Here is a 71,708-nt window from a genome sequence, read left to right on the forward strand (position 1 = left end):
TGGAGCATCAGCATTTGTGGGTTCGATTACAGGCTCAAAATGTCCAGAAACAAATAACTTTCTATTGTAACTCGTCAGTCTATTCTTGTTCTGAGAAATGAAGGCTATTCCATGCGAGAAATTGCCAAGAAACTGAAGATCTCGAACAACGCTGTGTACTACTCCCTTCACAGAACAGCGCAAACTGCCTCTAACCAGAATAGAAAGAGGAGTGGGAGGCCCTGGTGCACAACTGAGCAGGAGGACAAGTACATTAGAGTGTCTAGTTTGAGAAACAGACGCGTCACAAGTCTTCAACTGGCAGCTTCATTAAAGATACCTTCACCAGTCTCAACGTCAACAGTGAAGAGGCCACTCCGCGATGCTGAGCTTCTAGGCAGAATTCCTGTGTCCAGAGTCTGTGTTCTTTTGCCCTGCCTAGAAGGTCAGCGAAGACCTTCAGTTTCTTGGCAATTTCTCTCATGGAACAGCCTTAATATTTCAGAACAAGAATAGACTGACGAGTTTCAGAAGAAAGTTATTTGTTTCTGGACATTTTGCATGTTGCATTTTATATTTTTGTTCATTATATGTACCACGAGACTCCAGCTATGACTCCTTTGGCATGCACCCTGCTCGGAAGATCAATACATGTTACTTCTGACATGGACAATTTAGCCAGATCCAGTGCACACTTCGTCTGTTCTTCATCGACACAATTAACCGTAACAAGGCCGCTTCTAGCCACCTTGATTGAATCCACCTTTCCCACTGCTTCTTCACAGTCCTCGATATTACAAATGGATTTCCCAAATGAATCTCCTTGTCCAAAAAAACACAGGCCAATAAGAAATGCATTATTGAACCGGTCTTCTACTATAACTTTTGCTCGTTTTGTTCCATTCTTTAATTTCTCAAATTGTCCATTCATTGTCACACACTTCACTTGCCGCACTTTCAGATTCAAGGACAGTCGCCATTTTCTCCCCAGTTACCAATACTCAACCCGCCATGATATAAGAGAACGGAGTTGAGCGTTCCTCAGGTGCAGTGCCTTCAGAAAGTATTCACACCCCTTAACTTTTTCCACATTTTGTTGTGTTACAGCCTGTATTTCAAATACTTTGAGATGTTGTATCACTGATCTACACACAATATCCCATCATGTCAAAGTGTAATTATGTTTTTGGCAGTAAGTGTTGTAGTACTCGAGTCCTCTCTCGAGACCACATATTGAGTTTCTCGTTCTTGTCTTGGTGTCGGATACATTTTTACTTGGTCTTGACTTGGTCTCGGACAGTGAGGACTCAATTTCTTCCCGAGACCAGCGGAGTAAAAAAACTCATTATCAGCTTCCATTCAGTCAGCACATAAAAGCGCTTCTCCAAGGCCAAATATATATACACTCCTTTCTTGAAACATTAATATCTTATTGTCTATTGAAACCTGTGATTCCTACTTTACTCGTAACATTACTTTCATTTGAAAATGTCCTCAAACTTTGTCGAAATTTCCTTGACTCGCTGGTAGGGAAGATTGAGGGAAATTGTTGGCGTTGCGCGCTTACTATTAGTAAAGGGGAGACCTGTTGACATTACAAGTCAATGTGATTGCTTGATTCCACTGTCTCTCCAAAATGTTCCCCTAATACAGTTGAACGGCAGCTGCCTTCTATAAAGCTTCTAATGGCCTAGCCAATGGCTGAAATTAGATAGCTAGATTCATATCCCCAGAGACCACCAAAGAAAAATCCTGATTGGATATTTTTTTCTCTTCAGCGTTAACCTTTTCCCTTTCTATCAAAAACTGAAGAGATTAAAACAGAACATAATTGAAAACAATATTATAATTATTATAATTTTTATTATGTTATAAATCCTTAGCCTTTCTCTGAAAGCGTAGAAGGCCCTCATTGTTCCCCACTGTGTTTGGGTTAGTAAAAATGTCCAGGGGCTCCATTTTCCCTCAGCATGCATTTTTTTTCCCACCAATCTGACTGTCTAAAGAATCCACATGTTGTTCTGAAATATGAACACAGAAGTACTGGACATTTTCAACTCTTATTATGGTGACGATTTGACAAAATTAGAGTAATGGTCTTGAATTGGATTCACATTTTTCTGGTCTTGTCTCGGATCTCGCGTCCCTGTCCTGGTTTCGGTCTTGACTCGGTCTCGCCACCCCTCTGCTCTTGGTCTTGACTCGGACTCGATTCGCTCCGGTCTTGGTCTTGAATCGTTCTTGTTTATGTGGTCTCGAACACAACACTGTTTTTTAGACATGGTTACAAATTACTAAAAAATTAACATTTGCTTAACAAGTCACAATAAGTGGCATGGACTCACTCTGTCTGAAATTATAGTGTTTACCATGATTTTTAAATGACTACCCCATCTCTGTACCCCACACATACAATTATCTTTAAGGTCCCTCAATCGAGCAGTGAATTTCAAGCACAGATTCAACCACAAAGACCAAGGAGGTTTTCTAATGCCTCGCAGATAAGGGCACCTATTGGTAGAATACAAAAAGCAGACATTGAATATCCATTTGAGCATGTTGGAGTTAATAATTACAATTTGGATGGTGTATCAATACACCCAGTCACTACAATGATACAGGCGTCCTCCCTAACTCAATTGCCGGAGAGGAGGGAAACTGCTCAGGGATTTTACCATAAGGCCAATGGTGACTTTTTAAAACAGTTACAAAGTTTAATGGCTGTGATAGAAGAAAACTGAGGATGGCTGAACAGCATTGTAGTTACTCCACAATACTAACCTAATTGACAGAGTAAAAAGAAGGAAACCTGTACAGAATAGAAATATTCCAAAACATGCATCGTGTTTGCAACAAGGCACTGAAGTAATAATGCCAAGAGAAATGTGGCAAAGCAATTCAATTTTTGTCCTGAATACAAATTGTAATGTTTGGGCCAAATTAATGCTTGTAATTGTTAAAGACTGAATTTTTTTCAGGATTATTAAAAAAAAAAACGGAATTGAGCTAAGCAACGGAATGGAGCTAATCCTAGAGGAAAACCTGGTTCAGTCTGCTCTCTATTGTCCTGCTGAAAGATGAATTCACCTTTCAGCAGGACAATAACCTAAAACGCAGGCCAAATATACACTGGAGTTGCTTACGAAGACAAAATGGAATGTTCCTGAGTGGCTTGGTTACAGTTTTGACTTAAATCGTCTTGAAACTCTATGGCAAGACATGAAAATGTCTGTCTAGGAATGATCAACAACCAACTTGACAGAGCTTGAAGAATGTTTTAAATAATAATGTGCAAATATTGTACAATCCAGGTGTGCAAAGCTCTTAGACTTACCCAGAAAGACTCAGCTGTAATCACTGCCAAAGGTAACATGTATTGACTCAGGGGGTTTAAAATGTATCTTATCAAGATATATTAGTTGAATTTTTCATATGTATTTTTTTTTTTTTACAAATGTTAGAATTGTTCTTACACTTCTAGTATTTTGTGTAGATCATTGACAAAAAAAGACAATTAAATGAATTTTAATCCCACTTTTTTTGTAACACAACAGAATGTGGAATAAATCACTGGGTGTGAATACTTTCTGACGGCACTGTAGCATCAGCAATCCAGGGCTTATATACATCATTAGTGGGAATCAAACCCACGCTGACACAGTAGGTCTATATGGGCACGCTGAAGGATGCAGCCGTAACTGCTAGACCACCTCACGATTGAATTCAATTTTGACAGTCCATTCAAAACCTTAGGACACACTCCGTGCTTGTATGTCGTAGCCTAGTAGAGTACAATATCTATCTTGTGTTATTTAAGCAATAAGGCCCGAGGGGGTGTGGTATATGGCCAATATACCACGGCTAAGGGCTGTTCTTAGCACGACGCAATGCGGAGTGCCTGGACACAGCCATTAGCCATGGTATATTGGGATAATATATCGCAAACCCCAGAGGTGCCTTATTGCTATTAGAAACAGTTTACCAACATAATTAGAGCAGTAAAAAAATGTTTTGTCATATCTGTGGAATATGGTCTGATATACCACAGCTGTCAGCCAATCAACATTCAGGTCTCAAACCACCCAGTTTATAATAAGCTATATAAAATGATGGTTGTTGACGTGTATGGCTACATGGCAGATCCATTTTTGTACATTTGAATGTTGCAGTAATAGGACCTAGGCCTAATGTTTGCGAGAGCGAGAGAGAATATTATTTTGATAGCAGACCTGATCCCAATGACTCTACTGCCCCAGCCTGGAGAGAAAGACAACTGCTCATTTTCAAGGAATCGTTTGAATTTCCTGATGCAACAGCAAAATTCTCCCAGACAAAAGCGTGATCAAGTTAAGATCTGACATCTGTAGGGGTTAAAAATAAGATTACATCAACATCCATAATTTTTTTTTAAGTTAGTTGCTATACTGTGAAAAACAGTTGTACTTAACAAGTGCAACAACAAAAAAAGATTCTTCTGGGTCGCTCCCTAGCCCTATCCTCATTGCGGCCAATTCCACTGCTTTGTTCTCATTCGACAATTATTGGTAGCTTCTTGGCCGTTCTTGGCAGTGAAGGGCGATATGATTGGATGAGAAGAGTTTGGAGGGGCGGGACCTTTGACCTTCTCGTCCAATGTGTTTTGAGAAAGAGGGGACGCGAGGAATCAAGTGAATCAATTGAGATTCTCCCCTAGACTCCCCGTTATCCGGGGGGGACCAACTCTGGTTGTAGTAGTCGCGCTCAGCAGCCGCACCCGAGATCGAAACTGGAGTGGGAAGAAGCAAGCGCCATCCGGGGCGCATCATTGAGAAGCCACAGAATCAAAACAATAATTTCGGACTGAGAAAAATACCACGGTCAAACATCGTCGCCTCATCTGACCTTAAGAAAAACGGAGGGACAAGATCATTCATGGAAATAAAATAGAAACCTGCGAGTTTTAATTGTTTTATTTTAATCTTTTTTTTTTCTGACAACAACACAGCCATTTCAACCCCAAAATGACTGAGATAACCAATTTAAGACCAGCATATGGTAAGACATATTTTTCCTCATGATAATTAACGAAAAACAGCTGTATTTAGGCTACTTATTGGATGCCAGGCAACTGTTTTAGGCTAGCTGGAGGGAAAATGAGTGTTTTTTTTTTTCCAGGTTCTCATCAGATTCTAAATGGTGTCATGTTGGCCTAGAAAGGCTGAAAGACTCCAGGTGCTACATTTGTTGTTTATTCTCTACACATAATTCAAGTAAATAATCTTCCCGAAAGCCTCGTTGTTTTGTATATTCAATTAATTTGACGTTTGAAATGAAATGGCACACGTCTATTTAATATTTCATAAGACACGGTTTATCTCCTAGAATGGATGTTATTCTGATGATTAGAACGCTTTGAGCCAACAACTGGAATACATTAAAAAAATAAATATGGGAAACCTCTTTAAACAATGTTGGTTTAGGGTGCATGTATTATTATCAACAATGTTCAAAGTTGTTGAGAACACAGGCCTGTCAAGGCCTCGACTGTGCCTCAACACATTATAATCATTTTAAAACGGAGAACAGGCCTAATGTGTGTTTTAATTTGTTGGGATTAGAAATAGGCATGTAAATGAACATGTGTGGTCATGCGTGCGTTAGTTCCCGGCAGTCACCAATGTTGCTTAGTCAGATTTTGGCTTGAAGGGGGAATATTGGCAGGGAAATGGACTTAATAAAAATGTGCCTTTTGACATTATGTAAAAAACAGTTATTTTCTGGTACATATTTATTGTGCGGTACGTAGTTATTGTTAAGGTGAGACCCGTTTGGCCTGCTCCTACTGCGCTCATGCTTTCTCCAGCCTTCTCTAATGGCGTTGACTGCGCATGTGGGTTAGAGAGGATGATGACGTTTTGTCTATTCTTGAGGCTTGGCATCAACCATGCCCGACTGCTCGCCCTTCTATGGTTTTAATGAACATCTACCCGAATTCCTGAACTGGACCCGTTGTCCATAGACTAACAGAACATTTGGGCGGGGTGGGTGGTCTCGCGTCTCCCCAAATACCTCACTCGCAGGGCGATCAATTCGCGTGCTCATTATAATCTAGTTATGTAACCGTGGGACTTGTCCGAAGCATTGATGCATGTTTTGCCAATAGTGCATCACGTATCCCTGTCAGAGTTAAAACACCGGCTATGGGGCTTAACTTTGGGCAGAATATGTTGTTATTTAGAGAATGACTGGAGAATTCGTGGACAACAAAAAAATAAAAATCACTGGCTACACCCAGTCACACACACAGCCTACTGTATAAGTATATGGTTTACACCTACAATTACTCAGCAATCAATTACGCAATACACAGCAACCAGTGCAGACAACTAATAGGACAGGATGGGACATATCACATTGACAAAAGCAGTAAGAAACCGTCTAATTCTCCTCTGACCTGCATAAAGTCCCCGAAAATAAATTCGCTCCTGTGAAGATGATTATGTTCTTTGTCTGCAGTGGAGGGTTGAGGCGCTAATGTGTGTTTGTTTGTGCCAGGAGTGTTCAGGGCCTGGGTGAGAGGGCGTGGGGAGTCTAATTACACTAACAAAAGAAAGCACTCTCTGTTATATCATCTCTTCATTACCAATTTATATGCGTTGTTAAATTCATATTACCATAATTCCTCTCCTTAACAGATAGCTTTCGCCCAGAGCAACTTGCATGGTTCTTGTTTTGATTCAGGACCTTCCCTCAGAGTTGAGGCCAGTTCCAAAGCTGGAGGGAACAGCTTCAGTTTACCCCACCTGAGGGCTCACACTGCTGGGCCAAAACAAGCTGTACTGAGCTGGCCTGGTTGTTGCTGTAACTCTTCTGGCAAGGACAATGTGCAAATGAAATGCGATGTGAATGTGATGACCCCCTCTGCTTTACTTCCGTATCCAGTCCCATACTGTTTAGAATGGGCTTCAAGATCATATCATCAAATTCATGAAAACATGGCCATATATATTATATATAACATACAAAAAAACTAAAAAAGTTTAAAAACAATGCTGTGGGGAGGTCACTTTCACAGCGTATACCCGAGCGAGGACAGTATGGTTTAGTTCGGCGTGATATAGTTTGAAAACTGGAGTGTGAAACTGTGTTCCATTGGACCCCACTCTATTCTTAACCATCACTACACACCATCACTTATTATCCAAGGCGTGCATGTGGACGGAGGGGATCGTCGGGATGACGGTGGGCGTCTGGGTTGGCAGTCTTTGATGTAAAAGAGGGCCGATATTTTAAGATCCCCAGCCTGTTATGCCATCTTGGATCTAAAACCATGGCGTAGGAGTTACCTGAAGGACTGGCCGGGAGAAAGACTTGTTGAGTCAGGGAGTAGCCGAATAGGAGCTATTTGAGGGATAGTCTGCACCTAAGACAGAGAGCTACGGGGAGAAATGTTAGCCCAACTCCTGTCAATCAAATGGAATCAGATCAACATGAATAAAATATCCTGCCATTCTACAGGAAACATCGTGGCAAACATAATTCATTTTGAGTCTTTTTAAAGTCAGTTGCATAATTGAATAGCTGACCAATTTACTGAAAAAAGGGAAGATAAGTTTGCTCAAACTTAACATGGTACTAGAAACCTGTCAGACAAAGTGATATACATTTTGTTTTGGCTTAGAAATATGGACCGTCTTTGTAAAGTTATGATTTGGGATTGCAGCCCTTTGGTCAGATGTAGTTGGTGTTTGTTGAAGTAGGTCACTTTATTGTTTGCTATTAATTTACTGGAGGTTTAGCCAAATGATTGTGTGCTTGAGATGGTCCTAACGAGGATCTGAATGTCAGATCGTTGGGATTCTGATGACGCTTGTGCGAGCGGTGTGGGTGAAATGATTGAATAACATGTATGTGTAAATTGATTTTGCAATCCTCACGCGCGCAGCGTGTCCAGTGTTGTTTGCATGTAAGAGTTGTATTTGATGAGAACAGCATAGGTGCTAGCACAGAACCTTGTGGAACACAATACTTAATATTGGAATAATCAGTGAGTGTCCTTTGAGGATTCAAACCAGACGAGATTGTCTACGACTGACCAACTCGGTTTCTTAGTGTATTTAGTGTCTTCATAGTTCCTAGTGTCCGTTTTTGTAGTTTGAATCTTCTGAACATATCCTTCTCAGCCGATCGATTGACCTTTGACCTTTGTTGCTTTTAGCCGATCGATTGATCTTTGTTGCTTATAGACACTTCTGGATTTCTTCGTAGACATTTCTGTGGCATATACACTACCAATCAAAATGGCTTTTTTACCAAGAAGGAGAGTGATGGAGTGCTGCATCAGATGACCTAGCCTCCACAATCCCCCGACCTCAACCAAATTGAGATGGTTTGGGATGAGTCGGACCGCAGAGTGAAGGAAAAGCAGCCAGCAAGTGCTCAGCATATGTGGGAACACCTTCAAGACTGCTTGGAAAAGCATTCCAGGTGAAGCTGGTTGATTTATTTGTTATTTTTTTATTTCACCTTTATTTAACCAGGTAGGCTAGTTGAGAACAAGTTCTCATTTACAACTGCGACCTGGCCAAGATAAGCAAAGCAGTTCGACACATACAACAACACAGAGTTACACATGGAATAAGCAAACATACAGTAGGAAAAAAGTATATATATATACAGTGTGTGTGCAAATGAGGTAAGATAAGGGAGGTAAGGCAATAAATAGGCCATGGTGGCAAAGTAATTACAATATACCAATTAAACACTGGAGTGATAGATGTGCAGAAGATGAATGTGCAAGTAGAGATACTGGGGTGCAAAGGAGCAAGATGAATGAATAAATAAATAAATAAATACAGTATGGGGATGAGGTAGTTGGATGGGCTATTTACAGATGGGCTATGTACATATTGCCAAGAGTGTGCAAAGCTGTCATCAAGGCAAAGGGTGGCTATTTGAAGAATCTCAAATATAAAATAGATTTTGATTTGTTTAACACTTTTTTGGTTACTACATGATTCCATATGTGTTATTTCATAGTTTTGATGTCTTCACTATTATTCTACAATGTAGAAAATAGTAAAAATAAAGAAAAACCCTTGAATGAGTAGGTGTTCTTAAACTTTTGACCCGTAGTGTATGTACTTGATGAGGACATTACACAGTCATAACATAAGCAATGTAAAACACCTTTATATGTCTTATGAAGATGGTATAAGTCACCTTAAAAGGTTTTCCTTATTTAGTATCCTTATGTTATTGACTTACTTTGTCTCTTCAGGGCTACATCTCTTACTGAGGCAGTCTAGCCTGGATGGAGGGCTGAGCCGACACACAGTCCTACCTCTCCCCTCCCTCCAGCTCTCTCCGTCCCTTCTCTCTGCAGTGTGTCCGGCATAGCCGCAGTGGCGGTGCCGAACAGACCTTGTGATTTAATGCCATAGTGACTGGTGTCAGAGTGACAAGCCCCTTTCTGTTCCAGTGGTGAAATACAGCACACTCCACCTCGGGACAAGGTGTCTGTCATCTTCAGAGATTTCAGGATGAAGAAACACACACAGAGAAAGCTAACGTTGTGTGAAAGGGGGTTTAGATAGTCCTGTGAGAAGCTGCGCAGCAGTGGTTTACCCCAGTGTGTTGGTGGCGGTAGTGGAGATGGACATTTCCAGGTGTGTTTTGTCTGTGTGCCATATGTTGTACATGTAAGAAGGAAAAGAGTGTGTTCACGAGAACATTTCTATGAGTTTTGGGGTTATTTGAAGAATACTTGAGACACACAACTCTTTGTAGTGGAGTTACTTAGGAAGGTATTATTTCCTCGCACCTTGACATCACCTTTCATGAAGTTAGTGGTCAATCCTGGTTGGTTTGCCACCGAAAGGGTAGGAAGCACGAGTTTGTACTCACCAATGTATCAACACGGTGTGGTCAAAGTCTTAGTAACTTAGTTGTAGTCATCATCTGGTTACCTATAAGTACAAACATAGTTATGTTTTGGGGTTATTACATATTTATTCACTTATTTCCAGATAACTTCTAAACTATCCACAATGCACTATTTCTTGCAATGCACTATTTCTCATATGGAGGATCTACTCTGCTACCGAGTTTGTATGCTAGCTCGAGCTGGCTAACGTTGACCACACATCATGCTTCTCACAGACTTTGTGGCTGTGTTATCTAGTGGGAACCTGTTAGCATGGCTAGCTCTGGTGCTTGCCATGGGCTCAAAACGAAAGAGAATATCATACCTACTTGCTTTAATTGTGTAGTACCTCATCTGTTCTCCTTTTTGTTTTGTCAACTTTTGACATGTTCGCTGTGAAATAGGCTACGGGAGTTTTTTCCACCTTGTGCTAGCACGCTAGTTGACAGACATCTAGAATCTATCTATTTTGGATTTCTGCCCGGTGAAGCACTCGCCTCCCCCTCGCTTTGGTAGCTAACCCAGCCTGCACTCTTTTAAAAGTTTTACCATTGGATGGGCCCCAACCATCAATCTGTAAGTCTCTGCTCTCTCTTTGCTTTTAATCTGCGGTTATGTTTTAGTAGTATTCGTTTTATTCTAGCTGATCTCCAGTAGTTGGATTCTAGTTTGCTGACTATAACTTTGGTGGCTGGCTAAGCTAATAGCTAGTTGACTAAATAGCTAACGTTAGCTGGCTGGCTAGCTTGCTGGCTAAAATAACTGCATAAACAGTAGCTAACATTATGGCGTTATGTATTTCCTAAACATTGGTTTACTTTAATGTAGCTGTAAGCTAACTGTTGATAGCAACTGGCTGACTCATTCAGTGCTAAGGTAAGCAGGGTAGTATGACTAACATTAGCAGACTAGTTGGCTAGCAATTTTGCAAGTTGTTGTAACAATAAATTCATAAAGTATTTGCTTGTAAGTTGGCTGAACACCTTGAAACCAGTAGTCATGGCGATTTTGATTCATTTGAAGTTATAGATTTGAAGTTATTTCTGTTGGAGTTTACATTATAGGGATCAGGCTGGCTTACCTGTTCCTCTATATTACATCACACCCTGGAAAACATTTTCCGACAGGCCTTCGGAATTCCGATCGGTTTTATGTAATAACTCCAACAATAGAAAAGTGAGGTCAATTTGCATTGGGACTTTTGATGCATATACTAATGCAAATCCCAATGTTACATGTGGTTACGTTGTTGCTACCTGCCCATTAATTTAGGGGTTAGAATGAGTGAATTCAGAGTATGGAGTGCTGAGTTACATTTACTACTCTTCTGGTAGTCTAAGCCCAGACGTCACACATTATCCTTAATAATACACTCTTCATTTCCTCCTCTCTTCTGTAACTCCACAACGCTCCTCTCTCCATCCTAACCTCGTCCTCCTCTTTCTGCCTTCACACTCCTGTGTTCCTGTATTCCTCCACTGTCCCACACTCCCCCCCCCCCCCCCCCCCTCCTGGCGTATGAATCAGACAATTAGAATCATTGCTCGGGATTAACAATTTACTGCAGTCTATTAATCATGGATGCCCCCCTGCTTGTGCATAGACACGCGCACACACACATTCTCTCTCACATACACAGGCTTGTTCTTTCAAGCATTGTGCTCCTTTTGATACCGTTGGTTTTATTAGTAAGTCCTGGATTTCAACCTTTTCTCCAGTATTGCTATTGAGGTTTGAACGGTTTATTTCATTTAGACCTTGACCTTATGGTTAATGTCAGTCTCTCTCGCTCTCACTGGGGCAACGCCTCTAGGCAACAAGAGCTGCTCAGCTGTGCTTTAAAGACCCTCCAACAAAGTGACATCATCTGATTCTAAAGCCCCACTGAGGTCGCATTGATCAATGGAGTAGAGGGTCGAGTCTTTGTCTAGAGGGGGATAGTGGGTGTGGGTAGCTAGACACTATGGAGATACAGTGAGTGGATGAGAGAGGAAGAGAGAGAGATGACAAAATACAGTAGGAAAAGGTACAACATGTCCTTGGTGGATCAGGAGAAAGAGAGAAGGGAAAGCAGAATTGGATGCCAGTAACTGATTTGAATGACAATACAAAAAATATTCTAAATGGTTTAGCCGTGAGGTATGCAGACAAGCGCCTGCTGTTCTGAATTCCCATGGCTCGCAGGGAAGTCACTCTTCAGAAATGTCCCAAACAGTCTGTTTGTCTGGCACGCTTGCTCTCGACTCTCAGTCTGGGCCCTAGCTATGGATCCTTTGTCCCACTGTTTGTCTCTCTGTTAGCAGCTAATGTCACCACTCATTCATACCCCATTTCCTCACTTTCTTCCTTTCACCATTTCCTCTCCCCTTTCTCTCCTGCCTACCCATCTCCCTCTCTATTTCTCTCTCTCGTCTTCCTGCTACCTTTGATTTCTGTTCTCTTTAACCCCTTTTTTTCTCCTCCCCAATATCGTGGTATCCAGTTGGTAGTTACAGTCTTGTCTCATCGTACACCTGGCGACCATGTCAGCTGCGACAGAGTCTGGACTCGAACCCAGGATCTCTAGTGGCACAGCTAGCACTGCAATGCAGTGTCTTAGACCACTGCACCACTCAGGAGGCCCCTATCTTTGGTTTCTAACCCACTTCCTGTCCTCAAGTAACTGTGTTTATTTTCTGGCCATTTTGGTTTTTCCAAAAGCTCTTAAAAGCCTCCTGTCTGTCACCCAACTGGACAAGTGCCTGCTGACCCAATTTTGGCCTCCTGCACTGTTGCTAAGCCCCTCCAACTGACTTCACTGCTGGATATGAATATTGACTGCTAACACAAAGCTAAATCCCTGCACATGTAGCTTACTGGTGGCCCAGGGTGTGGCTGGCTGCAGGCTCAAGCATCTGGGGTCATCCAGTCAAGAACTAGCCTGGTCAAACCAGACTTAATGTTGCACTCACTATTGCTTCCAATGGTGAAGGCTGTGATCAGTCTGGTTTTACCAGGCTACTAGTTTCCGCCAAGGTGCATGAAGGCTAATGAAGGCAGCTATGCCGAAACCAGTTTTTATTTTATTTTTTATATATATAGTAAAGCAAGAGGATTTATAATTGTACTTCCATTTTCCTCCAAGAGAAAATCTTGTGCAGAATTATTGTAGTCGATAGCTGGGGCCTCTGTCATCTTTGTTTTATAACAGAGGTAGGTAACCTTAAGCAAATGTGACTATGCATAGTTATTCCTGACCACTGAGGTTGGTTTGGGCTTCAGTCACAGATTTTAACTGTAGAAGGTGGCTTATCAGAATGCAGATGTGAATCTGATTATGTTTAAGTCAAATATTATATCTGTTTGGGCTTCTTGTGGTCAATTTGCAGTCTACAAATTATTTGTAATTATGTTCCGGCCCCCCGAACATTCTCTCCAGAAATAAAATCGGCCAGCGGCTGAATCTAGTTGATGATCCCTGGTTTACACTAAAAACGATAAGTAACTTCCATGACATTTCCCATGACAACGGCATGCATAATTCAGGGTATTTATTTTAGTTTTTTATGCATCTGCATCAGTGGCTTTTTGTGAATGCTGTATGTGGGTGTGTTTTTAGGAATGTTTGTAAGTGCATTAACATTCAGTATGCTAAGTGTTTATAGTGTAGTTCCTATACTTATTATCCATGATGCTGTGGAGTTTTACATAGAACTCACAGGAGAAAAGGAGAAACTCTCCAAAGCTCTTGAGGCCTCATTATAGCTGTGATCAGTGCAGCTGTACAGCAGTGTCTGTCAACCACACACATGCATACACGCACACGCACAGATACGCATACACACACTTCTGCCGCCATGTCTGACAAAAACATCTCTCAGCCTCTCTTTACACAGAAGCTTTCTCAGAATAGGCATCCCCCCACACACACCCTCCGGTGGTTGCTGGCTTCTGGTTAAGGGCTGCTTGTGTGGAGATGGTGGAACACACATCCTGTTCTCATCCGCTCTGGGGTTCCTGGGCGAACTCTGAATTCCAATCAGCTCCATCTGACCAGCTCGATGGGAGAGGGGCCCCGCTGTTGCCAGGGCGACCCAGAGGGAGAGGGAGGGAGAGGGAGGGAGAGGGAGGGAGGGAGAGAACACCAAGTTTCCATAGTAGTAAACAGACAAACAGTGGCAAGAAAAGTCAGGAGTCAACTAACCTGGACTCCAATCAATTTGATGAGATTGGAGATTTTGGTTAGAGCTGCCCTGCCCCATATAAAACACTCACAAAAGGTGAGTTTGCTATTCACAAGAAGCATTGCCTGATGTGAACCATGCCTCGTACAAAAGAGATCTCAGAAGACCTAAGATTAAGAATTGTTGCCTTGCATAAAGCTGGAAAGGGTAACAAAAGTATCTCTAAAAGTCAGTTCGGTAAGACAAATTGTCTATAAATTGAGAAATTTCAGCACTGTTGTTACAGGGCAGTTAACCCACTGTTCCTAGGCCATCATTGAAAATAAGAATTTGTTCTTAACTGACTTGCCTAGTTAAATAAGGTCAAATAAATAAAACACTCCCTAGGAGTGGCTGTCTTGCAAAGATGACTGCAAGAGCACAGCGCAGAATGCTCAATGAGGTTAAGAAGAATCCTAGTGTCTGCTAGAGACTTACAGAAATCGTTGGAAGATGCTAACATTTCTGTTGACGAGTCTACAATACATAAAACACTAAACAAGAATGGTGTTCATGGGAGGACACCACGGAAGAAGCCACTGCGGTCCAAAAAAAACATTGCTGCACGTCTAAAGTTTGAAAAAGTGCACCTGGATGTTCCACAGCGCTACTGGCAAAATATTCTGTGTACAGATGAAACTACAGTTGAGTTGTTTGGAAGGAACACACAACACTGTGTGTAGAGAAAAAAGGCACAGCACACCAGCATCAAAACCTCATCCCAACTGTAAAGTATGGTTGAGGGAGCATCATGGTTTGGGGCTGCTTTGCTGCCTCAGGGCCTGGACAGCTTGCTTTCATCGACAGAAAAATGAATTCCCAAGTTCATCAATACATTTTCCAGGAGAATGTAAGGCTATCTGTCTGCCAATTGAAGCTCAACAGAAGTTAGGTGATGCAACAGGATAACAACCTAAAAGACAGAAGTAAATTAACAACAGAATTGCTTGAACAGAAGAAAATGGAGTGGCCCAGTCAGTCCTGACCTCAACCCGATTGAGATGCTGTGGCATCCCAAGACTATTTTGGAACTGAAACAGTTTTGTAAAGAGGAATGGTCCAAAATTCCTCCTGAACGTTGTGCAGGTCTGATCCACAACTACAGAAAAACGTTTGGTTGAGGTTATTGCTGCCAAAAGAGGGTCAACCTGTTATTGAATCCAAGGGTTCACATCAGTTGAAGTCGGAAGTTTTACATACACCTTAGCCAAATGCATTTAAACTCAGTTTTTCACAATTCCTGACATTTAATCCTAGTAAAAAATTCCCCAGTCTTAGGTCAGTTAGGATCACCACTTTATTTTAAGAATGTGAAATGTCAGAATAATAGTAGAGTGATTTATTTCAGCTTTTATTTCTTTCATCACATTCCCAGTGGGTCACAAGTTTACATGCACTCAATTAGTATTTGGTAGCATTGCCTTTAAATTGTTTAACTTGGGTCAAACGTTTTGGGTAGCCTTCCACAAGCTTCCAACAATAAGTTGGGTGAATTTTGGCCCATTCCTCCTGACAGAGCTGGTGTAACTGAGTCAGGTTTGTAGGCCTCCTTGCTCGCACACGCTTTTTCAGTTCTGCCCACATTTTTTTTTATAGAATTGAGGTCAGGGCTTTGCGATGGCCACTCCAATACCTTGACTTTGTTGTCCTTAAGCCATTTTGCCACAACTTTGGAAGTATGCGTGGGGTCATTGTCCATTTGGAAGAGCCATTTGCAGCCAAGCTTTAACTTCTTGACTGATGTATTGAGATGTTGCTTCAGTATATCCACATAATGTTCCTTCCTCATGTAGCCATCTATTTTTGTGAAGTGCACCAGTCCCTCCTGCAGCAAAGCACCCCCACAACATGATGCTGTCACCCCTGTGCTTCACGGTTGGGATTGTGTTCTTCGGCTTGCAAGCCTCCCCCTTTTTCCTCTAAACATAGCGATGGTCATTATGGACAAACAGTTCTATTTTTGTTTCATCAGACCAGAGGACGTTTCTCCAAAAAGTATGATCTTTGTCCCCATGTGCAGTTGCAAACCGTAGTCTGGCTTTTTTATGGCGGTTTTGGAGCAGTGGCTTCTTCTTTGCTGAGTGGCCTTTTGTACCTGTTTCCTCCAGCATCTTCACAAGGTACTTTGCTGTTGTTCAGGGATTGATTTGCACTTTTCGCACCAAAGTACGTTAATCTCTAGGAGACAGAAGGTGTCTCCTTCCTGAGCGGTATGACGGCTGCGTGGTCCCATGGTGTTGATACTTGCGTATTATTGTTTGTACAGATGAACGTGGTACCTTCAGGCGTTTGGAAATTGCTCCCAAGAATGAACCAGAGTTGTGGAGGTCTACAATTTTTTTTTTTTTTTTTTTTGTGGTCTTGATTGATTTATTTTCCCATGATGTCAAGCAAAGAGGGTATGAGCTTGAAGGTAGGCCTGGAAATACAACCACAGGTACACCTCCAATTGACTCAAATGATGTCAATTAGCCTATCAGAAGCTTCTAAAGGTATGACATCATTTTCTGGAATTTTCCAATCTGTTTAAAGGCACAGTCAACTTAGTGTATGTAAACTTCTGACCCACTTGAATTGTGATTAAGTGAAATAATCTGTCTGTTAACAATTGTTGGAAAAATTACTTGTCATGCACACAGTAGATGTCCTACCGACTTGCCAGAACTGGACATGAAAAAGAAAGACATGAAAAATTGTAATTGTTTGCGTGTTATTAGTTTAAGCAGACTGTGTTTGTCTATTGTTGTGACTTAGATGAAGATCAGGTCAAATGTTATGACCAATTTATGCAGAAATCCAGGTAATTCTAAAGGGTTCACATACTTTTTATTCCCACTGTAGTTTAAACATTGGCAACAAGACAGAAAACCCACTACTTACTCAAAGATAGGCATTGTGCCTCTGTCAATCGGTCCCTTAGAAAAGTTCACCATTTAACTGTTACAGTCCATAGAGCTCCGAGACAGGATTGTGTTGAGGCACAGATCTGGGGAAGGGTGCCAAAAACTTTCTGCGGCATTGAAGGTCAATAACACAGTGGCCTCCTTAAATGGAAGAAGTTTGGAACCACCAAGAATCTTCTTAGAGCTGGCCGCCCGGCCAAACTGAGCAATCAGGGGTAGAAGGGCCTTGGTCAAGGAGGTCACTCTGACAGAGCTCCGGAGTTCCTCTGTGAAGATGGGAGAACCTTCCAGAAGGACAACCATCTCTGCAGCACTCTGCCAATCGGGCCTTTATGGTAGAGTGGCCCAATGGAAGCCACTCCTCAGTAAAAGTAGCATGACAGCCTGTTTGGATTTTGCCAAAAGGCACCGAAAGGACACTCGGACCATGAGAAACAAGATTCTCTGGTCTGATGAAATGAAGACTGCTCTTTGGCCTGAATGCCAAGCATCACGTCTGGAGGAAACCTGGCACCGTCCCTACGGTGTAGCATGGTGGTGGCAGCATCATGCTGTGGGGATGTTTTTCAGCTGCATGTACTGGGAGACTAGTCTGGTTTGAGGGAAAGAGGAATTGAGCAAAGTATAGAGAGATCCTTGATGAAAACCTGCTCCAGAGTGCTCAGGACCTCAGACTGGGGCAAAGGACAACAAGCCAAGACAACGCAGGAGTTGGCTTCTGGACAAGTCTCTGAATGTCCTTGAGTGGGCCAGCTAGAGCCCGGACTTGAACCTCTTGAGAGACCTGAAAACAGCTGTGCAGCAATGCTCCCCATCCAACTTGACAGAACTTGAGAGGATCTACAGTCGTGGCCAAAAGTTTTGAGAATGACACAAATATTAATTTCCACAAAGTTTGCTGCTTCAGTGTCTTTAGATATTTTTGTCAGATGTTACTATGGAATACTGAAGTATAATTACAAGCATTTCAAGTGTCAAAGGCTTTTATTGACAATTCCATGAAGTTGATGCAAAGAGTCAATATTTGCAGTATTGACCCTTGTTTGTCCACCCGCTTCTTGAGGATTAAGTTCTCAATGGGATTAAGGTCTGGGGTGTTCCCTGGCCATCGACCCAAAATATTGATGTTTTGTTCCCCAAGCCACTTAGTTATCCCTTTTTCCTTATGACAAGGTGCTCCAACATGCTGGGAAAGGCATTGTTCGTCACCAAACTGTTCCTGGATGGTTGGGAGAAGTTGTTCTCTGAGGATGCGTTGGTACCATTCTTTATTCATGGCTGTGTTCTTAGGCAAAATTGTGAGTGAGCCCACTCCCTTGGCTGAGAAGCAACCCCACACATGCATGGTCTCAAGATGCTTTACTGTTGGCATGACACAGGACTGATGGTAGCGCTCACCTTGTCTTCTCCGGACAAGCTGATGGTCTTGAGAGATGTTTTTCAGTCGCTCGGTCCCAGCTTTGATGCACCTGTACCTGTAAATACAGGTCTGCCAAGCTTGTAGCGTCACAGCTAAGAAGACTGGAGGCTGTAATCGCTGCCAAAGGTGCTTCAACAAAGTACTGAGTAAAGGGTCTGAATACTTATGTAAATGTCATTTCGGTTTTTTATTTTAATAAATTATCAAACATTTCTAAAGCTGTTTTTGCTTTGTCATTATGGGGTATTGTGTGTAGCTTGATGAGGGGAAAAAATGATTTAATCAATTTTCGAATAATGCTGTAACGTAACAAAACGTGGGAAAAGTAGAGGCCTGAACACTTTTCGAATGCACTGCACTTCTACTACAATAAGTGTTTTCAAGTTTGTCACCTACAGTCTACAAACACCAATATTGAACATGATTGGACAGTCAAACAGTAAAGAGTACTCTGTACTGTACATCATAGAGATCAACATACTCTTTTTTTTTTCTCCATGCAATTATTTTATTTTTATTAGGATACACAAACAAAAACAGCAGATATAGTTTTATATAACAATATCATTTTCCCAACAGAGGCAATGTAAAATGAGTGGTAGCAGCAAGCCAAGTGAAGAATTACTTTTATATCAAATTATACTGAACATGGCCACAGTAATGGAATACTTTATTCAGATTTGTTCCTATTATAATACCTTGTAGTGCTTAATATTATACACAGTGAAGCGGTAACTGACTGGTTTCAGTGTCTATATCAACATCAATCCAACTATATTTCTGTTACTCATTTTCAGTGACTCACAATACACAATGCTATGCACTGTTCATGAATAATTTGACCCTTAAATTCACTGCTTGTGTTTATAACTAGCTAACATATTGCACCGCTTATGTTAATCTACTATAGTTATCATAGAAATGTAGCACTTTATTTCGCACCACTATTTAAGGTATGGTAACTGCTCGGCCTCTGACCACAAGGCGCTACAGAGGGTAGTGCATACGGCCCAGTACATCACTGGGACCAAGCTTCCTGCCATCCTGGACCTCTACACCAGGCGGTGTCAGAGGAAGGTCCTAAAAATTGCCAAAGACTCCAGCCACCCTCGTCATTGACTATTCTCTCTGCTACCGCACGGCAAGCGGTACCGAGCTCCAAGTCTAGGTCCAAAAGACTTCTTGTTAAGAATAACAGCTTCTACCCCCAAGCCATAAGGCTGCCGAACAGCTAACCTGTACCCCCACACATTGACTTGGTACCGGTACCCCCTGTATTAAGCCTCGTTATTGTTATTTTATTGTTGCTCTTTTATTTTTAACTTTGGTTTATTTAGTAAATATTTTCTTAACTCTTATTTTTCTTAACTGCATTGTTGGTTAAGGGCTTGTAAGTAAGCATTTCACGGTAAGGTCTACACTTGTTGTATTCGGCGCATGTGACAAATATAATTTGATTTGATTTTGAATAGCAGTTAAACGTGTACTGTCAAATAAAGTGCCAGCCGAAGCTTAGATCCAGGCTGGTGCCACAGCTGTCAGTCACTTTTTAAACTGGTCACATGTTTAGTCCAAATGTAGGTCAGTGGTGTTGTGTGTTTTCCTAAACGCGCTGGGTAGAACATGGTGTAGAACGTAGCATAAGCCGTTGCAGTAGGATTACAGTAACTTCAACTTCCTCATCTGACTGTATGTGGCAAGGCCCCAAGAAATGTGAACAGGGGAAAAAATGGAAATACTTTGATCAAGTCCATCCATTTTACAAGGTTAACCAGTTTTCCTGCTTTTCAGCACATATTTTTGACAGCCTTTCATCTTCTCACTTTAGGCAGGGAATTATGCTTTTTGATGGAATACAACCTTCTGTTTCATTATGTGTTTTCATACCGCACGTGTTCTGCATTTGTTTGTTGAAGGCAGTTTTTAGGAGGCCTAATCTACCTGTTAGTAAGGCTTTCAACCCATCAGTATTGAAGGAATGAGGTGAATAACGATGGAAAGGAAATGTTCTAATAAAATGAATAAGATTTCCCTGCTCTCTCCCTGTCCCTCTCAGAGGTGTCCCCGGTGCTGGCGGGCTTCCTGGGCGCCGGTGTCCTGGTGGTCTCGGTCACGGTGGCCGTCTTCCTCTGGACCTGCTGCCAGCGTCGCTACCGCCAGATGACGGGCAGCTACAAGCTCCAATCGGGACCCTGCGACCCGGCTGTGGACCCGCCCTACAAGTTTATCCACATGCTCAAGGGAATCAGCATCTACCCGGAGACACTCAGTAACAAGAAGATCGTCCGCGTGGGTCGACGCCCGGGCTCCTCGGGAAATGGCGGCGGATCCGGCGTCGAGTGGGGTCGTAATGGCGAGCGAGGAAGAGGGGGAGGAAGGGTGATGCTGGTGGACGCTGACCCAGAAACGGGCCTGCTCAACGGCTCCACCCACCTGCAGATGAGCCACCTGCTGCCTCCTGCTGGACAGCCCAGGATAGAGCGGGCGCTGCCCATCCGAGCCGACTACTGCTGCCTGGAGAGCAGCTCCGGAGGTAACAGCAGTAGCAGTAGCTGTGATGCCAGCAAGACAGCCTCGCCCTTTACCCCGTGCCAGGGGGAGGGCACCACCACGCCGCACGCTGCCCTAGGCACCCTCAGCCTGTCCGTGGACTACAACTTCCCCAAGAAGGCGCTGGTGGTGACCATTGTTGGCGCCCAAGGTCTGCCGGCCGTGGACGAGCAGGCGGGTTGCTCGGACCCCTACGTGAAGATGACCATACTGCCAGAAAAGAAGCATCGGGTCAAGGTGAGTCTGGTTCCTCTGGAGGTTTCTTCCTACCTACAGGGTTGATCCTTGATTTGCTTTGTTGGGTTTAGGGTTTAGGTATTTGGGTGTGCGGTCCCAATTAGCCTAATACTTTTATTATTGAATTATTTGAATTTTCATTATTACAGGATTAGATAAAAATAAGAACATTCTTTTTTTTTTTTTAAGTATGCAAACATGATTGGGGCCCTGGGCAAGAAAAGTTTGAAGACCCCTGCATTATCCCTCTCATTTTGTATTGTAAAAGAGTTGTGTCACTAACTGTTACTGTAAGTGTAACTGTTTAAATGCTATTGTCACAATAGCAACCAGACTGAAATATGACCAATTGCTCTGCAGACCCGCGTCCTGAGGAAGACCCTGGAGCCAGTGTTTGACGAGACGTTTACGTTCTACGGCGTGGCCTACAGCACACTGCCCGACCTCACACTGCACTTCCTGGTGCTCAGCTTTGACCGCTTCGCCCGTGATGATGTCATCGGGGAGGCGGCAGTGCCTCTGGCCGGGGTGGACCCCAGCACGGGACGAGTTCACATCACCCAACAGATCAGCAAGAGACACATCCAGGTGAGGAAGGGAAAGGGAAGGATGGAGGGAGGAGAGAAGGAATTACTTGTATTTATTACCTTTATTTAAATATGTTATTAAGAACATTCTCTTTTACAATAATGACAGAAGACACATCCTGGTTAGAGGATGGGAATTAGGAATGGAGAGAAGGGGAAGGAGGGAGAGAGGAGAAACCGGATGAAAGTGAGAGGCATTTTTTTTTTATTGAGAGGAATACAGATGAGGAATTGAGGGATGGAGGTTAGATGATGAAAAAGACTCTAGAATGAGGGCCGGATGAAAAGAAGGGAGAAGAAAGGGGGAAAGATGATGGAATGGGGTGTGGTAAAAGGAATGGGGTGTGGTAAAAGGAATGGGGTGTGGTAAAAGGAATGGGGTGTGGTAAAAGGAATGGGGTGTGGTAAAAGGAATGGGGTGTGGTAAAAGGAATGGGGTGTGGTAAAAGAGAGCAATTCATTGAGAGATGAGTAGACAGAATTTGAGGATAGAGGGAGGAGTTGGAATGGTAAGGAGGGAGAGAAGGATGGAGAGAGAGGATGGAGAAGTGGAACAGTTGAGGGGCTTTTATGGCCAGCAACACTAGAGATGACGAGGGGGAGGGATAATGAGAGGGAGGGGGAAGAAAGAGAGAAAGGTTGGCAGAAAGGCGATACATTTGCAAAATAAATGTCTACAGATTTCAATATGAATGATGAAATGGTATACATAATATATTAACCAATCCTGGCTTGTTTGCTTTTTAGCTATTGCAGATGTCTCACAAACATTCCACACACACACGCGCAGCTGCAACGTGTGTGTGAGGCGTGAGGCCCATGAGAGAGAGAGAGAGAGAGAGAGAGAGAGAGAGAGAGAGAGAGAGAGAGAGAGAGAGAGAGAGAGAGAGAGAGAGAGAGAGAGAGAGAGAGAGAGAGAGAGAGAGAGAGAGAGAGAGAGAGAGAGAGAGAGAGAGAGAGAGAGAGAGAGAGAGAGAGAGAGAGAGAGAGAGAGAGAGAGAGAGAGAGAGAGAGAGAGAGAGAGAGAGAGAGAGAGAGAGAGAGAGAGAGAGAGAGAGAGAGAGAGAGAGAGAGAGAGAGAGAGAGAGAGAGAGAGAGAGAGAGAGAGAGATTTTTTTGGTCTGGATTAATGCCTTTTTTTAAGTGTTGCGTGTTCTCCAACCTGTTTCTTTTCCACTCTTCGAAGACAGCAGCAGACACACAGTCATGCACACAACGACACATGTGTAAACACATTACATGCATAAGTATCGTTCCCAGTTCCAATGTAAGCCTGTCAAGCGAGGCAGTACAGATATGTATCCACACATGCATAATACCTTCCTCCATATACACCCACTCCAACATTCTCAATTTCATCTCCATTATTTCACACCCCTCTCTCTCTCTCTCTTAGAGATTTATCAGTACATACTTCTACCATTTCCTCTTTCTCTCCTGTCTCTCATCTTCCTCTCTGTTATCTGTCTCTCTCTACCCCCTTTCTTCCTCCCATCTCTCTCTCCTCCTTATATCTTTACTCCTTCGTTCAGAAGAGGGCCTTAAATTGAATTCCCTCCCATTTTACTGCAGCCTGAAGCGGTTTAGAGACGGGAGGGAATCGATCTTCCAGTGGGGAGAGAGAGAGAGAGAGCGAGAGAGAAGGAACAAGACATAAATAGGAGAGGGAGAGAAAGATTAGTTTGAGTAAATGAAAAGAGAGACATGGGTGTCTGCTGATGAAGAGGAGAAAGAGGAGGAGTGCGATGCCACTGAACAAATGAAGAGGGGGAAAAAAAGACTGAGTACACGAGAAAGAGAGAGAGATGGAGGATACAGTAGTAGGGGACGAATTAGAGAGAGAAGGGCGTTATTGGACGGAGAGAAAGCGAGATGGCGCTGCGATTAAAAAGGAGTGTGGCTAGACCATAAGTCCAGAGGAGACGTCCATGAAACTTTTATCGGGGGGGGACTTAAATGGAGGGGGAAGCTTAAATTATTGAAGTGGGGAGCAGTAAAGACGTCACACTCATTACGACAGCGGTAGCTCACACACTTAGTGGTTGTTCAAAAAAGCTATTACCCATTTAGAACATAAAAAGGTATATTTTGAGCATTGTGATTCTCCACCATTCTACAGGAGCGCTAAAACGCATCAAAACTCCCGTTCAGCCCAAGGCGTCCAAAATGTCACATTGGTTTATATGGCAGCGCTAGCTCCTAGCGCTGTTAGGACTTTTCTCTCAGCCCATCTTGACTAATGATGCCATAAGAGACATAAAGAAATAAACCAAGCGCAAACTGAGTTTATGGTATGTTCATTCATATAATAAAAAGTAGGAGAAATGCTTGAAAGTATGACAAATGTACCATTTGCATTGTACTTTCGAAAATATTTTTGAAAGATTAAATTGTCAGGGAACTAAGCAACACTAAAATTGATGGGTCATTTTCTGCATTTCACTCCGCAGTGAGTCTATGGCATGTTCATTTATATACTCAAAAGGTGCTTTTAAGTATGAAATGTACCATTTACTACATGAGTACTTCAGAATATAGTTAAAAGGAGTACAGCGTTAGGGAAATGAAGTATTGTACACTACAAATGGTTGTGTACAGACTGCAGTGGTTTCCGACTATTTTGATAGACTAGTCTTTCTTAGAGCAGAGTTCCCCTAGTGGGGATTCTAAATGAGATGTGGCGTTAAGTCCTGCTCGTTAATGAAAAAGCTACAGATGCACTGTACTAGAGAAAATTAGGAGGCTATCTATTTACGTCATACTTTGCATGCAGATCCCAGTGCAGATGGTAGCGGATTTGCACACGCACGCAGGCCAACACACGCACACGCGTACGTCCCAGCACGGGTAATTCTCTAGTTCTCCTTTTTTAAGTTCAAGCTCAGCCTTGGGCCGCCTCCCACAGTGCGTTGCCATAGTGACACCAAGGTGTAGTATAAGAATTCACGAGAAAGAGAGTGAGACCAAGAGTAAAACAGAGAGCGAGATGAACAGAAAGACAGGGAAAGCCGCAGGTCTACATACAGTATATTACTTTTACGGAAATGATCTATGGTGTATGAATCGTGTGGAAGTGGGTAGTGGGTTATGGACGTATAATGTGTGCAAGGCAGGTTTTGTGTGTATGACTATGTACTGTATGCGTTCTTTGTGTGTGTTCTAACTATGTGTTCTCTCTGCTGTGTGTGTGTGTGTGTGTGTATCTACATTCTAACCCTGCGTTCTCTCTGTGTGTGTGTATCTACATTCTAACCCTGCGTTCTCTCTCTGTGTGTGTGTGTGTGTGTGTGTGTGTATCTACATTCTAACCCTGCGTTCTCTCTGTGTGTGTGTGTGTGTGTGTGTGTCTACATTCTAACCCTGCGTTCTCTCTCTGTGTGTGTGTGTGTGTGTGTGTGTGTGTGTGTATCTACATTCTAACCCTGCGTTCTCCCTGCAGTGTGTGTGTGTGTGTATCTACATTCTAACCCTGCGTTCTCCCTGCAGTGTGTGTGTGTGTGTGTGTATCTACATTCTAACCCTGCGTTCTCTCTGCAGTGTGTGAGCCGTGGGGAGTTGCTGGTGTCTTTGTCCTACCAGCCTGTCACTCACAGGCTCAATGTGGTGGTGCTGAAGGCCAAACACCTGCCCAGGATGGACATCACTGGCCTGTCAGGCAGTAAGTACTACACACACACACACACACACACACACACACACACACACACACACACACCTCACCCCCTTTCCCCTCTATCCATCCCTCACAGACCCATACGTGAAGGTGAACGTGTTCTACAGCCACAAGCGCATCGCCAAGAAGAAGACGCACGTGAAGAAGTGCACACTCAACCCCGTTTTCAACGAGTCATTCATCTACGACGTGCCCGCCGAGCTGCTGGCCGACATCTCCGTAGAGTTCCTGGTGGTCGACTTCGACCGTACCACCAAGAACGAGGTGGTGGGCCGCCTGGTGCTGGGTGGCCAGAGCCTCATGCCCACTGGGGTCACCCACTGGAGAGAGGTCTGCGACAACCCCCGCCGGCAGATTGCCAAGTGGCACACCCTGGGCGAGTATTAGGACAGCTCAGAAAAATCTCCCCAAATTTTCAAAAATTGTGCAATTTCTCGGAGCGGTTATTCCGTCGGAAAACCACCACCGCTACTATTTCAATCCTATTCTCTTCGAAAAATAAATAAAAGAATGAAATAGAAAGAGACCCAACCAGACCTCCGTAACCCCACCCAGCATGGACGTGTAAGGTAGGACCGTTCTCTTCTATGAAAAATGACCGCAACCATTGAGATGACCCCCGGGGGCCGAGAAAAATCTGACTAGACTTTCAGGAATCACTGACGACAAAAGACTTGATTGAGGATTTCAAAATCTATATCTGAATATATAAAGACATATTCAAATGTATACACAAATATATAGCCTACACATTCAATACTGTTAGCAGTATCTATGTGGTCCTACCGGTTGGGTGGGGGTGTAAAGGGGATGTGGTTAATCCGGTCAGAGTTCACATCAGAGTGCGTCACAATCACCCACCCTCGTTCACCAGCCCCTGTCACCCATAGGTATAAACATTCAATTACTTGCTTGCTTGAACAAGTTAAATATAAAACACACCTGGGAAGGAATGTGGCCACAGAATACAGTATGCAAGACTTTCTCTTAACCTAGTGTACCAATTCCCTTTAAACCAGGAAGTATCTCCTGGTACTGCACAAAATTGGGAGGGTTTATGTTAATTAGAGGGTGTGGTTAATTTATATTGAGACGAGGCTGTTTTTTAAAGTAGGGACGTTTTTAGTTTTTTTTAACAGGAGTGGTAATATTAGACGTGTGGTCAATCTATGGGGCAGGATAGAGTACTATATTACAATATTCACGGGATAATACTGATATCGCTAAGTGTTTTTAAGTTATGGGCAGGTAAGGTTATAGGGATGTCTTGATCATATCTACCACCACGTTTTATGTTTCTTAATTTCAGTGTGGACCATATATGTTTCATCAGTAAGCTCACATGTAGCAACAAAACCCATGAAACCCAGTAGTCAAACTGCGCGAGTCAGAGCTTTTTCATGCACAGTGTAAAATGGGCTCGAGTTCAAGCCACCTTTCTTATCCTATTTTAGCGAGGCAGAGACAAAATGGGGAATTTCATTTTGTGGGGCAGATTCATACCAACGCTGGCATAACAATTGGACATTATTCACCTGCGGCTCACGTACATGTTGGAAAACCTGCGTTCAGTATATAACAATGTGTCTATGATAAGTAAATCAATCAACCAAATGTATTTATAAAGCCCTTCTTACATCAGCTGATGCCACAAAGGGCTGTACAGAAACCCAGCCTAAAACCCCAAACAGCAAGCAATGCAGATGTAGAAGCACGATAAGTGCATTGTGGAGCTAATCAAAACAGTTCAATCTAAATTGAGAGGATGGAAAATCACTCTGCTACAAATCTCTGTTATATTCCTTCACTGAACCCTCCCTCAGTAGCACACAACCTCAGTGGATTGGGTCTACCCCATTAGAGTAAATGGATGATTTCTGGTTTTACTTTGTGACTCCTGTTGCTCTCCCTATCATTTCATTGGTGCATTTATTTTTAGACCTGACGTGATTGGTCGAGGCGAGGCTGTAGCCATGTAGCACGGGGAGCTATAATTGTACGGATCTCAATGTAACCGAAAGCCGTTGTTCTAGTACATCCGTTGTCATGGTGACCACATGAGCAGAAGGCCATGAAATGATCTGTAACTTTGTCTGTCTATCACCAATTTTACCAGAGAGCTTTGTAGTTCATATGCTGTTCGACAGTGGCCATTTGGCCCTGTATACACTTGCATGTCAGTGCTTTTCTCCTGTTAATTTATTAGAATAAGTAATTGAGTAGAATTTACTAGAATTTATAGTCATGCTATTGGTAACGGCTCAGTCGATCCTTGTTTGAACTCACCATCTTTTGGAAATATATTTTGTGTGGGGTGAGTTTGTGTAAGAATGCAAATGTTCATCTCCTGCAATGTCTCATCCACTGAATTCAGCAAAGGTTTCAAAGTGTCAGCTCTGGGTCTGGTGCCCTCCCTTCTCCCCGAGCTCTTGCTCTCTGTTTATCACCGCTGTTGCTCCACAGCATGGTCCCCATTCTGTCAGCGGATTTTTGAACTATGATAGTCAATAGCGATCAAATGAAGTCAAGCTGTCACTGCGCACTGTCTCTTTGCTGTGTGTGTGTATACACTGTATCTCACTGTAGGTGTACACTGCTAACCACTTAGCTTGAATGTTGCATATCCCTACACTCACACACAGAGTCCTTATAAACTAGCTGCAATGCTAGCTTGAGTTTGCGCTAAATTGAGCTAGCAAATAAATGACCATAAATGTCTGTTATTAGATGTTATTTGCGTGGTGTTGTCACTCAACAAGCTTCTTTGGTTAATGCTTGGCATATCACAGTTTTATGTAGATACCATCGATAGCAGTTTTGGCACTCGTACGTGTTTAAGCGGGCAGTTGTGTCCTTTCCTATGAAAGTCATCACATTCCACATGGAACTGAGAGTAGGCAGTATGCACATCTGGGCTGCACACTGAACATGTTGTATATCTGATTGCACTTTGAAAAGCCCAGAGCAACCTTTTTGTTTTTAATCACTGGTTAATTTGATCAAACTTTTTTTTTTTGCCACGGAACCTGATTTATTATTTTTTTTCTCTCTTTTGATACTTTTGAAAACAAATATCTATTTGTAGTTATTGTAACATAAAAGGCTAATATCCTAGGCCGTTCAAGTCCTTTGTCCTATAGTTTTCCCTCACAGCCATGAGATATGAGAAATGTGTTCGTTACATGCACAGTATCTTCAGTTTCCATCGAAACAAAACATCAAGGCAACTTGATGAAACAAAATGTAATTGTCATTAAGAAGCACTGTCTTGGAACCCATTTCATCATGTTTAAATCATTTGCACAGCACTTTAAAAAATAAATAAAATCACAACAGCCGCACAGGTTTTTGATAACATACAGACATTTTTCAAACTGTAGTCTTTCCAATTCAGAGGAAGATCCTCTGACTATCCTTTTGCCTTTGTCTCTGTAGGAGGCTTCCAGTCTGGGGCATGATTTAATTATATGGATATAAGATCTGTTGGAGTGAGGTAAAATTGCATTAGCCCTAACACCGTGACCCCACCTAGTCTTGGCTTGGGCAAAGATGTGCTGGGCAGTAGCCTGGAAATGTGTTTGTATTTACCATATGGGGCCCTGAAGGTAGACTTTAAATGGCCAAATGTGTAGTGTGAGCACAGGCGTAAGCATGTCAGACTCTCTCACCACTGAAAGGCCAATGGATTGTAGTCCACCGTTTGGCCAACTTTGCCCAGGAGGTTCTAACATGGTGGCTGAGGAATAGTGTGATGTTATCTTTATTCATTGCTGGAGAGTTAAACGGTTCATCTAGAAAGGAGTAGTGTTCAGGCTCCTAACCGTAGCAGCGCTAATAAGGGTTGCATTCAATATTTTAAAAAGTGTTAAAGTGGAGCATTTTTGGAGGGTGAAAGGAGAATGACAGCGTCTTAGCATTGTTCTGTGGAAAAGGATGGCTGTCAATGTGTCTGTTTGATAAGGACACAAGTGTTTTTTTGTCTCACGTGTCTGTGCATGACAGATAATTACTGCGAGAGGTGAGATGTCTTTGGCTAGCAACATTGTGAGTTCTGTTCATGACAAGAAGGTTTAGTGGAGATCAAATCAAGATGTATCATAATTGCTATCTAACATATTTTAGAAAACAAACCGTGTACATTCTCCCGTTTCTGTATCTTTGACAGATTTTCTAGTTTCCTATTTCTATGTTCTCACTGTTTCTGACTTTACTTTGAGATTCTGGGGTTGTGTATATTACAGGTGCCTGTGATCGATATTCAACAGTTTCTTCTTCCTATGAGCATTTCCTTTTGTAAATAGCACAGAAAGCACTCTGCAAAGATCAGCAACGATGTTCCATATCACTGAATAATCCAAACCAAAATTAGATGCTGTGTCTTTGTTACCCTCTGTTTTGCTGGCCTACCCTAAACCCATAGCTTAATTAAAGCCTCTTTTTGTAGATATCAAAATGTAAATACAGTATAACCTTGTGTAAATGACAGTTTGTTCCCAGACACTATCAGGCAGATGCACTGCCGCCTGTCGTTAGCGTATGTGATTGTTTCCCCAGGAATGGCAAAGGGCTCTCCCCTCGCTGTGAATGTGTTCAATTGTTAGGGTGCCCTCCCTTTTCCTATCCCTTGGCCCTGACTGAATCCCTCTCTCTAGTCCACTCTCCTTTTCCTCCCATGAGAACCCATCCCACTCTTTCGCTGTTGTGTGTTGTACAGATCTGAGCTGTGAATAAAAAGAGATAGAGAAATCAATGGGTTGTGAGTATCCCATTGGCTGTCATTGATTCACCGCCTCAGTCATAATTGAAGGTCAGAGTTGTACGTTGTGTGTGTGTGGGGGGGAAATGCAAAACAAGACCAGTACTCTGAAATGTGTTTAAACTGCATAATGCTATGAAGTCTATGCTAAATATATTACACTAATGCTGACTTGTTGAATTTGTTAACACAATGAACGTGCAAATAAATAAAAAACTGATACACTATTTTTGAGTCTTTTTTGCTTGTCCTTTTGCTAAGTCACACTTGGGCAGACACACGACTAGCTCACTGATTTCTCTCTGGATAAGAGTGGCTGCTAAATGACCAACATGTGAATGCATCCTGCTTTTTTTCTCACAAACACAAACTCACATGACAAGATTTGGTCTTCTGTGCAGTTACAGCATGAGAATATCCAGTAGGCTATAATTGTCTGGTCTAGCTAATTAAGATCAAACAACGCACAGGGAGCACACAGCAAATAGGGACATACAGGTAACTGCCAAAATCAAGTAAACAGCAACAAAAAGTATTTTAATAGGCTGTTGGGCCACCACGAGCCAGAACTGCTTCAATACAACTTAGCATAGATTCTGGAACTCTAACTCCGGAAACACACCTGTGTGGAAGCACCTGGTTTCAATATACTTTGTATCCCTCATTTACTCAAGTGTTTCCATTATTTTGGCAGTACATGTCTAGTATACACCACCACCTATGCATGGCAGGTAGCCTAGATGTTAGAGGGAAAGTTGTTGGCTCGAGACCCAGGCCGGAACATTACAAACATGGGAACTGAACTGGCACCTGAAGGGCTGCTGGTATCTGATCCCAGGTCCGAACCACTGCTGTTGTACCCAAGAGCAAGACAGTTAACTCCAAATTGTCTCCATCCAGGGATTCTGCACCGTGACTGACAATGTGCCTCTTAACAACAAAGTACTTTGTCTTTATTCTATTACGATAAACTTAATATAATAAATTGTGTCTTAGTAGGCCTATTAATTGGTTATGTAAGTGAGGACTTGGTGGACTCCCATGTGCTGGTAAGGGCCACAGATGACAGACAGGTAGGACTCCAGTTGAGGGGGGTTAATAACGCTGAAGATGCACAGGCGTGGAACAGCACCGCACAGTGTACAGTGCATTCGGGAAGTATTCAGACCCTTGACTTTTCACACATTTTGTTACGTTACAGCCTTATTCTAAAACTGATTCAATCGTTTTTTCCCTCAATACACACAGTACCCCATAATGACAAAGCAAAAACAGTTTTTTCAAAATCTTTGCAAATGCATAACATTTTTATTTACTTTTTAAAATCACATTTACATAAGTATTTATACCCTTTACTCAGTACTTTGTTGAAGCACCTTTGGCAGCGATTACAGCCTCGAGTCTTTTGGGGTATGATGCTACAAGCTTGGCAGACCTGTATTTGGGGAGTTTCTCCCATTCTCTGCAGATCCTCTCAAGCTCTGTCAGGTTGGATGAGGAGCATCGCTGCACAGCTATTTTCAGGTCTCTCCAGAGATGTTCGATCTGGTTTAAGTCCGGGCTCTGGCTGGGCTATTCAAGGACATTCAGAGACTTGTCACGAAGCCACCCCTGCGTTGTCTTGGCTGTGTGCTTAGGGTTGTTGTCCTGTTGGAAGGTGAACCCAGTCTGAGTTCCTGAGCGCTCTGGAACAAGTTGTCTCTGTACTTTGCTCCATTCTTCTTTCCCTCGATCCTGACTAGTCTCCCAGTCCCTGCCGCTGAAAAACATCCCCACAGCATGATGCTGCCACCGATTTTTCACCGTAGGGATGGTGTCAGGTTTCCTCCAGATGTGACGCTTGGCTTTCAGGCCAAAGAGTTCAATCTTGGTTTCATCAGACCAAAGAATCTTGTTTTCTCATGGTCAGAGTCCTTACTGTGCCTTTTGATAAACTCCAAGCAGGCTGTCATGTGCCTGTTTTAGAGGAGTGGCTTCTGTCTGGCCACTCTGCCATAAAGGCCTGATTGGTGGAGTGCTGCAGAGATGGTTGTCCTTCTGGAAGGTTCTCCCATCTCCACAGAGGAACTCTGGAGCTCTGTCAGAGTGACCATTGGGTCCTTGGTCACCCACCTGACCAAGGCTCTTCTCCCCCTATTGCTCAGTTTAGCCAGATGGCCAGCTCTAGGAAGAGTCTTGGTGGTTCCAAACTTCTTCCATTTAAGAATGATGGAGGCCACTGTGTTCTTGGGGACCTTCAATGCTGCAGAAATGTTTTTGTACCCTTCCCTAGATCTGTGCCTCGACACAATCCTGTCTTGGCGCTCTAAAGACAATTATTTCGACCTCTTGGCTTGGTTTTTGCTCTGACATCCAATGTCAACTGTGGGACCTTATATAGACAGGTGTGTGCCTTTCCAAATCAATTATCACAGGTGGACTGCAATCAAATTGTAGAAACATCTCAAGGATGATCAATGGAAACAGGATGCACCTGAGCTCAATTTCGAGTCTCATAGCAAAGGGTATGGATACGTATGTAAATAAGGTATTTCTGTTTGTTTTTTTAATTCTAAAAACCTGTTTTTGCTTTGTCATTATGGGGTATTGTGTGTAGATTGATTTTTAAAAAAAATACATTTTAGAATACGGCTGTAATGTAACAAAATGTGGATAAAGTCAAGGGGTCTGAATACTTTCCGAATGCACTGTATGTAGTATGGATGTGCGTGCGTGTGGCATATTAACAAGGACGCACACTGGCCTTGGCTAACACAATAAAAGCTATCGGGTGGGAAAACACAAGGATGGCTGGAACTTTCTCTCACTTGACTTCTCTCGAGCTGATCTTCTCTGAGTTCGAGATCCCCCAGCATGCTCTGCTCCACTTCCCCGGTGGGCGGAGCGACAGCTCTGATATGATGATCTAACATTACTGATATGATTAACTACAAATACTTCACAGCCTTTTGGACTGGTCACCACTTTGTAACAGTAGCTAACTGAACTTCAAAGTCACTTTTCAAGGTCACTTCCAACTCTACTGAGCAGTCACAGGCACTGACCCGACGGGAGGTGGGACCCGGTGAAGTTTACAGACTGCTGGCGTTGTTTACACTTAGTGAGGATTTTGTAGCATGACTTGTCAAACGTCAAGCACTAAATGGTCATAAAAGTCATTTTGGAAATTATGAAGAAGGAAGCTCTGTGACACAGGTGAGTCGCTCATTTTTTATTCATGTCTGCATGAAGTCAGGTGGCTATTTTATGTTTGCAAACGTTCAATCATTTACTTTCGCCGTAGTCAGCAATATACATCTTTCTCACTGAACTCGTTCCTTTAATTACGTGAAACAATGTATGCGATGTCCGATTGAACACTGATCTGCAAAAAGGCGAACAAATTCATGCAGCTTGTTTTACGTTGATCAATGATCGACTCGTAGGCTACACTTGATTTGAAGAACAGTCTTACATTTTAAGTTTAGAAAAGTTATAGTAATTAGTTTTTCCTAATCCTATGACACCTAACATTACAGCCGCACAATTCATTCTGCTACTTCACCAGTCTTTGGAAGGTTCGCTATTGCCCTTTTTTAAATATTGTTGTTTATCCTGTTTCAAAGTAGGCAATAAAGTATATTAAATGGTTGTTGTATTTCAGTGAATGTTTGCAACGGATGCAGTTTTCACTGCGACTTTGTCAGATTCAATGATTTAGAAAATATTTTAATATTTTCATCCGCTGAAACGTAGCCGACTCACTGTTTGTAACATTTAGGCTATATAACAACGTGACAATAGTGTACTAAACGTTTACTTTTGTTGCGTTTAGTTTAGGTATCCTCTGGAAATAATAATGAGATCCCCCTTAACTGTGGAAGTTGAATAAGGCCACTAGAGTTGACATATTTCATCTGCATTTCAATACAACTTCGAGGCCTGAGCTATCTGAAGCCTGGAGACTCCCTTGAAACATGGAGCCTGTTCAGGCTCGGCAATATACTACAATACCATCCACTCCTTTGTGTTTTGGGATCTACCAAAGATATGTTTTGAAGCAATTTTAGGCCATGGTGCACGGACTTGGGGTCAGTCATGCGTTATTGAAGTTCAGACCTATTTTACATGAAACCAGGCAACAACAAAAAAAACGTAGCTACTCTCAAACGGATATGAACATCTATTTTTAACCTCCCAAGTTATGCCTGTTCTATCGGCCTCTGTCCTGACAACAATCAACCGGCTTTGTCAAACGTCGTGTCTCTGCATTCCGTCACTGAGAATGTGATTTCTTCATAATGACTTCCATTAGTAGCCTAGGCCCTAATGATAAGTAAATGTGTGCTTATGTAGGCCTATTTATCAAGGATAAATATATAATTATCATTTATTCTGACAATTAAAATCAAGTTTAATATAGTCTGGTGTTGTAATTTTTTTTTAAATGTAAATCATGCTATTTTGGGTTAGAGAGGGGGAAGGATAGGTGATATCAATAATAGATGTGATGACATTGCCTGGGTTTGTGGTGGGCAATGTCACACATTCGCCTTGCACTTAGAAATCACATGATTGCTGTCAAGGCGATAGGAGTTGGTTCCTCTTTCCGCATGAGTGCATCTAGCTGCTGCATAGACCAATCTAATGAACTGAAGAGCCGTCTGACTCTAAGTCAATCTACACTCCGAATGGGTCCGAGGCGATACTATAGTGGCCTATTCAGATGAGTTGAATAGTTTTTTTGGTTTTTCAAGGGTGGCAAAGTTGACTAGACTGTTGGCTCTACTTCTGTCCCTGAAACCACTCTCTCTTTCACCTCTGTCTCATCGCTATTCAATAGATCTACTGTGTGGTACAGCGGTTGACCAACTCGACTTTCGACAGTGAATGGATGTTGAAGTTTGCCAATGTGCGTGTGTTGTGTATCTCTCTCTATCTCTCTCTCTCTCTCTTGTCATTAGCTTTAGCGCTTGACACATGACAGCAAGATTGCACATTAGCATGTGTGGTATTATGTTTGTTTGTTTGTGTGTGTGTTAGTCACTTTCAACTCTGTACACTCTCTTTCATAGTTCTATTCGTTAGTCCTGGGCTTAATAAACTGGGACCAATAATTAATATGTATGTTTGTGTGTTGACGCGTGTGTCTGTTTTTAAGGGTATATGTGTATTACTCGCAGCCTCTTATCTCTCTGTTTATAGTGTAAATGGAGTCATTGCGAGGCTCAGGGGGCCTCTCCCGCGAGTACAAACTGGTGATGCTGGGAGAGGGGGGAGTGGGGAAGAGCGGTGAGTACACACACTCATAATTACACTTAACAGCACTCCTCCTCACTCTTACTTAGTGCATGTCTTTTCTTCTGTCTTGCTGTCGGTTTTTACATTTTGTGTCTGACTGACTATTCTTCTCCACCTCTGTCTTGATTTACCTCATTACTTCTCCTAATGCCGCCTTGTCTTTTCTGTGTTTCTCTGACACACCCTCCAAGTGCAGTCAGATAGTCAGAGTTCTCTTCTCGTAAGCCTGGGCGTTGGCAGCCTTCTACGGCAGTCTGGGGTGCCGTTTGGGTGCCTGTTGTCAGGAAGACGCGTCAGTGCCTAGCAACCCCCTTCCCCCCTCTTGGCTACTGTTGCCATGGAGACTGGCAGAGTTCACCTGGTATAGGTACACAGAAAAGTCGTAAAGGCATCGGAGAGAGGGAGGATTTGGAGGGATAGCGGGAGACATGGGTCGTTAAAAACAACATCTGCCTGCTTTCGCCATGGAAACTAGAGTGGGCGTACACTGATGCTGCAGAGGCGGAGATACTGTGTGTTTCTGTGTAAGCTGCAGGGTGTGTTTATCTGTGTCTGTGTGTGTGTGTGTGTGAACCACTACCCGCCTGGAGGGAAAAAAACGAGGTAAAAGAGAGAGAGAGAAGTGTTTGTGATACAACCTGGGTTATGTAATAAAGTCTCCCGCATTGACTTCGTTATCCCTTTATCTCTCCGTCTCTCTTTCTTCCGCTCTGTCTTCTGATCTGCTGTAGTTTGTTTCTGATTTCTCCTCTATTGATGCAGTGCCTGTGCAGCTTTGTGACAACGTAATTGCCCCCCCAAAAAGCTTGTGAAAACTTAAACTTCTCTCTCTTTCTCCTCAGCTATTATAATGCAGTTTATCAGCCACAGGTTCCCTGAAGACCATGACCCCACCATAGGTGAGAGAGCGCTTGGTATCTGGTCAAACTAACGCCACTCATATTTGGCCTGCTTTAACCACACCAAAAACTGCTATTTTGAATCAATCATTAATTTTATATATACAGTTTAATGGGTACACCGCCCCATTCGTGAAAATGGATTGCTCCTACAGAGAGTGAGTCACCTGGCAGTGGCTTGCTATATAAAGCAGGCATCGAGGTTGTTCGATTGAGCGTTAGAATGGGCAAAACGAGTGTCTTAAGAAACTTTGAGAGTGGTATGTCCGTCGCGGCCGGGCACTCCGGATCCAGTGTCTCAGAAACTGCCGCCCTCCTGGGCTTTTCACACACGACAGTGTCTAGTGTTTCCCGAGAATGGTGAGACAAACAAAAAAACATCCAGTCGGCGGCAGTTCCTGTGGGCAAAAACAGCTCGTTGATGAGAGGGGTCGAAGGAGAACGGCAAGAAACGTGCAAGCTAACAGGCGGGCCACAAACGGACAAATAACGGCACAGTACAACAGTGGTGTGCAGAACGGCATCTTGGAGCATACAACTCGTTGATCCTTATCACGGATGGGCTGTTTCAGCAGATGACCACACAGGGTTCCACTCATATCAGCTAAAAATAAGAAGTGGTCACAAGATCGCCAATACTGGACAATTGAGGAGTGGAAAAACATCACCAGGTCCGACAAATCCCAGTTCCTGATGGCATAGTCAGGACCGCCGTCCAATCTGCAGCAACTGCATGATGCCATCGCGTCAGCATAGACCAACATCCCTGTGGAATTTATCTGACTTGTAAAATCCACGCCCCAAAGAATGCAGGCTGTTCTGGAGGCAAAGGGGGATCTGACCTGGTACTAGACGGGTGTACCGAATAAACTGTCCGGGGAGTGTGTAGATAGAAGTGTACACAGGTAACTGCCAAAATAATTGGAACACTTGAGTAAATGTATATTGAAAGCAGGTGCTTCTGCACAGGTGTGGTTCCTGAGTTAATTAACATCCCATCATGCTTAGGGTCATGTATAAAAATACTGGGCAGACCATTATTTTGGTTACCATGGCTGTGCCCCCATAGGATGACAACTCCCCCATCCACAGGGCATGAGTGGTCACTGAATGGTTTGATGAGCATGAAAATGATGTAAACCATGTGCCATGGTTGTCTCAGTCACCAGATCTCAACCCAATTGAACACATATGGGAGATTCTGGCGCAGTGCCTGAGACAGCGTTTTCCATCAACAAAACTTACCGAAGGAGGGAACGACCAATCATATTCACCTAAAGAAAAATGAAATCGCACCCTACGGTCCAATGGATGCCGAGCCCACCCTTGGAAGCTCCGTTTTTTTTGTTGCTATAATACTGGGGCTCGCATCCATTTCTTCAATTAAGTAGCGCTTTTCAGCGAGCCCAAATATAGGGAACCAGAACCTGCTGCAACTTGGCTATTCACACTGACACGCTGCCACTACAGCCCAAGTCCATAGACCCCACAGTGCCAAGAACAATACTTACCTCGCGAGCCTGAAAATGTCAGAACTCGTACAAGGAACCGAAAGTCCCGAACAACAGAACACCTGTCGTAACTTGGTAAAGTGCATCTGCTCAGTGCATAGCATCGACCAGAGCCGAACCGCGGCTTATGACATGTAACTACACAATCATCCTGTATAGCCATTAAAATACCACTCAATGTCTCTCCCAGAGGATGCATACAAGACACAGATCCGCATCGACGATGAACCAGCCAACCTGGACATCCTGGACACAGCAGGACAGGTACACTTCCTCACAAAGGGCTTCCATATAAATGTCACATCTCCACCTCTTTTGGCTGCGTCTCATTCTCAATAGTCTAATATGGCTTCCTCCCCTCCTCCTTCATCTACTGATCTGTAAACATAGGATAGGTGAAAGCAACATGAAAAAACACCTGGGAAGGACTGGGAATTTGCTTTCATCTGTCTAGTTCTTTTGCATCAATTGAAATGGAGGAAAGCCTCTCCCTCTACCCCAATGCTCACTTTCCTTTAAATCAACCCTTTCTGACGGTCTCTCCCCGTCTCTCAATTCCATTCAATCAATCTTATTAGGATGATAACTTATCATTGATAAGTAATTATCTTACGTTGCCAAAGAAAACCCAGAGGAACATACTTCACTCTGTCACATCTGCTCTTCACCGTCATAACATCCGCATCCTTATTCTTCTCAACTTTCTTTTAAGCGTCGCTCACTCCATCTACTCCCTTTTTCCACAAACGTACATCATTTCTGTCTCTCACCTGCTCCCCACAATGGCGTCTTTCCCTGTCTCTCTGACTCGTCCATAGACATGTATGGTTCACTTATTATATTAGTCATTTTCCATATATGTACATGTTCTATAGTATATGCCCGTGACTGGGTCTGTTTGTACCATACCAAAGTCAGGGAAGTGTCCACACAGAGAATTGCAGTCCACAGTCCACTGTCTCAAGTGACTTCTGAGTCATCCAAATTCGAATCTTTTTTTTTCAGTGGGTCTCCATGTTCTTCCTCCAGTAGCTTGTAGGACAGACAGACCAATGTATTGGTGATTGATTTTCTTGATGCTCTCAGGCACACTCACACATACAAGTACGTGTGTGTGTGTGTGGGGGGGTGTCTTCTATCCTTGTGGGGACCTAAAATCCCCCCAAAACAAGCAAAATTCTCCCTCGTAGGGACATTTCCCACGTCCCCATGAGGGTAAAGGCTTTTTTAAGCTTAGGGGTTATGTTTAGGGTTACAGTTAGTTAGGTTTAGGTAAGGGTAAGGGAAAATAGGATTTTGAATGGAAATACATTTTAGGTCCCCGCGAGGATAGAAGAACATAACGTGTGTGTGAGGCACCTGGATATATAATGTTATCTAAGTGTTTTGCTGTGATGCTTTCTGTATCAGTCCTTAACCACTCTCTCTATTTTTGCCCCCTCTCTCACTCACTCTCATACATTCACACATGCCCCTTTCCAGGCAGAGTTCACAGCCATGCGGGACCAGTACATGCGGGCTGGCGAGGGCTTCATCATCTCCTACTCCATCACAGATAGGCGGAGCTTACAGGAGGCGCGCCAGTTCAAGCAGCTCATTGACCGTGTGCGCCGCACCGCCAACACCCCCGTGGTACTGGTGGGCAACAAGTCTGACCTGACTCATCTACGACAGGTGAGAATTAAGGGAAGGAAGGAAGGAAGGAAGGAGGGAGGGGGAAAGGGACGCCCATTGGTAGTCTTGGCACTACAGTACGTTATGCCTGCTATCTGGCGGCATTAAAATCCTACCGCTGTTCAAAAGGCCTGTCTTTATATATTTACTGGAAGATCTACAGATTGCCTGTCTGACTGGTATGGTATACCTTTAGATTCCCTGTGGAATCTGTAGATTTACCACGGAGACGGGGAATCTGTAGATTTACCACGGAGACGGGGAATCTGTAGATTTACCACGGAGACGGGGAATCTGTAGATTCAAACATTTACCGTAACATATACAGTGCTTTCAGAAAGTATTCATACCCCTTGCTTTATTCCACATTTTGTTGTTACAGCCCGAATACAAGGGGATTAAAAAAATGTTTTTCTCTCAGCCGTCGACACACAATACCGCATAATGACAAAGTGAAAATGTTTTTAGAAATACATTATCTAATTTACATAAGTATTCACACTCCTGAGTCAATACTTTGTAGAAGCACCTTTGGCAACAATTACAACTGTGAGTCTTTCTGGGTAACTTTCCAAGAGTTTTCCACACCAGGATTGTACAGCATTTCCCCATTATTCTTTTAAAAGGGGAATTCATCTTCCAGTGTCTGGTGGAAAGCAGGCTGAACCAGGTTTTACTCCAGGCATACCCATAACATGATGCAGCCACCACTATGCTTGAAAATATGGAGAGTGGTACTCAGTAATGGATTGGTTTGGATTTGCCGCAAACATAAACAATTTGTATTCGGGATAAAAAGTGAATTGCTTTGCCACATTTTTTACGGTATTACTTTAGTGCCTTGTTGCATTTTTAAAATATTTTTATTCTGTACAGGCTTCCTTCTTTTCACTCTGTCAATTAGGTTAGTATTGTGTAGTAACTACAAGGTTGTTGATCCATCCTCAGTTTTCTCCTATCACAGCCTTTCAATTCTGTAACTGTTTTTAAAGTCACCATTGGCCTCATGGTAAAATCCCAGAGGTTTCCTTCCTCTCTGGCAACTGAGTTAGGAAGGATGCCTGTCTTTGTAGTGACTGGGTGTATTGAAACACCATCTAAAGTGTAATTAATAACTTTCTCATAGGGATATTCAATGTCTTTTTTTTTTTTTTTTTTACCAATCTACCAATAGATGCCCTTCTTTGCGAGGCATTATAAATTCTCCCTGGTCTTTGTGGTTGAATCTGTGTATGAAATTCACTGCTCGACTGAGGGACCTTACAGATAGTTGTGTGTGGGGGGGAGGGGGGTAGTTATTCAAAATTCATGTTAAATACTATTATTGCACACAGTCCATGCAACTTATGTGACCTGTTATTAGAATTTGTACTCCTGAACTTATTTAGGCTTGCCATTTTATTTGTATTTTATTTAACTAGGCAAGTCAGTTAAGAACAAACTCTTATTTACAATGACGGCCTACCAAAAGGCAAAAGACCTACGGGGGCTGGGATGAATTTATTTGTATTTTTAAATAACATATGACAAAACACACATCACCACAAGAGAGACAACACTACATAGAGAGACCTAAGACAACAACATAGCAAGGCAGCAACACATGACAACACAGCATGGTAGCAACACAACATGACAACAACATGGTAGCAGCACAAAACATGGTACAAACATTATTGGCCACAGACAAAAGCACAAAGGGCAAGAAGGTAGAGACAACAACACACAAAGCAAAGCTGCCATAACAAATGGGTTGTCATTTTTGTATTAATTTGTAAACATCTCGAAAAACATAATTCCACTTTGACATTATAGTTTGTGTGTAGGCCAGTGAATTTTTCTCTCAATTTCATCCATTTTAAATTCAGGCTGTAACACAACAAAATGTGGAAAAATTCTATGGGTCTGAATACTTTCTGAAGGCACTGTACATCATGACTCTATTTGGTACCATATACTGTATATACCAGAGGAGGCTGGTGGGAGGAGCTAAAGGAGGATGGGCTCATTGTAATGGCTGGAATGGCTAGATGGAACGGAACAACCATGTGGTTCACATATGTTTGATACGTTCCATTTATTCCATTCCAGCCATTACAATGAGCCCATCCTCCTATAGCTCCTCCCACCAGCCTCCACTGGTATATACTAATTATCTTCTGTCTGTGGGTTTTATCTGTATATTGGCTTTGAACGTGCTACTTCCCTCCGCTGCACTAGGTGTCAGTAGAGGAGGGGAAGGAACTGGCCCGGGAGTTCCAGTGCCCCTTCTTCGAGACCTCAGCGGCATTTCGCTACTACATCGATGAGGTATTTGCCGCCCTGGTCCGCCAGATTCGCCAGCGCGAGGCAGAATCGGTCCGTGGCAGCGAGAGGAAAACCAGGAGGAGCCAGTCGTTCTGGAGCCGCATGCGCTCCACCTTCCACAAGAAACAGCACTCTGAGCACTGAGAGAGAGACGCTGTGAGCTATGACAGTCCTCCAGTGGTACCCTTACAGCCCCAATTCCTAGTTCCAACTCCCACGAGGAGACCAATGACTCTTATCCGAGTTAGATTGTTAGTTTAATTGCCCATTGCAAACACTCAATCATTACTGAAGATATGAGTCTTCTGTGCGCTTTAGAGAAGGCAGGAACTGTGCTGATGTACCGTATGCTCATTGTGCTGAAAATTGGGTCTGGCATTTAACGACAGCCGACGTTAGCATTTTAGTATCCAATGAAACCAATTGACTGTAGTGTTGTATATTTGAAATGCTGAGACACTGGAGTTGGCCTGAAGTTACGACATTTCTTTGATGGAGAGCCAGTGAGGAGACGTTTAGGTGAAACGGGGAGCCTGAAGAGAGGTAGAGATTATGGGGAAGGGAGCAAAGACTAGGCTATGCAGAATATTCAGAAGGTCACATAGTAGGTAAAGCGGCATAGGTGTTGAGGAGTGAACTCCAAGTTTGATTTAAAGGCATTTGGTTGGGAAATACGAAGGGGTATGAGACGTGAGTTTGAAGATTTAAAGGGAGGGTTCCAATGGATGTGGTTTAACTTGCCAGCCAATGAAAGAGAAGGATGAAAATAATGAAGTTTGTTTTCATCATCTTCTATATTACAAAGACATTCTGATAGCATTCACTGTGCATTTAGGTTCCTCTGTTTCAATTGAAAAGCCATCAATCGATTTATTGCTTAGTGTTTGTAAGCTGACCAGCCTGTACTCACGGTTGGTGCCATGTTTCAGTGGGAGTGGGTATACTTTGAGTGTGAACTGAGTTGCAGGGGATATTTAATACACAGGTGGTGTTGCTGTTGACAAGGCATTACTATGCAGCATTGCCTAATATGGGCTACTGATCTATACTTGACCTGAATGGGCTGATAGTTGGCATGGGCAATATGTTGATCACATCCAAATGACATAAATCACTGGATTTTACTTTTTTTTTTAGAATGGAATTTGATGGGTGTAGCTGGCATTTTTAATTTTGCTCTGCCTACAACAGGGTTTGATTGTCTTCATATAGTGTTTCAGCGAATAGAGACAATGCCAACTACAATACCTCTCCAGAGTGATACACACTCACTCCTTTTATTACCCCCTGACCTGTAGTACACCGGTTGTGCTCTTATTATTTCAGCACTCCGTGGATCTGGTAGTGCCACATATGGGAGAATGTTTTGTTTGTTTTATTCCTATTGATCATGATTGTTTCCTTAATTTATTTCATATTAACACGCTATAATAAAATGGACTGCCATTTTTTTCCATTTGCTGGTTGGTTGTCTGGCCTCTTATTGTGTGTGTGAGTCGCCCCCCTGTGGCAGTATAAGGCAGTAAATATAATCCACAGCAATGAGTTGCCTTGACTATTGTTTTTGAATAACTACAAGTGTGTTACTTTTCATGTATGTTATCACATATTATTCAATAGCGTGCTTCACTGAAACGACGAATGCCATGTACAATACAATCCATGTGTTGTGGACGAACCTCCTACAAGTAACGTAGCTAATGATTACTGTGTAATAGGACTTTCGCTTTGTTGTCCCTCCACAGTTTCCGTCCATGGGTGAAGGAGATGTGAAGTTGTTCGTGTTGAAGCTAACTCTCTAGCGCAAATATTAAAACAATTCTGTTGGCGGACGTTTGGGGCACATTGTGACAGATTGAACTGTGCAGATAGCATTGGGCAGCTCTTGCCAGAAGACGGAATAGAACGTAGATAGCTTGCTAGCTAACACGGACACAGGCCTAATCAGGGTTACCTGTCGCCAGCATGGACTCTTGGATTCGATTTAGCGCGCAGAGCCAAGCCAAGGAACGAGTTTTCAGGTGCAGTAGCTAAAATGTATTAGAGTTGAGATTTCTCAAGACAAAAAAGTTACATTTATTACACTCATTTGTTAACTATCACTAGCAGTCAATACAAACTGAAATCCATGAGCATACAAACATGTGTGTATATATAAGAGGACGAAAAAGTACAAATAACTTTATAAAAAGTCCAGCGAAGTGGGTGACCTTTTGTACGGTTGAGTTCTCGACTTTTTGTCGGTTTTTGGCTGCGGTTGCTCTGCCCGACCCTGCCTACCTCCCGGTGTTACTGGGCACTGCGGGACAGCTGATTTTGGGTTCCTGTTGGGGGCTCATGCAGTGTTTTGTCTCGGGCTCTCCCAAACCTGGATAAATTAAACCATGACAATTGCTTTTTTCAGCCTTTCCCTATCAAGTGGCCATTTCCCCAACTGCGTTTGGTATTATACTGATACTTTCATGTAGCTACAGTAACTAAGTACCAATTGCACTTGACATGAAAACACTCACTGGAGAAAGTAGACAAAGTTGTGCCCAAGTTATTCATTGCAAGATGCCAAATTTTTACTGAACTATAGTAGCATGGCTATAATCAGATTTTGACACATTTGATTCCTTTTCTGTGGTCACACAGGGCAGCACAGTACACCTGTACGTTGCTAGGTTACACTCTCCAGAAGGGTGGGGCAGGTGTTGAGCTCCTGAAGACAGTGAAACAACTGGAGGCTCATGTGAGCCTAACAAGGAAGTGTAAGTCACTGTCTGCATCACTCAAGTCAATGCTAGACCTCTGTGTCTCAGGATTGTGGCTCAGGCTTACTCTGTACATCAATTCTGGGTTTCACATCACTCTCTCTCTCTCTCTCTCTCTCTCTCTCTCCAGTGATGCGTTTAGGGAACTCCGCAGAGGCTGTGGAGGCAGCGAAACGTGCTGTGCACCTCTCGGACAGCGTGCTGCGTCTCTGTCTGACCGTGGCCCACCTCAACAAGGCCATGTACTTCGCCTGTGACAACGTGCTGTGGGCCGGCAAGGCGGGCCTCCTGCCCCAACTGGACCAGGTCAAGTGGAGCCAGAGATCCTTCAGGTGGCTGTTAGAATTGTGAAATTTAAGCCTTAAATTTCACCACATTAGGAACCAGTGTATTTGAGTTGGCCAAGGTCATCAGAAGTCCTGTAATGAACTTTACTACTATTGGCAGTTGTTAACTACATTATCTCTCCCTAGAGCTATTTTCTATAGCTTTCGTTATCTAATTCTACCTCTTAACTCCCCCTCTTTGCTACTTTTTCTTTTGTTCGATGTCTCCTACATCCTCTCTTCCGGTCTCCCACTATCTTTACTTCCTCTCAGATTTTACATGAATCTCTCTCTGCCTCACACTCTTAATCTCTCACAGCTTTCTCTCTCATTCTCTACAGGTACTACCTCTTTGCCCTCATCCTCAACCTAACCCGGGACGCCTACGAGATCCGCCTGCTTATGGAGCGTGAGGCCCGCTCCTCCCATGTGGGGTCAAAGGCTACCTGGACCTCTTCTCCTCCCTCTCCACACCCCTCTTCGCTCCCCCCCGAGAACGTCGACCTCTCCGACCCCTCTTCCCTTCCCGGAGCCATATTACCTGTACGCCTCCGCAGACAGTTCCACCTGCTGGTGACGGTGCTGCGAAGCAACCCACCGCTGCTGCTGGACCTGCTGAAAAACGTGTGCGACGTGTTCATCCCCCTGGACCGGCTGGGCATCTACCCTACCGGCCAGGGCTTCGTGGGGGCCTGTGGCCTGGCCTCTTCGGTCCTCTCCATCCTCACCATCGTCCACCCCTGGCTCAAGCTCAAACCTTGAAGAAGCCAGAATATTCGGTTGAACGTTCTAGCTCGAGTCGAACGTTCCTCAAGCTCAAGCCTTGAAGGAGACATTTTGGCCAAACTTTTTAGGTCCCCTAGAAGTGAAGAAGTGCTGTTGTGTCGAGGAATGCAGCATGACACAAGAGCAGGGTTCCTGTACACTGCTTGCTTGGAAAGTTTTGCATTTTTTATTTGGAATGCCAACATTTTGGGCAGATCATGCTCGGACGAAGGTTGGTGGACTGAAACAGTGGCATTTCGAATCAAAGAGAGAAAATGTGCAAATGAACGCTGTATTGGAAACAGCTCGCGCTCTGAAATGTTCAAACACAAAGTTCCCCAAAAGCCATTTGGTTGAGTTGTTGAAAAGGACCTTCCCTATGCAAGTGTATAGAACCAGCACATGGAAAATTGTTGAGTCAGAACGGTAGACGTTTAAACACCTTAAAGCACCATACATCACAACTAATGGGCTTTGTGAAGTGATACATAGCACAAAGAAAACCAGATCGTCATTCAGTTGTGTGTGTCTGAACACAAGCTGCAGGGAGCACATTTCTAACCTTAATCAGCGTTTTAAATGGATCCTGATCTCTAGTTAGGAGACGATTCCGTATCCATATAGTGTTTCTGTCCTGTTAGCATTGAAAATGATGTAATTGGAAAAGATTATCTGTACAGCATTGGTTTTGGAAATGCGCCAATGTCATCCCTGTAGAACGCTGTACAGTTAGATAAGTGGAAACGTTTACTCAGTTAAAACCATCACATAAAAAAGCTTTACGTCAATGAAAAGGTGCAATGAAATATTTGATCATACTGTGTGTGAATATGTAATAATAATGACTTTTGAAGTGAAGGATCCTTTTTATAAACGTTGAAAGGGGGCATTTATGGGCTGCCAGTCAGCTGTATTTTTGTGCTGATAGTGGTAGTACTGTATGTCCACGTATATTACCAACATTTATGCATGCGTGACGTGAATTAGTACGTTTACAGAGCCAGAAAAATTATAACAAATGATTCGGTCAACTCGGGCATCTAATGATTCTGTCCGTTTAACTAGTTGAATTCACCAGACAGCTAATTATTTAGTCTACTTGTAAGTAAATTTGTTTGTCTACTTAAAAATCAATTTGTATAACTCAATTACATCAATAGTATATATTAAGGCCAAGCCATTTGAAGCTATTCAACCAGATGCGAATGGAACTATAATAGATATATTAGTGTACTCAGCTGTCAGACACAGCAGTGGGATAAAGCCAGTCTAACTTTCAAACAGCTCTTTTTTTTAAAACCTTTGACTTTCTCCTTTATATACAGTGCCTTAAAGTATTCATACCCCTTGTCTCACCCATCTACACACAATACCCCATAATGACAAAGTGAAAACATGTTTTTCTAAATCTTTGCTAAATTCCTAAATGGAATACAGAAATATCTAATTTACATAGGTATTCACACTCCTGAGTCAATACTTTGTAGAAGCACCTTTGGCAGCGATTACAGCTGTGAGTCTTTCTGGGTAAGTCTCTATGAGCTTTCCACACCTGGATTGTGCAATGTTTGTTCATTGTTCTTTTCTAAATTCTTCAAGCTCTGTCAGATTGGTTGTTTTCATTTCTAGACAAACATTTTCAGGCCTTGCCGTAGATTTTCAAGTAGATTTAAGTCAAAACTGTAACTTGGCAACTCAGGAACATTCACTGTCTTCTTGGTAAGCAACTCCAGTGTCGATTTGTCTTGCGTTTTAGGTTATTGTTCTGCAGAAAGGTGAATTCATCTCCTAGTGTCTGGTGGAAGGCAGACTGAACCAGGTTTCCTTCCTCTCCGGCAACTGAGTTAGGAAGGACGCCTGTATCTTTGTAGTGACTGGTTGTATTGATATACCATCTAAAGTGTACTTAATAACTTCACCATTCTTAAAGGGATATTCAATGTTTGCTTTTTTTTACACCCATCTACCAATAGGTGCCCCTCTTTCCGAGGCATTGAAAAACTTCCCTGGTCTTTGTGTTTGAATCTGTGTTTGAAAATCATTGCTCGACTGAGGGACCTTACATATAATTGTATGTGTGGGGTACAGAGATATAGTCATTCAAAATTGATGAACTTTAGGCTTGCCATAACAAAGGGGTTGAATAATTATTGACTCAAGACATTTCAGCTTTTTCTTTTTTATGAATTTGTAGTGACCAAAAAAAATTGAAATTTAATCAAAGGCTGCAACACAACAAAATGTGGATAAAGTCAAGGGGTGTGAAAACTTTCTGTTAACAGGGCAACCAGAGAATTGTGCTCTTAGTCAGTGTGCCGTTTGGTCTCGTCTTACTCATTCTCCTTGACACTAGTTGTGGACATGATTTCTGGTATAATCTCATTTTACACTACTTTGAGAGCCCTGAATCACACTTTAGAGGTGTAACTGTCGATGATTCATGCTCAAATTGCAGACTGTATAATAATGTCTGTGTCACGACTCCTGCCGAGGGTGACTCCTCTCCCTGTTCGGGTGGCGCTCGGCGGTCGTCGTCACCGGCCTACTAGCTGCCACCGATCCCATTTTCCCTTTTCTGTTGGTTTTGTCTTAATTGTTTGCACCTGTGTATGATTAGTGTTTGTTTAGTATTTAAGCCCGTTTCCCCACCTGTTCTGTGTGTGGGCTTACTTTCTGTTGTCGTCTGTTGTTTATGCAGTGGTACGTGTTATCAGATCCTTGTGTGTTTTGGATCAAACCCAGTTGTGTTTTCGTGGGTGTACTTTTCTTTTACGGTGCAATTCATTAAAAGCCCGTTAGCAACTACTCCTGTTTCCTGCGCCTGACTACACACCCACTACTGCAGACGTTACAGTATGGTTTTGTAAATAAAATTTGAACAGTTTTGATGAGAATTGGAGCGGTTTCTTACAACTATTTTCCTCAGTGTTTGAGGATGTTTTTGTAGCCATGTGAAGATGTTTGAAATCTTGTCTTTGTATTAATGTACCACAAGTGCTGAGGCTTGGCCGCTGTGTGGAGAAAATGTTTTTACAAAATAAATGCTTTTAATTTAAACTCTGTCGGCTCTATTGTACAAGTGTTGAGGGTTATTCCAATGCTGTTGACTGCTATGACTCAAGCATTTTTACATTTCAGACTTTAGAAATTTAAAAGACGCTATTATCCAGAGCCATTTATAATCAGTGAGGACTTTACTGTGCCCTGAGGGACACCAGTAGTGAGACCATCCTTCATTTGACCGATCTTTGATTAGAAAATGAAACGAGCAACATGGTGGATGTTAGATCACCTGTCCAGTTATTAAACCTGTCCAGGTAATTTTCAAATCAGTGCAGTCTGCAGATTAAGAAAAAGAGATGAAGAAAGCACGCCATTTCAATATTAACCTGCCCCTAATGGCGGAGGTGTGTGGGAAGGCCATTCTTTGTGTGTAAATGAGAGGCCCTGATCTAATACAGTAGTCTGAACATTTCATCCCTGTAGCCTTGAACAGAACATGTTGTGACTGGTCCCTCAGCACCACAGTGATATACAGTACCTTCAGAAAGTATTCACACTCCTTGACTTTTTACACATTTTGTTGTGTTACAAACTGAATTTAAAATGGATTAAATTGAGATTTTGTGTCTCTGGCCTACACACAATACCTCAATGTCAACGTGGAATTGTTTTTAGTAATTTTTACAATAATATAAAAAATGAAAAGCTGAAATGTCTTGAGTCAATATGTTTCAAACCCTTTTTTATGGCAAGCCTAAATACATTCAGGAGTAAAAACGTGCTTAACAAGTCGCGTAAGTTGAATGGACTGCAAATAAGTGTTTAACATGATTTTGTAATGACTACCTCATCTCTGTACCCCAGACGTGCAATTATCTGTAAAGTCCCTAAGTCGAGCAGGGAATTTCAAACACAGATTCAACCACAAAGACCAGGGAGGTTTTCCAATGCCTCACAAAGAAGGGCACCTATTGGTAAATGGGTAAAAAAACAACAGACATTGAATAGCCATTTGAGCATTATTTATTAATTAGTTATTAATTACACTTTGGGTGGTGTAGCAATAGACCCAGTCATTACAAAAGTGCAGGCGTCCTTCCTAACTCAGTTGCTGGAGAGGAAGGAAACCGCTCAGGGATTTAAGCATGAGGCCAATGGTGACTTTAAAACATTTTACATTTACATTTTAGTCATTTAGCAGACGCTCTTATCCAGAGTGACTTACAGTAGTGAATGCATACATTTCATTTTCATTTCATACATTTTTTTTTCTTCGTACTTACAGAGTTTAATGGCTGTGATAGGAGATAACTGAGGATGGATCAACAACATTGTAGTTACTCCACAATACTAACATAAATGACAGAGTGAAAGGAAAGAAGCCTGTACTGAATAAAAATATTCCAAAACATGCATCCTATTTTCAAATAAGGCACTAAAGTAAAACTGCAAAAAATGTGGCTCAAAAATGAACTTTATGTCCTGAATACAAAGCGTTATGTTCAGGGGCAAACACAATACATCACTGAATACCACTCTTCATATTTTGAAGCTTGGTGGTGGCTGCACCATGTTATGGGCATGCTTGTCATCGGCAAGCACTAGAGAGGGGTTTTTTTTTATAAAAAGAGGCCTGCAGCACTGTATAGTTAAGATTCATGTGTTGGTGGCACACATGCTACAATAAATGTAGCCTATGCTCCATTCTTTTGTTGACAAGTGAGATTTTTAATAGACGCACAACTCTGCTAAGAAGCTTCGAGCTTGTGCTATTTGCCCAAACTAACCAGAGAAATAGAATGATAACGAGCATAGAAGGATTTTGTTTAAGCTCAACTGACGCTGAATATACATGTACACTACCGTTCAAAAGTTTGGGGTCACTCAGAAATGTTTTCCATGAAAACATACATGAAATGAGTTACAAAATGAATAGGAAATATAGTCAAGATGTTGACAAGGTTATAAATAATGATTTTTAATTGAAATAATTGTGTCCTTCAAACTTAGCTTTTGTCAAAGAAGCCTTGCAGACCTTTGGCATTCTAGTTGTCAATTTGTTGAGGTAATCTGAAGATATTTCACCCCATGCTTCCTGAAGCACCTCCCACAAGTTGGATTGGCTTGATGGGCACTTCTTACATACCATACGGTCAAGCTGCTCCCACAACAGCTCAATAGGGTTGAGATCCAGTGACTATGTTGGCCACTCCATTATAGACAGAATACTAGCTGACTGCTTCTTCCTTAAGTAGTTCTTGCATATATTGGAGCTGTGCTTTGGGTCATTGTCCTGTTGTAGGAGGAAATTGGCTCCAATTAAGTGCCGTCCACGGGGTATGTCATGGCGTTGCAAAATGGAGTGATAGCCTTCCTTCTTCAAGATCCCTTTTACCCTGTACAAATCTCCCACTTTACCACCACTAAAGCACCCCCAGATCATCACATTGCCTCCACCATGCTTGACAGACAGCGTCAAGCACCCATCCAGCATCTTTTCATTTTTTCTACGAATGTTCTTCTTTGTGATCCAAACACCTCAAACTTAGATTTGTCTGTCTATAACACTTTTTTTCCAACAGTCTAATGTACTTGTCCTCTTTCTATTCTGGTTAGAGCCAGTTTGCGCTGTTCTGTGAAGGGAGTAGTACACAGCGTTGTATGAGATCTTCAGCTTCTTGGCAATTTCTTGCATGGAATAGCCTTCATTTCTCAGAAGAAGAATAGACTGACGAGTTTCAGAAGATAGTTCTCTGTTTCTGCCCATTTTGAGCCTGTACTCAAACCCACAAATGCTGATGCTCCAGATACTCAGCTAGTCTAAAGAAGGCCAGTTTTATTGCTTCTTTAATCAGCACCACAGTTTTCAGCTGTGCTAACATAATTGCAAAATGGTTTTCTAAAGATCAATTAGCCTTTTAAAATGATAAACTTGGATTACCTAACACAACGTGCCATTGGAACACAGGAGTGATGGTTGCTGATAATGGGCCTCTGTGTACGCCTATGTAGATATTCCATTAAAAATCATCTGTTTCCAGCTGCAATAGTCATTTACAACATTAACAATGTCTACACTGTATTTCTGATCAATTTGATGTTATTTAATGGACAAAAAAATTAGCTTTTCTTTAAAATACAAAGACATTTCTTAAGTGACCCCAAACTTTTGAACTGTAGTGTACACCCTACTGAAAACATGTCTACTTCATGCAGGCCCTCTTATCAACACAAGAGTACGCCCCTGTTCAGTTAATGCACGAAGGACAAATGATACAATTGGTTATTGTACACTGTTGCATATCTACTGTTATTTGACATTTACGAGAATCAGATAAGGAATGTCAAGAATGGCGTGACTTCCAACTCATCAGAATAGTATGCGGTCATAGTCAAATAGTGGTTCAGTCATAATCCGAGCAATGTTTGACGACGAGAAGTGTCGGATTTGATGAATAACATATCAAAGCGAGCATGCACGGCGCGTGCGTGTGTGCGTACATGCATGTGGACGTGTGTGCGTGAGTTTGGCCCAGGAATACTCAGTCAATAGGTGAAAGGTAACTGTCAATATACGATGATAAGCACTGCATTGAACTGTATTTAACCTCCTAACCCTAACCCGCCCAGCAGTCAGGAAGTCAGGGATGTCTGTAGATAACAGGTTAAAGGTCACAGAGAGGTACTTAGCCATTAGTTAAGTGTATCTGTGTGCCAAAAATAGGGCTGAAGATCTTTTTGTGAAATCACTTGTCAGTATACTATTATAGTATATATTATTATTATGTATAATACAGTGTTGACTGCATAATCACTCAATCATCTGGTTTGATCTGAATGAAGTTATCTTAAGGGATACTAGGGGACGATAAGTCTAAGGTGAAGCTTACAGGCTACCGTGTAGTAACAGGTAGCCAACAATTGTGTTGAATTATTTGAAGCGTGTACCAGAAAGATTCCGTTCCTATCCACGTCATTTTTGCACAACTGAAATATCCGCTATAATCCGGTGTATGATAAAGTATCAGCTGAAACGGTGTTACAACTCGATGTAATGATGCATATGTGGATGAGGTTATTGAGCTTGGGGTTTCAGGGCGTTTGACTGAAGTGTTCATCATGACAGTCTTGTACCTGCACCATCCTGATGTTCTTTGAAAGACTTAGCAGGTACAGTGAGTGACCGGTATTTACCCATGGTCAAATAGAATGCATTGCTGAGTACTGTATGAACTCTTGTGATGATTAATAACTGTCTGTGTACTTTACTGTGTCTGTCTGTCTGTCTGTCTGTCTGTCCGTCCGTCCGTCCGTCCGTCCGTCCGTCCGTCCGTCCGTCCGTCCGTCCGTCCGTCCGTCCGTCCGTCCGTCCGTCCGTCCGTGCGTGCGTGCGTGCTTGCGTGCGTGTATACATTTGTGCGTGTTTTGTCAAGTGTGTACAGTTTGTATGAACTTTTGTGACGCTAGAACTGAATGCCTTGACAACTTGAAGGAACCAAATAGCAAACAATTCTTCATGTCTTTGGTCACATGTTAGCAGAGCATTGATGTACTGTATAAATTCGTGTTCAGCGTGTCTGGAGGAAGACCCTGAACAACACGCTGCAACCATGAGAGTAGTTCATGTTTTTGTTTGGGTACATAATGTGATGTTCTGGGGGACCTTGAACAACATAAGGACAGTTGATGGCTGGCTAAATGGTTTTGTGTTTTGCCTTTTTGTGTTTTTGTCCCTATGCACGTGTCTGTGGTTCTGTGCACTGTGTGTGTGTGTGTGTGGGGGGGGGGGGGGGGGGGTGTAATTGTATGCATGTGCGTGACAAGCATGTTTGTGTAGCTACCAACCAGCATCTGTTGTGTTTTGCATGTTATCATGTATGAGAGTATAGCACAGGAGGTTGGTGGCACCTTAATTGGGGAGGACGGCTCGTAGTAATGGCTGGGGGCGGAATCAGTGGAATGGTATCAAATACATCAAACACATGGTTTCCATGTGTTTGATGCCATTCCATTCACGCCGTTCCAGCCATTAATACGAGCCGTCCTCCCCTCACCAGCCTCCACTGTAGTATTGGTGATATAGATGGAGATCCTTAGTGTTTCTATGAAGTGCCCATTTACTCTCATGGTTGCATACAGTTTGAGTGGCTGTGTTTGAGTGTTTGTGCTTGTATGAATGAGGAGCTGCTGTGTGTGTGTGTGTGTGTGTGTGTGTGTGTGTGTGTGTGTGTCATTCCCCCTTCTGCTCTCTTACTTGTTTATATCAGTCTGAATCAGCAGCTGTTGATTACTCCTACGCTCATTCATATTTTTCACTCTCTTTCTCTCAGGTTCTTTCTCTCGCCTCTCGCCTCCTCTCGCCTCCTCTCTACTCCTGGTGCGTATGTTACACTCACGTAGAGTGCATGACGACAGAACGGAGGGGGTACTATGCCATTAAGAACAGACTCAACAAGTATGCTGCCGGAAACCATTTTCTTTTGACCTTCTCTCCTCCCACGCCCCTCTCTCTCTCTCTCTCTCTCTCTCTCTCTCTCTCTCTCTCTCTGTGTGTGTTTATTGTGTCCAAACGCAAATTTCACTTGTATATTTGTGTGTGTGTAAATACAGTACCAGTCAAAAGTTTGTAAACACCTACTCATTCAAGGGTTTGTCTTTATTTTTACTACTTTCTGCGCTGTAGAATAATAGTGAAAACATCAAAACTATGAAATAACACATATGGAATCATGTAGTAACCAAAAAAGTGGTAAACAAATCAAAATATATTTTTGATTCTTCAAATTAGCCACCCTTTGCCTTGATGACAGCTTGGCACACTCTTGGCATTCTCTCAACCAGCTTCACCTGGAATGCTTTTCCAACAGTCTTGAAGGAGTTCCCACATATGCTGAGCACTTGTTGGCTGCTTTTCCTTCACTCTGCGGTCCAACTCATCCCAAATCATCTCAATTGGGTTGAGGTCGGGTGATTGTGGAGGCCAGGTCATCTGATGCAGCACTCCATTACTCTCCTTCTTGGTCAAATAGCCCTTACACAGCCTGGGGATGTGTTGGGTCATTGTCCTATTGAAAAACAAATGATAGTCCCACTAAGCGCAAACCAGATGGGATGGTGTATCGCTGCAGAATGCTGTGGTAGCCATGCTGGTTAAGTATGCCTTGAATTCTAAATAAATTACAGACAGTGTCACCAGCAAAGCACCCCAACACCATCACACCTCCTCCTCCATGCTTCACGGTGGGAACAACACATGCAGAGACCATCCGTTCACCCACACCGCGTCTCACAATGACAAGGCATTTGGTGTCCTTTAGTACTGGTTTCTTTGCAGCAATTTGACCATGAAGGCCTGATGTTGAGATGTGTCTGTTACTTGAACTCTCTGAAGCATTTATCTGGGCTGCAATTTCTGAGGCTGGTAACTCTAATGAACTTATCCTCTGCAGCAGAGGTAACTCTGGCTCTTCCTTTCCTGTGGCGGTCATCATGAGAGCCAGTTTCATCATAGCGATTGATGGTTTTTACGACTACACCTACATTTTCCCAGTTGACTGACCTTCATGTCTTAAAGTAATGATGGACTGTCATTTCTCTTTGATTATTTGAACTGTTCATGCCATAATATGGACTTGGTCTTTTACCAAATAGGGATATCTTCTGTATACCACCCCTACCTTGTCACAACACAACTGATTGGCTCAAATGCATTAAGAAGGATAGAAATCCCACTATTTAACTTTTAACAAGGCACACCTGTTAATTTAAATGCATTCCATGTGACTACCTCATGAAGCTGGTTGAGAGAATGCCAAGAGTGTGCAAAGCTGTCATCAAGGCAAAGGTGGCTACTTTGAAGAATATAAAATATAACATGTATTTTGATTTGTTTAACACTTTTTTGGTTACTACATGATTCCATATGTGTTTTTTCATGGTGTTGATGTCTTCACTATTATTCTACAATGTAGAAAATAGTAAAAACAAAATAAAAACCCTTGAATGAGAAGGTGTGTCCAAACTTTTGACTGGTACTGTATGCGTAAGCCTATATCCTCATGCCACCTGCCAGTGTCTTTGTTATGGATTTCAATTAAATTAAATTCCATTCATTCAAAATAAGCTGGTTTGTTTTTCCTCTCATTCAAGCAGCATCCCTTTCCCACTGCTGTAAGTGTTTCAGGGCCTAATTGACTTATTACTCAATGGGACGCTTTTAGCTGAAATTAATTGAATCTCAAAGACAATCAGACATGTGGCATGAGGACAAAGACAGTTCCCCAAAAATGTAAATGGTTTCCATTCCTTAGAAGTGTCCCCAAGTCAACCTGTGTTTATATTCCACAATATGTTTCCCATGGATCTAATCAGCACCATGGTAGTCATTTTCCTGTACCATACATAATGCAGTGCTATGCAGGGCTTGAACCAGCATCCTTGTAGTTACATCCTGAGCCATAAAGAAGCAGACCTCTTAGCAGTACACTTACATAGAGGCTACAATATCTCACATTTCTGTTCTCTGCAAAGACATAATGGACAATAAAGTATTTTTCTTCTCTTATCTTCAGACTCAAACCTCTCTCATCACTGTCCCTAAATGTAGCAGTGAGTGTAATTAAGACCTGCTTTATACAACCAAACACTGGCAAAGGACAAATTAAAGTAAAGGCATTTTTGGATCGGCGACAGTACTTCCAGGTTTCAGAAAGGAAGTCTTTCTTTCTTCCTATTCAAGGTTAGTGCCTTCCCACTGGGCACACATTGGTTGAATCAACGTTGTTTCTACGTCATCCGCATCTGCAGTGAAAGGTGGCAGAGCTACACCTTTCTACACAGTGTTTGTCAGACCATGAGACGTCCTGAAAATCGGTCTTCTCACGGAAACGTCTGTAGTGTCCGAACGGTTTGACAAACAAACTATTGACCCCCTCTATGGAAAGATGAGACTGTCACGAACACCATGGTGTTCTCCAATTTGCTCTACGACCCCCAAAAAGCATCACGGGACACGTCTGAAGTCGGTACCACCGATATGCCAACTTCTGTCTGTAGCGTCTAAACAGTTTGTTCTACAAACTAATATGACTCTCACATACACATACATGTAGGACGGCGACAAGGTATCCCAGTACCAGTTTAAAAAATGTATGCAAATATACAGTATATGGAAGTAGTTTAGTGCCTAACAAAATGGGTTAAACGTGTGTCAAAAATGTCTAAATCATTTTTATAGATTATGGCTACCTTGGGAAAATGTATTTGATAAATGCAGATCTTCATTACAGGAGAGGGAAGATCAGTGATTACAGCGAATACCATTCATCAGACACTGTTTCAATTTCAACCCTTTCACAGGCAATCTGATCTTCAAAACGTCACCTGCAGTCCCAGACGTGTGCGAGATGGTACCACGATGCGTACTGTTGATACATAACCCTCAGTGCACCATATGAATCACCATCCACGGTTTTGCATGTCTGACTGACGTCTTCCTAGAACTCCCATCTCACTGGGCAGATAGGAGTCACCTGTTCTGCAGGTGGCTGCACACTCAAATCCATTATGTTGTGGTTGGACTTCCTCCCAAGGGGACCCGCTTTTTATCGCCGATCCTGAATGAAAGTGTTCCAGCGCTGGGATCCTGCTGCTTCTTATCTTCCCAGGCAAACATCGCTATCTAATCGCTGTGGCGACAGAGATCAACAGTGGAAAGAATGGGGTATTTTTGTCCCCGGCGCTCGGTTTGCGCGAACCATACCCCCACTTGTACCTGGTCGATGTACTTGCTTGGGGATGGCACACAAAGCGAGAGGTGTGTGTGTGTGTGTGTGTGTGTGTGTGTGTGTGTGTGTGTGTGTGTGTGTGTGTGTGTGTGTGTGTGTGTGTGTGTGTGTGTGTGTGTGTGTGTGTGTGTGTGTGTGTGTGTGTGTGTGTGTGTGTGTGTGTGTGGATTGTGTGTGCCTGTATGTGTGTGTGTGCCATCTTCAAGCAAGGTTTACAAGTATATTGTCACATTATGTGGAGGTAATTTCCTTCAATCAGTTCATCAGCATTTATCATTTCCCTTTCTCTATCAATCTTCCTCACAGTGTATGCTCACTCTCCCACTTAGATTGACAGCTGAAGATGACCTGCAGAGGTGTTAAAGGAAAACCACAGGCCAGGGACAATGTATCCATGGCGACACATTGTACAACATGCGACTGACTCAACCTGGCCCTGTATGGCAGCCTGCCAGGCAGCACGCTTTGCGGATTGCCACCTCCTCTTTAAGTGACAGGGAAGATGACTGGCTGATAGTGAGAGTGAAATAACGGTTTGTGTAATTGTGCAAATGAGCCATTTGGGTTACATAACGCTCAGGACAGGCCAGGTTTGACCTGAAGCTGTCACCAAGCTGTCGCTGAGCCACCATGTCCTCCCATGGGACCATTCGCATCACCGATAAGCCTGTAACCACAGCGACCAGATCTCTGGTGACACGGCTGAGAGTGGAACGCCTTAATAACTACCTCAGTCGTCTCAGCGGCAGTCTTCCAATTGAGCCAAGCTGTCATACATGCTCCACAGGATTCCCCGATGTTTTGTCTCTTTCTTTTCATTGATACTATCATCCCTTGTTTTCACTGCCTTAATTCCCCTCAGAGTAAAATGAGTGTATTGAATCTGAGAAAACAAGCACTCCTGACAATGTGACTGCATGATAGTTGCAAGATCAGGATGGTATGTACAATTATGGAGAAGTGGAGGCCATTCTGCATCTAAGAGGCCAGACCCGGAGGGGACTCTGAATGCCAGCCAAAACATCTTCTGCCATTTGAGTATTTTCTAAGAGTTCAAAATAAGGCAGCTACGTACCCCAAATCAGGCTGTGTCCTCAGAGTGGTGTGGACATCCTGCCCCAGTTAGGGCTATGTGTGGGGAAGAATTTAGTGACCCCGGGAAGCCAAGGTAGTCATAATGACAGATTAACCCTTGAAGTCCAAGGGTTACCTATTGACTAAGTTCAGGCCTACAGTATATGTGGTTTCAGGATGATTATATTGACATTTATTTTGGAGAGATCTCTTGCTTGTTATCCAAGCAGCTGAGCTCTGTGTGTTACAGAGACAATTACCATGGTCCATTTTTATTCATTTTTTATTTCACCTTTATTTAACCAGGTAGGCTAGTTGAGAACAAGTTCTCATTTACAACTGCGACCTGCCCAAGATAAAGCAAAGCAGTGCGACACAAACAACAACACAGAGTTACACATGGAATAAACAAACATACAGTCAATAACACTATAGAAAAAGTCTATGTACAGTGTGTGTGCAAATGAGGTAAGATAAGGGAGGTAAGGCAATAAATAGGTCATAGTGACGAAATAATTACAATTTAGCAATTAAACACTGGAATGGTAGATGTGCAGAAGATGAATGTGCAAGTAGAGATACTGGGCTAAAAAGGAGCAAAATAAATAAATAACAGTATGGGAATGAGGTAGTTGGATGGGCTATTTACAGATGGGCTGTGTACAGGTGCAGTGATCTGTGAGCTGCTCTGAGAGCTGGTGCTTAAAGCTAGTGAGGGAGATATGAGTCTCCAGCTTCAGTGATTTTTTTTCAGTTCGTTCCAGTCATTGGCAGCAGAGAACTGGAAGGAAAGGTGGCCAAAAGAGGAATTGGCTTTGGGGGTGACCAGTGAAATATACCTGCTGGAGCACATGCTACGAGTGGGTGCTGCTATGGTGACCAGTGAGCTGAGATAAGGCAGGGCTTTACCTAGCTAAAAATGTATAGATGACCTGGAGCCAGTTAGTTTAGCGACGAATATGAAGCGAGGGCCAGCCAACGAGAGAATACAGGTCGCAGTAGTGGGTAGCATATGGGGCTTTGGTGACAAAACGGATGGCACTGTGATAGACTGCATCCAATTTGCTGAGTAGAGAGTTGGAGGCTATTTTGTAAATGACATCGCCGAAGTCAAGGATCGGCAGGATAGTCAGTTTTACGAAGGTATGTTTGGCGGCATGAGGGATGCTTTGTTGCGAAATAGGAAGCCGATTCTAGATTTAATTTTGGATTGGAGATGCTTAATGTGAGTCTGGAAGGAGAGTTTACAGTCTAACCAGACACCTAGGTATTTGTAGTTGTCCACATATTCTAAGTCAGAACCGTCCAGAGTAGTGATGCTGGGCAGGTGCGGGCAGCGATCAGTTGAAGAGCATGCATTTAGTTTTACTTGCATTTAAGAGCAGTTGGAGGCCACGGAAGGAGAGCTGTATGGCATTGAAGCTCGTCTGGAGGTTAGTTAACACAATGTCCAAAGAACAAGCACTCCTGTCCATGGTAATTAAGTTAGGGCAGATTCTATTTTGATTACTGTGAAATCAATTGGCCCAGGGATTTTCCCACAGGTATATTATTCAAGACTGTATACTACAAACAGGATTTTTCATTCATTAGCAACACACTGTACATAACAACAACACCTGCTGGAGATGAGCATAACAAACTCCCAAAAATGTACAGTCATGATATGAAGTGTCGCTAGTGGGGCCGTGATGTCAACCTATACACTTTCATATTTTATATTGAAATGAAATAGAGTGCCCCTCACACCGTACCCAAACCGGCCGTGCCCCCGGTTTGGGTACCGGGGGCACACCAAACGCAATCACGACACACAGGTTGAAATATCAAAACATACTCTGAACCAATTATATTAATTTGGGGACAGGTCGAATAGCGTTAAACATTTATGGCAATTTAGCTAGCTAGCTTGCAGTTGCTAGCTAATTTGTCCTATTTAGCTAGCTTGCTGTTGCTAGCTAATTTTTCCCGGGATATAAATGTTGAGTTGTTATTTTACCTGAAATGCACAATGTCCCTCTACTCCGACAATTAATCCACACATAAAACGGTCAACGAAATCGTTTCTAGTCATCTCTCCTCCTTCCAGGCTTTTTCTTCTTTGGACTTTATATGGTGATTGGCAACTTTCATAGCTACCACGACGACCGACCGAACTCAGTTTATCTTTCAATCCCCCACGTGGGTTTAACCAATGAATTGATAGCACGTGGGTATCTGCTTCTATAAACCAATGAGGAGATGGGAGAGGCAAGACTTGCACCGCGTTCAGCGTCACAAATAGAACTGACTTCTATTTTAGCGCTTGGCAATGCAGACACTTGTTGGCGCACGCGAGCAGTGTGGGTGCAATAATTGAATAACATGTACGTTTAAATTTATTTTGCAGCGCACACGATGCGAGCGGTGTGGTCAGCATGTTAGTCCCATCATGTAGTAGGCGGTGGGTGATGATGTGTCTTCTCTCAATCCCATGCAGATGGAGGGGGTTAGTGGGCGAGTGATGGTTATGGGTGAGTGATGGTCTGGTTGTGCCTACATGAGGCATGGAGCTCCCTGTCAAGGATCGATGACACAGAACGGTAAACAGAGAGGAGAGATGGATAGATAGGAAGGGCAGGCGGCAGGCTTTTTTCCCACAAACCAAGCATAGAACTCAGTGACACAACATCCTCCCCTTTCACAAACTGTGGTGGTAAAACACATCCAACTTGAACTAATATGGATCAAAATATGGTGTAGAGCCATTCTCAGTCACAAATTGCCTGCACTCTCTGTCTTTCGCTTTCTTCACAATACCCCATAAAAAAACAAAGCAAAAACAGGTTTTTAGACATTTTTGTAAATGTATGAAAAATGTCAAACTGAAATACCTTATTTATATAACTATTCAGACCCTTTGCTATGATACTCGATATTGAGCTCAGGTGCATGCTGTTTCCATTGATAATCCTTGAGATGTTTCTACAACTTGATTGGGGTCCACCTGTGATAAATTCAATTTATTGGACATGATTTGGAAAGGCACACACCTGTCTATGTAAGGTCCCACAGTTGACAGTGCATGTCAGAGCAAAAACCAAGCCATGAGGTCAAAGGAATTGTCTGTTGAGCTCCGAGACAGGATTGCGTCAAGACAGAGATCTGGGGAAGGGTACCAAAAAATGTCTGCAGCACTGAAGGTCCCCAAGAACACAGTGGCCTCCATCATTTTAAAATGGAAGAAGTTTGGAACCACCAACACTCTTCCTAGAGCTGGCTGCCCGGCCAAACTGAGAAATCAGGGTAGAAGGGCCTTGGTCAGGGAGGTGACCAAGAACCCGATGGTCACTCTGACAGAGCTCCGGAGTTCCTCTGTGGAGATGGGAGAACCTTCCAGAAGGACAACCATCTCTGCAGCACTCCACCAATCAGGCCTTTATGGTAGAGTGGCCAGACAGAAGCCACTCCTCAGTAAAAGGCACATGACAGCCCGCTTGGAGTTTGCCAAAAGGCACCTAAAGAAACAAGATTCTCTGGTCTGATGAAACCAAGATTGAACTCTTTGGCCTGAATGCCAAGTGTCATGCCTGGAGGAAACAAGGCACTACTCATCACCTGGACAAATGCCATCCCTATGGTGAAACATGGTGGTGGCAGCATCATGCTGTGGGGAGGTTTTTCAGCGGCAGGGACTGGGAGACTAGTCAAGATCGAGGGAAAGATGAACGGAGCAAAGTACAGAGAAATCCTTAATGAAAACCTGCTCCAGAGTGCTCAGGACCTCAGACTTTGGCGAAGGTTCACCTTCCAACAGGACAACAACCCTAAGCACACAGCCAATACAACGCAGGAGTGGCTTCGGGACAAGTCTTTGAATGTCCTTGAGTGGCCCAGCCAGAGCCTGGACTTGAACTCGATTGAACATCTCTGGAGAGACCTGAAAATAGCTGTGCAGCGAGGCTCCCCATCCAAACTGACAGAGCTTGAGAGGATCTGGATAGAAGAATGGGAGAAACTCCCCAAATACAGGTGTGCCAAGCTTGTAGCATCATACCTAAGAAGACCCGAGGCTGCCAAAGGTGTACATTTTAGATTCTCTCACCATAGGCCTGAATTATCCCTTTAATCTTTGCACTGACACATCTGCATCTCCTGAGAGTCCTCGGCTATCGTAACTGTTCTTACAATTAATTGCCTGGTGACGTCATCCCAGCGGATTCAAGCTTCTACAGCCCAACGTAACAGAAAAGCATGGTTCTCATGCGCTTTGGGAGCCATGCTTGACGTCTTCACTATTTTAGTAGGACCGGAGCCCTGGTTCTTCTCATCATTGAGCAATGACTTGATGTTGCAGACGCAGGTCATGGAGGCTGCTGGCTGCTCTTAAGCACATCTTGTCTGTCACTCTTCTTATGTAAGGGCTTGGGCAGTTCCACAGCCTTTATAAAGGATCTGAAGCTGAGGGTGGCCCGATTTAGCGTCAATGGCCCATTTAGTCTGTAGGCTAAAACAACATGTTGTTAATGCACCCTGAAGACATTGTTTTAGAGACTTCCTAATCTACACATATCCAAATGTTGAGTTGTGGTGAGTTTAATCTCTGGGGAACAATCAACAATGTGTGCGTGTACTGTACAGTCCAAAAAGTCACTCTATCATCACAGTCTTCTGTAGCCTAATGTCCTACCACGTCTAAGGGTGCATGTCCCGTTGCATTTGTATCAAGAAATCAGATCTATCCGCCAGAATCTCTGACCATAAAATAAATCATGGAAACTCCGGAAAACCTCTAGCGTACATTCCCCACAACTCCAGGGACAACTCAAGTGTCAGCTTTTTGACTCAATTAAATCATTTATGAAGGAGAAAGGCTGTGAAAAAAGAACCTTAAATCACCCTTCTATCCTGTCGTAGGAGAATGGACATTTTTATCTCTCTTGACATTTTACACTATGGTGCTGCTGACCCGAGCCAAACTGCTTAATCGGAAGATATTATTATTTTAAATGTTCCTTTTAAGCATGGTTCCAGGAACTGGTGGATGCGTAACCAGGTCAGCTCAGTGTAGCTGACTTGGCTCGGCTGAGTTCGGCTCCTGTGTGCCACTTCTGGAACAGAACTCTTTTAAGTAGTTTACCAACCACCTACACTCCTAGACCAGATCCTGAAGGGCACGTACACTGCATTTTGAACCTAGTTGATAAAGCAGCGTTTCTTGTTCCCAAACTTTCCATGACCCCTCTGTCTCCAAAAAGAGCAACACACGAGTAACTTGAGGCCTCGCTCTGCCCAAATGAGCTGACATTCCTGAGCTTTATAATTGTTGTTATTTTGACCCACTGACCTCGATTTTTCTATCTGCTACTGTGCCAAATATCTTGGGTACTCTGGACAAAATGTTTTTCCCTTTTCGGTCATCAAAAGCTCGAGCAATGTCAATCTTTCTTAATAGCACTGAGACAGTGCAAGTTGGGGTTGTAAGAAATAATCATATGATCATGAGTCCAGATTAAAAGTGTTAGAGAGACAATTATAAATTGTCTCACAAAGTCTCTGTAACCATACTCCAGGTCAATAATGTAGTGAAGTCAGGTAAACCCCATGGACGACATCTCGGACACAGAGTAATCTATTCCTACCCGGAAGTGGGAACTATGTCATTTTAATTCCAAATGATCCCACTCACTCTTTAACAGCGACATTACTGCCCCTGAAGTCAGGGTTAACTATAGAGGTCTAATGTATTTAACACCCATTTGATTCTGCCATTAATATATATTTGTAGCAAACACAGTTGTATGCTAGTGAACTAATATGGATGAATTATCAACATCCTCTAAATATGTGTAGTTTGTGTTTTTCAGAGAGCTTCATGATAACATTGTACTCGTAGGCTCCATTGAGCTTGCTTTTTAGACAAGGATTAGGCTTAATCTGTATCTGGGAATCCGGCCCTTTGTGTTCTTGTCCAGTATCGAACCTTTTGTCAGTTAGTGTTTAATGTAGTGGTGCCAGTTCCCATTTATGTCTTTCCCAAATTCATACACATTCACCTCGTCACAAATGTTCAAAGCAAATATCAAAGCCATGAATCCAGTGGATGTTATAGTCAAGCCAGATTTCAGGAACATATTTCATGAAAACAGGATTCAGAACCAATACCAAATCTTTGTTGGCTTTAATCTTGGGTTTAGGATCAGTCACTACGCCGAGTAGCCACTGGAGATCCAGAGTCTTGGAATTAAAGAGCAGGAGACTAGCGGTGTTGTCCAGATCTCTGGCAGTCTTTGGGTACATGACGTGATGGCTGGTCCTGCTCCCCACATCCTCCTCATAGCCCTCGGTAAATGCCTTTTCCATTCTGATAATGATATCATTGGAGTTGATGAGGTCTACATAGTTAGAGCATTTGATGTTCCCAGAGTTCTCCACCACAGCACATCGTCCATATAGAGGTCAGAAGCACTTCTGAAACTAGAGGTCATCGTCCGGCTGTGTCGTACATTTGAGACAGTGATGTGCAGAGCTACTGTACTGGAAGTCCAGCAACCGGAGGGCATTTAAAAAAATAAATAGGATGGCTGTCCAAGATTAAAAAAACATGGTGATGCAGAGTAGAACGGTGAGAAGCCAACCTTTTCTGATCACGAAGAAATTGATTTTGTGGATAGTTTTACATTGAGGTTGCAGCCACATTTTTGGGGTGGTTCTAATTCTCCCAAAGTGCCCACCAGAAATCTCCCCACCACTGACCTAACAATACTGGAAACTCCATCTACCCAATGCTTTTAAATCCATGATGGGGAGTGTGAAAGTGCACACTCCCAGGAGGAGCATGGAGACCCACCACACCAATCAATGCAAATATATTTGCAATGGATCTGAAGCATTAACAATCTAAGTATACAATATGAATCGTACAGCTACCAAATATATAGCCCCCCAAGATCAACACATGACAAAAGCTAAAAGACACCTTCGCTCTCGTTGGTATACAGTGAAATAAAATTCTTATTATTCCTTTGCATCTTTCCACTCTAAAAATGCACAGCTAGTTACACTAGAGCAGCAGTTTGGGTACGGCATTCACTAATACATTTGACTGATAAAATTCAGCAATTCCACGAATGGTGGTTCTCTAGAGCTTTGGACTGGTAGTAATCTGGTAGTAATTTTCCCCGGAAAAGGAAAAAGTTGGGAACCACTGGTCTAGCAGATCTCTAGCAAAACATTTGTTCATCGAATTGAGTTGTCTAAATATAGAGCGTGGTTACTTTTCACCCACGCTTAACCGAGTTGCCTAATACTGAAGCGATTGGCTGTGGCTACCCATCCCTATCAATTGCTATAAGTGGGTGGAAGGTGGAAGGTGACATCCACAATAATTATTAATAAATGTATCTTCATACATCTACTCATACAAGTCCTTTATTTTTTTAAGTCAAGTCAAACTCAGGAAGCAGTGTAGCGCGCTTAAACCGGAACCTGTGCCCACAGGCTTATTTTGCCTCTACACTCTTAATCTCTTCTTCAGGCTTAGTAGGGTTACCCAATAAAAACGACTGGACATCACAAACAGCGGCAATCTCCGTGTTGCATCAGATGAGTGCCTACAGGGGGAACATATACAGCGGTAGAGAAGACGGGGGATTCAGAGGGAGTTATCCTGATCTTTCTACTGGGTTAACGAAGACCATGTTTGAAGCTTTGGTCAACTAGAACTTCTGAGCATTGGCAGAGAGATGATGATGACACCTAAGAAGCTGTAGTGGTGCTCTGAATTTACAGGATATTGACACAGTGAAGCTAGCAACTTGATATAATACTCTGTAGAGTTAGCTGGGCGACTGCTTTCTGATATGAAGAGAACAAAAAACGGTACCCAACTCTCTCAGGTGGCGAAGGCCCTATAAACGTGATGTTTAGATCGGAGTCACGTTACTCTCCTTGGAAAACAGGCTTTTAGGGTTTGCCTAATGTCCAAAACACCCACTTAACCACATAAGACGATTAACGAAACCCATCTTATCCCCCTTCATATAACCCTACCTCTTTAATGGTTTTACATGGCAAAGAATTCCCTAATCTGGCTGCCTCTTTAAAGTTTTCTTTGGCTACCAGTGCCAAGAGCTCGGGACAAGGCTATTTTTTCAGTAGCACGTGAACGACCATGTCAACCCCCTCTATGACCCTGGCCACCATGTTAAGGCTGGTGCATCGGGGTAATGAGTGGCACCGTCATAGGATGCCACCTTTCCAACAAGTCAGTTCGGCAAATTTCTGCCCTGCTACAGCTGCCACGGTCAACTGTAAGTGTTGTTATTGTGAAGTGGAAACGTCTAGGAGCAACAATGGTTCAGCCACGAAGTGGTAGGACACACAAGCTCACAGAACGGAACCAAGTGCTGAAGCGCGTAACGCGTAAAAATCGTCTGTCCTTGGTTGCAACACTCACTACCGAGTTCCAAACTGCCTCTGGAAGCAATATCACCATGTGCAATGCCAAGCATCGGCTGGAGTGGTGAATCACGCCTCACCATCTGGCAGTCCGACAGACAAATCTGGGTTTGGCAGCTGTCAGAACGCTACCTGCCCAAATGCAAAGTACCAACTGCAAAGTTTGGTGGAGGAGGAATAAAGATCTGGGGCTGTTTTTCTTGGTTCGAGATATGCCCGTTAGTTCCAGTGAAGGGAAATCTTAACGCTACAGCATAGGTAGACATTCTAGATGATTCTGTGCTTCCAACATTGTGGAAACAGTTTGGGGAAGGCCCTTTCCTGTTTCAGCATGACAATGCCCCCGTGCACAAAGCGAGGTCCATACAGAAATGGTTTGTTGAGATTGGTGTGGAAGAACTTGACTGGCCTGCGCAGAGCTCTGACCTCAACACCACAGAACACCTCTGGGATGAATTGGAATGCCGACTGCGAGCCAGGTCTAATCAACCCCAACATCAGTGCCCGACCTCACTAATGATCTTGTGGCTGAATGGAAGCAAGTCCCTGCAGCAATGTTCCAACATCTAGTGGAAAGCCTTCCCAGAAGCGTGGAGGCTGTTATAGCAGAAAAGGGGGAACAAACTCCATATTAATGCACATGATTTTGGAATTAGATGTTTGACGAGCAGGTGTCCACATACTTTTGGTCATGTAGTGTATGTTTCTGACTGGGGGTGAACATGTCATTTCCACATTTCATTGTTATGTCTTCTTGTCAAAACTCTGTCAATCCTGCTGAAAAAATAGCATAGACCAGCATATGCTGGTGACAAGTGCTGGTTTTGCTGTTGACCAGCCCTCGCTGTGTTTTTGCTGGTGCCTTCGCTGTGTTTTGAACACTGGTGACCAGCTTTCACTGTGTTTTTGCTGGTGACCAGCCTTTGCTGTGTTTTTGCTGGTGACCAGCCTTTGCTCTGTTTTTGCTGGTGACCAGCCTTCACTTTGTTTTGGACACTGGTATATGGTATATGCTGGTCACAAGAAAATCCAGTGTTAAGTCACATTATGATGTTTCATTCCTATTTGAACTTTTATTCACCCACAAATTGCAAGAAAATAATGAGTGTTAGGGTTAGAAAATTAATAAATTAGACAACCTAAATAATCTAAACTGGAACAACCATTTCAGTAACGGGTGCAACAAGTCCAACTAACTGATTGAATTGGTTTAGAAAACTGTATGTTATTTATCTTTGTGTAGCATAACATTAGTTCATCAATCAATGTACATGTACATGTGCCAAAACACAACAAACAAAAACATATTGAAACAAACAATTCTAAAAATGTAACTGCAATAGAGCACGCTGTGAAATATGATAATGATGGGTGTGGTTTTGAAGACCAACTTGACCAGCTGGACCAGCATGGACCAGCTTGGTCACCAGCATCACCAGCATAACAGCATAAGCTGGTCACCAGCATACCAGCATCACCAGCATTCCAGCATTAGTTGGTCAGCAGCATCACCAGCTTGACCAGCTAGTCAGCCAGCCTAACCAGGTAGACCATGCTGGTCAGACCAACTTGACCAGTATCCGACCAGCACAGGCCAGCATGGACCAGAATTTATGCCGGTCTATACTGTTTTTCTTATGCAAAGAAATATAGACCGGGGGTATTAAAGTGGCCAATCTAATGAGAACCATGTGTTACAGGTTTCTGGCTCATACTTCACTTTGTTTTGATCATGTGCTTATTTTATGTGTAATGTGTGTGCATGTGCAAATCAAGGTGTGTACATCATGACAGGGGGACTGGTAACTTTCCCCTGTCCAATAACACCCTGTAAGGTGTTCTTCTATTGGCCAGTCACTTTGGGCAAGGTGGTCCTTCCCCATGTGCCAAGTTCATTTACGTCCTTTTTAAAGAGCTTCCATAGCCCTAAAACTCTGTTTGGTCGTGCCAGCGTTCCATAGTTTAAGCTGAAGAGGTAGTTTAGACAAACATTGCTTTGTCTAAAAGTGTTGGTTTATTCAGATGAAACTATGGAACGCTGGGGCGACCAAACAGAGTTTTAGGGCTTTTGCAAGCTCTTTAAAAAGGAGTTAAATTAACGTAGGACATGGGGAAGGACCACCTTGCCCAAAGTGATTAGCCAATAGCACAACACCTGACAGGGTACGGTCGATGTTTGGCTTGCAGTATTCTGTGGCCTAACCTGTAAATATACTGTATGATGCAAACGCTTAGTACATCTAGGCCTTACACCAGGCTTCACCAGAGCCCTTCGATGAAAACGATAACTGACACCATGAGAGCATGATTGGTTGGCCTGGTAGAATGTCATTACGGGGCCACCTATGGCCAGTGTTTGAGAACTGAATAGTAATTTAGAAACTTATGACATCGAGCCTCCAGTAACCTGTCATAGACCTATAGGCATGGAAGTTTCCCTGTTAATATCGATTCAGACGCTTCATGTTTAAGTTGTGACTGTGTGTGTAGGCTGATCTGTGTAAATGAATGTCTGTATGAGTGAGTATATTCGTTTATGTTGTGTGTGCATAACGTTCCTTTTGTTCGAAAAATGCAACATTACAAAAATGTAATATACTTTTTTTGTCAATGTGTGTAGATTAGATATGCAAATATATGTATTTGCTGATGTGAGTGAGCATGTACCTTTGTGTGTTGTGTCACACGTTAGACTAGACTGCCATTCTGCCTTTATATTTCTTTTAGCAGATTTTGCCATCATCCCCTATTTACCAGGGCATTTAACCCAAGTGTGTTATTGACACAGATTGCATTCACCTTCTGACATCCTCGCGTGTAAAATTGAATTGCATGAACTATTTGTTTGCTTGCACGGTGTGTCGTGATCTCCCAGATTGGAATAGACTACGTTGACTTGAGGTAGCTGTTGCCAATTCCCTATCACCTCCTTCCTCCCCAAACTAATTACTATACACCCACCAAGGATGGCAGGTAGCGTAGTGGTTAGAGCGTTGGGCCAGTAACTGGAAGGTTGCTGGATTGAATCCACTAGCTGACAAGGTATTAATCTGTTGTTCTGCCCCTGAACAAGGGGTCATTGTAAATAAGAATTTGTTCATGGCTGATTTACCTAGTCAAATAAAGGTTAAATAAAAAAACTAGTTGAACTGGAGCTTACTTTCAGAGTGCTGTTTGGGGCAGACTAACATCCACCTTGCTGCTGCTGTTTGCATGCTGTGGGAAAAATCCCAACTCACAATGCTCTCTATAGCACTACCAAAGGAAAGTGATTGACTCAAATTCAGGGGAGGATGGCTCATAATAATGGCACGAATGGAATGGCATCAAACCATGTGATTGATATATTTGATACGATTCCACTGATTCCTCTCCAGACATTACCAGGAGCCCGTCCTCCCCATTTAAGGTGCCACCAACGTCCTGTTCTCTAATTGTTGGCCAGTACATGCTCTAATTGTATGTTTTGTGTCCCCTGTGACTGCAGACACTGGTGACACACCTGACACAGCTGCTAGAGTCTACACCCAACGTTACCACGCCGCCAGGCCGGCGAGGAGCGAGGGACAGCCGGCGACCTGCCATTGACAACCGAACCAGCCATCGACTACCGGACCAGCCATCAACTAACGACCCCTGCTCGGGAGGAAGAGACGAACCCTGGTCCGGTAGAGACGAACGAACGACTGCTGGTCGGGTAGAGACGAACGAACCCTTCCCAATACACACAAATCTAAATTACTTAGATTTGTGTGTATTGGCTATATGTTGTGAAATTGTTAGATGCTACTGTTAGATATTACTGCACTGTTGGAGCTAAAAACACAAGCATTTCGCTACACCTGCAATAACATCTGCTAAACACATGTTTGTGACCAATCAAATTTGATTTGATTTGATTTTTAGAGCCGAACGAACCCTGCTCGGAAAGAATCGACGGAACGAACATTGGCCACCGCTCCGCGAGTGAATGAACTGCTGTGTTAGTTTGCCCCGGTGCTCATACAGTTGAAGTCGGAAGTTTACATACACCTTAGCCAAGTACATTTAAACTCAGTTTTTCACAATTCCTGACATTTAATCCTAGTCAAAATTCCATGTCTTAGGTCAGTTAGGATCCCCACTTTGTTTTAAGAATGTGAAATATCATAATAATAGTAGAGAGAAGGATTTATTTCAGCTTTTATTTCTTTCATCACATCCCCAGTGGGTCAGAAGTTTACATACACTCAATTAGTATTTGGTAGCATTACCTTTACATGTTTTTACTTGGGTCAAACGTTTTGGGTAGCCGTCCACAAGCTTCCCACAATAAGTTGGGTGAATTTTGGCCCATTCCTCCTGACAGAGCTGGTGTAACTGAGTCAGGTTTGTAGGCCTCCTTGCTTGCACACACTTTTTCAGTTCTGCCCACAAATGTTCTATAGGATTGAGGTCAGGGCTTTGTGATGGCCACTTCAATACCTTGACTTTGTTGTCCTTAAGCCATTTTGTCACAACTTTGGAAGTATGCTTGGGGTCATTGTCCATTTGGAAGAGCCATTTGCGACCAAGCTTTAACTTCCTGACTGATGTCTTGAGATGTTGCTTCAATATATCCACATCATTTTCTTCCCTCATGATGGTATCTATTTTGTGAAGTGCACCAGTCCCTCCTGCAGCAAAGCACCCCCACAA

The 71,708-nt window shown here is 42.9% G+C and overlaps 3 protein-coding genes and 1 pseudogene across 4 annotated transcripts; 3 read left to right on the plus strand and 1 right to left on the minus strand.

The window, feature by feature from the left end:
- Window positions 1-4,640: 4,640 nt before the first annotated feature.
- Window positions 4,641-30,438, plus strand: syt11a (synaptotagmin XIa). Its single transcript, XM_029731919.1, has 5 exons — window positions 4,641-5,013; window positions 20,465-21,195; window positions 21,556-21,783; window positions 25,320-25,440; window positions 25,532-30,438. The coding sequence occupies exons 1-5, from the start codon at window positions 4,980-4,982 to the stop codon at window positions 25,840-25,842; spliced, it is 1,425 nt and encodes a 474-aa protein (XP_029587779.1). The 5' UTR covers window positions 4,641-4,979; the 3' UTR covers window positions 25,843-30,438.
- Window positions 30,439-33,082: 2,644 nt separating this feature from the next.
- On the plus strand, window positions 33,083-43,338 carry rit1 (Ras-like without CAAX 1). 2 transcript variants are annotated; one of them, XM_029731922.1, is made up of 6 exons: window positions 33,083-33,406; window positions 35,396-35,482; window positions 36,334-36,390; window positions 38,092-38,165; window positions 39,384-39,575; window positions 41,796-43,338. In XM_029731922.1, the coding sequence occupies exons 2-6, from the start codon at window positions 35,401-35,403 to the stop codon at window positions 42,024-42,026; spliced, it is 636 nt and encodes a 211-aa protein (XP_029587782.1). In that variant the 5' UTR covers window positions 33,083-33,406; window positions 35,396-35,400; the 3' UTR covers window positions 42,027-43,338. The 2 variants fall into 2 exon arrangements, with proteins under 2 accessions (XP_029587782.1, XP_029587783.1); XM_029731923.1 differs by lacking the exon at window positions 35,396-35,482.
- An 88-nt stretch (window positions 43,339-43,426) lies between these two features.
- On the plus strand, window positions 43,427-46,523 carry LOC115173634 (peroxisomal membrane protein 11B-like). Its single transcript, XM_029731920.1, has 4 exons — window positions 43,427-43,903; window positions 44,520-44,635; window positions 44,769-44,970; window positions 45,306-46,523. The coding sequence occupies exons 1-4, from the start codon at window positions 43,848-43,850 to the stop codon at window positions 45,724-45,726; spliced, it is 795 nt and encodes a 264-aa protein (XP_029587780.1). The 5' UTR covers window positions 43,427-43,847; the 3' UTR covers window positions 45,727-46,523.
- Window positions 46,524-64,400: 17,877 nt separating this feature from the next.
- Window positions 64,401-65,024, minus strand: LOC115173155 (CMP-N-acetylneuraminate-beta-galactosamide-alpha-2,3-sialyltransferase 1 pseudogene; annotated as a pseudogene).
- Between the last annotated feature and the right edge of the window lie 6,684 nt (window positions 65,025-71,708).

Source organism: Salmo trutta, chromosome 34, assembly GCF_901001165.1.
Source record: "Salmo trutta chromosome 34, fSalTru1.1, whole genome shotgun sequence".
Taxonomy (NCBI): Eukaryota; Metazoa; Chordata; class Actinopteri; order Salmoniformes; family Salmonidae; genus Salmo; species Salmo trutta.

What these genes read in the sequence shown, in the direction of transcription:
- LOC115173634 (XM_029731920.1), top strand. Translation starts at nt 43,848, where the DNA reads ATGGACTCTTGGATTCGATTTAGCGCGCAGAGCCAAGCCAAGGAACGA. An exon ending in TGTGAGCCTAACAAGGAAGT is followed by an intron (nt 44,636 to 44,768) that starts GTAAGTCACTGT and finishes CTCTCTCTCCAG; the next exon opens with TGATGCGTTTAGGGAACTCC. An exon ending in TGGAGCCAGAGATCCTTCAG is followed by an intron (nt 44,971 to 45,305) that starts GTGGCTGTTAGA and finishes CATTCTCTACAG; the next exon opens with GTACTACCTCTTTGCCCTCA.
- syt11a (XM_029731919.1), top strand. Translation starts at nt 4,980, where the DNA reads ATGACTGAGATAACCAATTTAAGACCAGCATATG. An exon ending in AAAAGAAGCATCGGGTCAAG is followed by an intron (nt 21,196 to 21,555) that starts GTGAGTCTGGTT and finishes ATTGCTCTGCAG; the next exon opens with ACCCGCGTCCTGAGGAAGAC. An exon ending in TCAGCAAGAGACACATCCAG is followed by an intron (nt 21,784 to 25,319) that starts GTGAGGAAGGGA and finishes TTCTCTCTGCAG; the next exon opens with TGTGTGAGCCGTGGGGAGTT.
- rit1 (XM_029731922.1), top strand. Translation starts at nt 35,401, where the DNA reads ATGGAGTCATTGCGAGGCTCAGGGGGCCTCTCCCGCGAGTACAAACTG. An exon ending in AGACCATGACCCCACCATAG is followed by an intron (nt 36,391 to 38,091) that starts GTGAGAGAGCGC and finishes TGTCTCTCCCAG; the next exon opens with AGGATGCATACAAGACACAG. An exon ending in TCCTGGACACAGCAGGACAG is followed by an intron (nt 38,166 to 39,383) that starts GTACACTTCCTC and finishes GCCCCTTTCCAG; the next exon opens with GCAGAGTTCACAGCCATGCG.